The sequence below is a fragment of the Mya arenaria genome, chromosome 8, assembly GCF_026914265.1.
Source record: "Mya arenaria isolate MELC-2E11 chromosome 8, ASM2691426v1".
Classification (NCBI taxonomy): Eukaryota; Metazoa; Mollusca; class Bivalvia; order Myida; family Myidae; genus Mya; species Mya arenaria.
The window spans coordinates 51,226,532-51,298,620 of NC_069129.1; the positions used below are offsets into that span (position 1 = coordinate 51,226,532).

General features: G+C 34.6%; 3 protein-coding genes and 3 long non-coding RNA genes across 6 annotated transcripts in view; 5 read left to right on the forward strand and 1 right to left on the reverse strand.

The window, feature by feature from the left end:
* The first annotated feature begins 2,207 nt into the window (after positions 1–2,207).
* LOC128244337 (fibrinolytic enzyme, isozyme C-like) lies at positions 2,208–5,468 on the forward strand. Its single transcript, XM_052962352.1, has 6 exons — positions 2,208–2,265; positions 2,520–2,727; positions 3,056–3,149; positions 3,651–3,816; positions 4,094–4,242; positions 5,258–5,468. The coding sequence occupies exons 1-6, from the start codon at positions 2,226–2,228 to the stop codon at positions 5,420–5,422; spliced, it is 822 nt and encodes a 273-aa protein (XP_052818312.1). The 5' UTR covers positions 2,208–2,225; the 3' UTR covers positions 5,423–5,468.
* An 18,785-nt stretch (positions 5,469–24,253) lies between these two features.
* On the forward strand, positions 24,254–25,316 carry LOC128242522 (uncharacterized). Its single transcript, XR_008262628.1, has 3 exons — positions 24,254–24,365; positions 24,605–24,732; positions 24,914–25,316. It is a non-coding gene; the product is annotated as an uncharacterized LOC128242522 (long non-coding RNA).
* A 3,529-nt stretch (positions 25,317–28,845) lies between these two features.
* Positions 28,846–31,933, forward strand: LOC128244719 (uncharacterized). The gene is made up of 2 exons (XM_052962771.1): positions 28,846–29,237; positions 30,704–31,933. The coding sequence occupies exons 1-2, from the start codon at positions 29,025–29,027 to the stop codon at positions 31,118–31,120; spliced, it is 630 nt and encodes a 209-aa protein (XP_052818731.1). The 5' UTR covers positions 28,846–29,024; the 3' UTR covers positions 31,121–31,933.
* Positions 31,934–33,687: 1,754 nt separating this feature from the next.
* LOC128244338 (uncharacterized) lies at positions 33,688–42,524 on the forward strand. Its single transcript, XM_052962353.1, has 5 exons — positions 33,688–33,889; positions 39,642–39,818; positions 40,480–40,587; positions 41,520–41,752; positions 42,119–42,524. Exons 2-5 carry the CDS (start codon positions 39,675–39,677, stop codon positions 42,522–42,524), a joined length of 891 nt encoding a protein of 296 aa, XP_052818313.1. The 5' UTR covers positions 33,688–33,889; positions 39,642–39,674.
* Positions 42,525–58,467: 15,943 nt separating this feature from the next.
* Positions 58,468–66,533, forward strand: LOC128244576 (uncharacterized). Its single transcript, XR_008262952.1, has 3 exons — positions 58,468–58,614; positions 63,553–63,729; positions 66,419–66,533. It is a non-coding gene; the product is annotated as an uncharacterized LOC128244576 (long non-coding RNA).
* Positions 66,534–70,165: 3,632 nt separating this feature from the next.
* LOC128244961 (uncharacterized) overlaps positions 70,166–72,089 on the reverse strand; it is a 3,587-nt gene continuing 1,663 nt past the window's right edge. The window contains exon 3 of the long non-coding RNA XR_008263018.1: positions 70,166–71,835. This is a non-coding gene — a long non-coding RNA (uncharacterized LOC128244961). The remainder of the gene's footprint in view (positions 71,836–72,089) is intronic.

Genomic DNA, 72,089 nt, shown 5'->3' on the forward strand with positions numbered 1-72,089 from the left:
TTGTATCTAGCATAACGGCTACACAAATGAACCAGTTGTTTAAAATGGCATTTTTCACTTTATTATAATCATTCTAACAATGATAGGAACGCTACTTAATCGTATCATTAATGCTGTGACTTACATAAACATGGCATTTTTGAAGAAATAGTATTCATTATTTATGTAAGGTGAATAATTATTGCGCACATGATTGTTTAAATAGTTCAACATTATATGAATACATAGAAACAGACACCAAGAAATAACCATCAAACGAATCAAATGTGATTTGTAACTTTTTAAATCATAGTAATAAGTCAAAGAACGAAACTGACATGATGTCGGTTTTGGAGTAATTCTGCTTGCACTAAAGGCTTCGAGGGCTGTGTGAAAATTACATGTGTTCATCGGGGTGATTTATGATTTGTGCAGTGGAAACTCACTAAACCGGATCTCCACAAAACCGGAATCCTCGGGATACCGGACTTTTTTCATAGTCCCGGTTTTCCCCTTCTATTTTCAATGTAAAATAATCCCTACAAAACCGCAACCTCGGAATTCCGGATACCGGACAAAAAATCGAGAAAATTTGTTAGTTGTCAACGTAATTTTACCTCACATAACCGGACGTGTATTTGTTCAAACATGTCAAAATGATTTTGTGTATTAGGAATTCGCGAATCGCGTGTCACTTTGTCACTCAAACTCCGCGCAGTGTTACTTCCCTTGCAGTACAGTAATCACTGCCACCACAAGATTTTCATCCAAAATTGGATGAAAACTTTTAATGGCATTTTTTTTAATCATATATATTTATTCTTATATCCTTTCTTAAATAATTACTTTACGCCAGTTGATAGGCATAATATGTTTTATAAAAAAATAACAATTAAAAAAACATTCGGAAATGTTCGGTCTTTTTTCAAATTCAAGCCCTACAAAGTCCATATCGTGTTGAAGGATGTACGGAAAAGAAATCTCGGAAATTTTTACCTGATATTGAACTTAGTTTTTGGATGATTTCGTCTTCCGTTGCATTTTTTCCTTTTATGGAATAAAATCGTTTATTTTCTAAACAAATGAAACATGTTGCTGGAATTTCTTTTAAAGGTGTTCCGTCCATTTTGTAAATTGCAATCACGTGCCGTTTCTATCATCACGTGATATTTGTGAAGGCAGTGATTACTGTACTGCAAGGGAAGTAACACTGCGCGGAGTTTGTTTGTCACTTTGTTTTGACAGCCGGTGCGTCGTTAAATATTGCACCTGTGATGTTGTGTTAACTCGATAATCAATAATGATGATTGCGCTGTGGATTGACTGCCACGCGATAATCAAACGATAATTAAACTTGTAAAAATAACATTGATTGAAACATTAATTTGTTTGTTGCAGAAAATTAAGAACTAGAAACGGTTATTAAGTGATCATTTTGGAGGGTTGTTTTATCTAAAGACTTCTATGATTGAATCAAATTAGAGCGGTGCGTTAATTGAACTATCAAACATACTTAACAAGCACTAAATTGGAAAAAAAGATGATTATAAAAACGCAAAAATGTTTAATAATGTTTATCACTTTGCATGTGCTTTAATCATGTCTCAACCTCCGTCTAAACGTAAAGGTTAACTCAGTTAATATTTTGAGTAAACTTACTCCGTACATCAAATCCTCACTAAACAGGAATCCTCACTAAACCGGAAATTTTGCCCAGTCCGAACCTTGTCCGGTTTAGTGAGTTTCCACTGTACAAACATTTTTTTTCAGTGGTTTAAATATACTGCGCCATGTTCGTATTTAACGGTTGTTCTTGTTATTGCTATCGCCACATTTTAGTCTACTAACTAAAATAAAAAAGAAATGTATCTGGTTAATTAAGTCGTTACCGATTAAACATTACTCAGGTTTATAATAAGTCAAACAAAAACACCAATGTGATCGTTTCGTTTGATTTTGTCTCTTATCGTGACTTTTTTTTATTATTATTGCTTTATTTCTTTTGTTAAACGTAATAAATATTCTTTGAAGGGATCCTTTAAAACTGGCAATGGCCATATAACGGTTTAAATTCCATACACGGTTGTTCAAGGGCCATATATCAGCCATATCCATGTCCACTCATGACGCTTGACTACTGTCCAGCTGTCCTGTTTCCGACCGCCACTTGACACGCGACCGTCACCGACAGGGTATAAAAGTTCCGACCCGCTGGTAAGCATCATGTATTTGGACTTCTTGTGACCATGGCTGTTCTAAAACTGACTGTCTTCGCTGTACTGATTGGTGAGGTTTTTGTTTCATTTCAGGTTTTATCCAAGATTTGATAAATCGGTTGTGATAAACCGCGTATAGAAGATTTTAAAGATAAACAATTACATTTTTATATTTTAAGTTATTATATGTGTTGTATAAGGAATAAATCTATCTCGCCTTATTTAATATATTTTATTAAGCCAAATTCTAACAAGATTGTATTCGTATTTTGGGTATCAGTTAAAGCGCACTGGTTGTTATATTTCTTTGTCCACCCCTTACAGGAGCGGCGCTGGGTTCCACTCTGTATGTGAGCCGCCCTCTCTCCAAAGACGGTCCGTCGGGCGGATCGCGGATAATCAACGGGATGGAGGCTACCCCGGGAGAGTTCCCACACCAGGTTACACTCCTGAATAACGGCTACCACTCGTGTGGTGGATCCGTCATTGCCAACGACTGGGTCCTCACCGCCGCCCATTGCGTCGACGGACAGTGAGTAGAGTTGACTAACATCATCATTTTAAGTAAATTGTCCAAATCATTTGTTTTAAATACATTTTAGTAATAATAAGATGCACCAGTTTAAGGAAGTTATATCATTTTGTTTCTTTATGAGAAGCAAAGGTGTAGAAATAGAGGTGGGGGGGGGGGAGGGTGAAACGTGCGGGATGTAATGATCGAAGAATTATTGGCAATATCTTATATCTAATCATTAAATAAAGTTTGCCATTGTTTTTGATTGAAAAGCCAAAAGCAAAGCGGCGGAACTATAGGAAATCGAAAAAAAAAACAATGTCATGACTACCTACGTTTATTCCAGAGCTTTGTCCTCCCTGGCCGTTGTGGTGGACCTACACGACTTCAGCAACCCCGGCAGTAGCTACATCTGGTTCGATATTGCACAGATCATTATGGTAAGAGATACGTGTTCTAATCAAACGGAAATCTGAACCTTGAATTATTGAAGCCTGTGTTTGAGTCATGCAATGTTTTTGTTTTTCAACTTGACATGAATGCGCTCGTAGTGTGTTCACTCATCGTAATATTGGCACACTTTGTTCTTTTATCGTAGCTATGGTTCAATTTGTTTTCGCATTGTTATAATGGTACACTTCCGTAAAATCTGTTCTCTCATCGTAGTATTGGTACAACTTGTTCTCTCATATTAATATTGGTACAATTTGTTTTCGAATCGTAATAATGTTACATTTTGTTTTTTCATCGTATTATTTGCTTCGCATTTTGTTTTCGCATCGCAATAATGGTACACTTTGTTCCGCCATTGTGTCTTTGGACAATTTTACTGAGTCTCCGTTTTAAAATACATACTATTTAAAAGCTAGTGAAATCTCATTAGCAACGCATGTTTCAATCGTAAAATGCGACCAGACATTTTTTTAACCGTTTTCTTCTAGCATAACAGTTACAACAAGGGGCCCGGTGGTTTCCCTAACGACATGGCTCTGCTGCGTCTGTCCAGATCCACACAGCCGGATATCACGAAAAACATCATCGAGTTGGCACCGGGAGGGACGTCGTTCGCCGGCGAGAGATGCACCATTTCCGGCTGGGGAACCACAGGTATAAACGCATTGAGTCTCCTTCGGGCTTGAGACGTTAATTTATTATACAAATTTATTTTATACTAGCCGTCTGAATTTGAATTTACGTGTTAAAAAAGTAATTTGATATACCATCATTAAAAGCTATTTTTTTGCTTGAGTATATGATATTAAAACTAATTTACGTTCGAGCAGTGGTAACTATAAAAACAATCATTCACTACAATGTATAGTGTACTACAAGCATTTGTATTCGAAGCATTTGATTAAACGAGTAAGCTTTCTGCTTTCCGTAGAAACAGGAACCGGCGCGTCCATTCTGATGAAAACTGACGTCAACGTCCTCACGAAGGCGCAGTGCACTGTATACTGGGGCTCCAACATCCTCGACCAGCACGTGTGTATCTGGGGTCAGGACACCGCTCTGGGATCTGGCTCGTGCAACGTAAGCTTTCCTTAAATTCCACCGGATGAAACATCATATAGGCGCAGTTGTTCTTGTAGCAACACTCTCTAAGACAAAGTCATGAATCGGGTAACCGGGTTGTTTTCCCCTTTTTAATATATAGCTAAATTGTTTCATCTGTATTTTTTTTCTCGCTGGAGATTCCATTTACCTGGCTTACTAGTCAGCAGTGTCCAAATTATATAAATATCAGATCCCATGGGGGAATCATTCATTGTTAAACCATTTAAGTGATGTCAACTGCGACGTCAGTGGCTGATCTAGCGGGGAGAGAGGTAGGGCACAAGGGCCCGCGCCCCCACCCCCCAAAAAGGGCCGGCAAATGAACCCTTAAAACATCTAATTCAACCTTAAAGTTGCATTTTTACTGATACGATTGTTTTTATATATCGGAAAGGATGAATAAATATCGAAAACAATGGTTCTTATGAAGGATACCATGTTTTACTTTAAAGAAAGGTGTAGAAAACACGATATTTTTACCTTACGAGACGGTTGTGGATCAGTGCTAATATTTTAGGGCCCACCAGTCATTTAATACCTGTGTGTTTTCTGCTATTAAATACACGGATAAATTCGTGTTATCAGTATTTAATACTTTTCATAAATGCATTATTAAGTAAGTAGTTAAAGGTTTCTCCCTCAATATCTATGTTTGATATACATGTTTATGTATTGATTTTAATCACGAGTATCACCTTAAATCGATACCTTGACAATTTAAACGCTGATATAAACGGATATTCAACATTATTACGTACGCCCAGGCGCTTGATAAAGCAAGAATTTTATTTTTAAACTGCACGCGTGGGTAGTATAAAAACATCACATACTGACTATAGGTAATTTCATTAAATCAAAGTCAAGTGAGATACAATAGTTTATTATAACAACTACCCAAGTGTTTTTCAAGCACAAAATGTTAACAGTGAGGTTCTTATGATATTACTCTGATTATAATCACTAATGGTATGTAATGATATACTTCTTGTAGGGGGACAGCGGCGGCCCGCTCGTGTGCCGGGGTTTCCTGGCCGGTGTCACATCATGGGGACGCAGTGGTTGTCACGACAACGGTTTCGTCACATCCCCCAGCGTCTACGCGAGCGTTAGCTACTTCCGGTCCTGGGTAAACAGCAACTGCGGCGGCTGCCTCTAGATGTGTTCTTGTATTTTATTATTTGAAATAAAACTCTACGCATTCACCTCTGTTGTTTTGAACCTGTAAACGAAGTGAATAGTAGCAGACTTATAGCTGCAGCCTTTGTATCTTATTCGACATTCTTTTTAAGATGTCAAACGCTTACAACGTTTCATATAAGTAAACATATCTCTGACGGTCATCTTGTATGGCTGACATGGTTATCTTGTATGGTTAACAAATGTATCTTGTATGATTTAACATCGGTACTCCATCGCTCTTTGTTCCGTTTTCTGGTTTACTAGTACTTGTGTCCACTTGAGAAGCCATGTGAAGCGGGAGGCGGATAAATACCATCCTCCCAAATACCTCCCGCTCATTTTTGTATAGGTGGACATAATCCCTACATCAATTTTGTACTCATACTAAAATCAGTGGGAGGGGTTTTGTCCGGGGGGATTTTGTCCTACGCACGACAGCTACCCCTGTAGGATCGAACCCACAACCTCTTGGGTGACAGGCGGACATCAGTACCACTAGACAACGCTCACCCACTTATGCCTAATATTACGAAACAGATCGAAAGTTGTGTGTTCAATTGTTTGTAATATTTCTTCGCATAGATTCTGTTTTAAGCTATTATTGTTTTGACGATTATTTTGTATCATTAACTTTTGAATGTCTCTGCGATCACTTAGCGGTATTCAACTGACTTCATTCCAAAGTTAATAATTTGAAACTGTTCGTGTTAAACTGGTTACAACTCTACCTTCTTCACACTGCATTTTTACTAAACATTTTTTTCAATTAAACCGTACGAAGCAAAGGACGAATGAACATGATATATTATTATATAAAATTTACATCCTCAGGAACCCAAGCCATGAAAGTTGCTGCTGCTGTTTTGTGATGATATTGTTATAAATGACACGCCGTGACAAAATATTTTATTTCTACCAATTTTGAATTGGCATACAATTTCCACCTCCAATAATAATGATGATGATGATGAAAAAATGTTGGCTTTATTTAATTTGATACAAAAAATGTTGAAGTTTAAATTGTAACATTAAATGTGATTGTACTTGTTAACTGGATCAATACCTGTGACCTTAAAGTGACACGTGCTGTAAAAACAATGGTGATAGGGGCCCATCTCTGTCGATTAAGGGCCGACCTCTGTCAGTTAAGGGGCCATCAGCCCCAGGTGTGAATGGGTAATGTTGTCAATTAACTACCTGCCAATTAGGATCTATGTCACACATTGCGCCACTAATCTGACACTTTGCCATATTTCGGATGATGGCCTTTGAAAGTGTAAAAGAACATTTTCATTGGTTTAGCGGTAGAATTCAATTTTGAATATTTTTTGGTCACTTATTATTAATACATTTAAATGTTTTGTTTAAATCATTCAATCAACAGTTTCGACTGTGACCTTTTCTGTGTTTCTAGCACCGGAATTACGTTTAAAAGACAAGGTGAATTGTAAGTTACAATTATTATTATAAGGATTATTGATTATCATTGTTATTGATGTTTTAGTCATTAATGTCATTATTATTATTTTTATATTAATATTTAAACTGATTTTATTCAAATCGTATCTTTTGTTGCTTAGAAATGATCTGTTGGTAATAGCAAAGTTGAGTCAATAAGCATATTTAACTTCTTACGCTTTTGCAAGAGCCACTAAGAGCTTTTAAGACCATTATTAAAACAGCGACTAAGAGCTACTCAGAAGTTTTGCAAGAGCTGCTAATGTTTTTTTAAAAGAACCAAGAGCTGTTCATAGAGCTTCTAGCACTAAATTGAAGACAGGCTGTTTTATATGGTCCCTAATTTTGTTAGAATTTGACTGCCATGAATGAGATTATAACAGCTACTCATAACTACTAAACGCAGTAATTGAACACATTTTGAGGAAATTTAATAATTATTAAGGGAGGGAACTCTTTCTCAGCGCCGAATGTTTGATTGTCCGCCCTTCTTTATTTTGGCGCCTTTCTCACTTGTTTTCTTGTTTAATCCGGTTCGGACGTGTGTTTTCTATATTTTATTTATATTTGAAGTTATTTTTTCATATGAAAAACAGTAATGGAAAGACAAAGACTGATATAGTTCACTAGGAGCTATTGTTAGAATTTGACCACATAATCTACACAATTTCATCTTTACAAAATAAGTTGGACAAATGTAATATCTATTATATACTGCGTATATACACGTCAGGAAAATATAGTTTGTACAATGATTTTTCTTCAACCAGAAAGGACATACATGTAGTAGCAATTAGCCATTTATTATTTCTTGTAAGGTTTATATTTGTGTGTTGGTCCCTTAGTGTGTGTATACTACGTGATAAATCACCTCATAGATGCTACGTCGGAAGGCAATATTTTGTTTCAAATGAATAGTTTAATAACTTATTTATTAAATATAACAATTTATTTAAATGATACAAGGCGCAATCTACGCCGCTTACAGAGGCCCGCCTTCGGTCTTTTACTCGATTCTGATTGAAAGTTTCTTAAAGAAATACCTTTTTCATGGATATCTATTTAATTATGCCATCAAAATAATTTAGATATTGCCATACGTTATTTCATTACATTATTATACTTAAAAGTGCGAATTAATTATCTCGCAGTAGTAGTTAAACGTTCTTATTAGTTAGCACGCTGCAGACGACAATGTTAATTCACGACATGAATCGGATGTTATCAAACTGTTTTGTGTGTTCATTTTCGTTTCCATTCGAAATCGAAAGTAGAATACTTTAAAAAGAAGAGGGATTTTCGATTCCGTATATGCTGCAACCACTGGATCCAACTCCGATCACTACCATTAACAATCTTTGATTTCCTGTAGGCTTTTAGCCCCAATATCACAAAATACTGTTAAGTCTGAATCTCTATCGTATCTCGAAAAACTGCATACCATACACGTAAATAAAATTTAAAATCTTTCTCTTTTTAAAAAGTAGATTCTCGTTAGTTAGGTTGATGAAAAACGGTGGTCAATATACTTTATTATACTTCATTTTTTAATAATTACTCATGTACATTCTTTAGAATTATTCTAAGGCATATTAAGCCATGGGGCTTATCAACAAAACATATACAAGGATGCTCTTTTAAAATGAAAGAAGTTTCTATATCTTTGAATCATGCAGCACTCTCAGTGAAACACTCATACATACACATGAATAACAAAGTACATCAATTTTGATTGATAAACCTTTACCTACTTACAAAATAATGATTCTGATAACAAGGTTGTAAAAGTTGTTAACGTGTATTTATTAGCGGAATGCGCAAAAATTATTATATATATATATGATTGGTGAATGCTAAAAAAAATACTGTGGTCAACTATCGTCTCATGGGGTAGAACTATCCTGTTTGTGCTCATTTCGTTCAAATTAAACTTGGTATTCTTCGTCAGAACCATTGTTTTCGACATTCATTCATCCTTCTTGGAATATTAAAACAATGGTAATGGTTGTGGTTTAGCGCAGTGGTTAGCCCACTCGCTTCTCACCTAGGCGACCCGGGTTCGATTCCCGGCCTGGGCGCATGTGAGTTTGGTTTGTGGTCACCAAGCTGGACAAGTAGGTTTTCTCCGGTTTCCCCCACAACACAAGACCACACTCTCGCGTAACATCGTGCCAACGAGAGTGATTAATATTATGTTGTATATTTTTTTTATAAATTGAGTTGAGATTGAAAAATGACTCGTGTATTTTCGTGATTTTGTGACATCCTTTAACGAAAAACAAAATTCTCCGGCGACTTATATGCCCTCCTATCGTCAGAAGTCATTGCACTTTTTTCAGTATTTTCGTTGTAAAAATAAGACGGTGTTTTTTTTTGCTTTTTTTGTGCTATAAGACATGAAAAACCTAAAATTTCGGCAACCATTTACAGATTATACTGTATATTTATCGATCATTTATTCAAAACAGTGCTACTGGTAAAATTGCACTTTAAAGTTACAAACTGTTGGTATTTAATTAATATTTTATAAGTTTCCCCGATAGTTTTTTATTACCATTCTATTTACCATTACAGTCTGGTATTAAATGTCTGTAAGAATGCATCGCCTCCTTTTGTTTACCACTAATCCTTGTGTTTCCTAGTAATAAATATATGACACATCGACATTAGGACGAAATATATAAATATTTTACCATTCATACATACAGGATTAGAGAACAATACCAGGGAACGCTACGTAATATGAATGACATAGACACGTCCATCAGGTTTTGTTATATATATCTGTCTTAAAGGAAAATGCCGACAACAGTATAGAGGGGAATAAAGAGCTTTTATTTACTTACTAACTATAGCTCCAAACTACATATATTTGCGCGCATATCAAATGATAATGATATATAGACTGTTATAATCGCGCAAACAAAAGCATGCACATACAATTATACATACAGTAATTGTATGCATATAATGTTATAAATAAACAATGCATGAAAAAAGATATAATACATACGCATGTAAAGAAACGTAATGAGAAAAACATTAAGACAGTGTCCAAATCCAAAAGTTGGGGTAGGTCAGTAGTATAGAGTTAACGAGAGTCAATATTTTTGAATGGCAGTTTGCACGGCCTGAATGCTGGTGCGAACGTGATAAGGTATCTTTGCGAAGCATAAGCCCGTTTAGTGTTTGAAGAGCGCGTTACTGTAGTAAAAGGCAACAGCCTTATCCAGTTCCACCTCCCGTGGACTATTTAAAGAATAATAAAAACCCACTTTTGCCATGTAGTCATAAAGAAGTGTCATACCATTGTATTATGAAGGCGCGAAACATTGTCAGCCAGTGAGTTAAAACGGCCTGGATTATATACAGAATTCGAACTCGAATTCTAAAATTAAATATAGCCATGAGCCAGAAAACGCGCCTAAGATAATCCATCACAGTCGGGTTCCTACACGAACCTTTATTAATAATCATTCATGCTGTAATATTATAACAGTGCACATAAACCAGTTGGTAAGCCGAAACGAAAGTAAAAAGACAATGATAGTTTTGTAGCCTCTTTTCTCCATTAACACTCGCTGGGTTATTTGCTGGGTTATTTGAGGGGTGAATCGGAACACTTCGGTATGCACTTTGAAGATGTTGTTGTTGTTGAGTTTATATAGGTCTGCCCGCGCCCTATAATGGCTGCATTATGGCTTGACCCCGTCACATCCCCAAGTGTGACTTAAACAGAATTTTGAAGCCAAAAGGGGAGTTTTATCCCCATCGGTTGATGGGATATTCGTCAAAGGAGTAATTTTTTTACCCAAAATGCCGCGAAACCTGCGATGAATGACATCTAGGGAGGTCCCACAGCTCTGAATATTGGATATGGTTTCATTTCTCTAGTCTTAAATTTGATATTGCATTGTATCTTAAAAAACATTTACGTGTAAGAAAGGTATTTATTTGAAGGATAGGCAAGACTCACGGTCAGTTCATTGACAAGAAAGTGTTGTGAGAACAGGACTTTTTGCCCACTGTATGTATTAATATTTCTAATATATATATGAACTGACCACTTTGTTGTCGATGCCCGACTATTGCCTCACTATTTACTTATTGGAAATTCTTCAAGACCAGAGAGTGCGTTGACATTACTTGTTTTGCCTACATGTTTATTAAATGTACATGTACATATATAAAGAGGGTTATTATGGTTGTTTTAAAAATAATAATGATTAATAATATAGGTTTTTTTTTTTCTTTTTTTTTTTAAACGGCCTGCGCCCGATTTTTTCCATTTAAATATGTATGTGCGGGATAAAAAAAATACATAATATACTTTCTATACACAGGTATGTAGCCCCTGGTCCAGTGCCTTCCCTTTTTTATCAATAGGTCGTAACCATGTATATTTTCAAAATTTCAATATCTTTAAGTGAATGAATGAATTAGGGCTAGGATCAAAAACTGCTTTTCCTAACAATAAACCTGGACCAGAAGCGTTATATTACAACACCATCACCATAGCATGTAAAATCATCATGGACTTCTAATAGCACTATGGATGTAACGGTTTAAATCGGTAGAATTGTTAACTCAAAATGTCTCTATACAGTTTATACCGATATTGGTTTTCTTTCTTGACAACTTCGCCCGAAAAATAATTTGGTTTCGTTTTAGGTTATGGTGACTTGCATTTAATAATTTATGGTTAAATCGATGTATATCATCATACTCCTTAATACCTCATCCTTTCATGTGAAAACGAAAGAAGAAAAGAAAAGAAATGTTTTGTCACCATAATGTAGATTGAAAATCAGTAATTTATAGCTACTAAAAGTAGTAGAGATCCAATTTATACGCGTTCATCTCATAACTCCATGGATGAAATGTTTGTTTACCGGGCTTGATAATAATGGATAGTCGATTTGGTATTCATCGTTCCAGATAACCTGCTTAAATCCATAAATTCCATTCGTATGTTTCGGTAATTCCAAAAGGTAAAATATGTAAAACAATAAATATTCTATATACATTTGGCTGTTAGCTTAGTATTTCGTTCATCGTGTGAATCACTATCGTGTGTGTCGCTTAAGGTGCCGGTTATCATTTCGTTCCCTCTATGCTCATTCTTGTTCAATATAACATAATGTGTTTGTAGTTGTCAGGTAAACCTGCCATATTTGTTGTTTGTAATGAACGTATCTCTAAGCAAGGCGCCGGAGGGGATCGTGATGCCCCTCACTAAGATAAAGTTTTACTTATAGGGAATTATTTTCTAAGCTTCATTAGGATGTTTGAGCAGTCATTGTATTACCAACCTTTTGAAAAGGGCCCCAACAACAGGTGCACGGCGTATACAATGAACGTGCTTTATATTTTATTTAGAAAAAAATAAAATTATTTATGCTTTCTGTTTCTTTTGGATGATAAAGCAGTCGTTGTATTACCACCCTTTTAAAAAAGGGCCCCAACAACAGGTACACGGCGTATACAATGAACGTGCTTTTTATTTTATTTTGTTTTATTTCTTAAGAAATTATTAATGTATGTTTTTTGCTTCCTTGGGATGTTAAAGCAGTCATTGTATTACCACCCTTTTAAAAAAGGGCCCCAACAACAGGTACACGGCGTATACAATGAACGTGCTTTTTATTTTATTTTGTTTTAAGATAAAGCTTAGCCATATAATAATAAGGTGTAACACGCTTAATTACATCATTGACTGGTACCTAAAACGGTTTCTATCTGCAAAGTAATTTACGGCAAATCCTGGCGGGCGATTACAATCGTTATAATTCTTACTTTCGAAGAATCACGTTTGGGTATAGCTACGATAACGGCTTATCATCGACAATTTCGTTGTTTCCGTTTTCGAGTTCTGATACGATTTGGGCTTCCGTTTGCACGCGAAATTTAGTATTTGTGGCCGATGAGTAATTTTCCACTTCCACACTGCTTGACAGTTTATCACTGTCAACTATGTTAAATCCATATTTAATTCCCGAGAGTGAATATTCACGATCTTGGAATCATGTCGGCAGATGTTGTTTCCATGCTTCATATTTAAGTAATGTAGGTCGGCTCACAGGTTTTTTGTTGTCTTGACAAGCTGGGTACGGTGGCTGGTCTTCCGACTGGTGGTTGTAGCGGCATTTTCTTCCAAACGGGCATGAGCCTTTTGCCTTAAATATCTTGCAGTCTTCCCTCGACTCTGGCGATTGGTATGGCGGCTGTACGATTTGGAGCGTTTCGGTACTAACATTTGAAGCTCCATGTGAGGGGGAAAGGTTCCCCAGTTAAAGCGATGTTCAGCTTGTAGCTCCCTATAGTGGAAGTCATAATTTAGAACGCTATTCCATTCAAAGGTGTCTGCAATTTCGAATATTTTCGTTGTATATGCCAGGTTAAATTCTACATCAGACCTGGTCAGTTCATTTGAAGCAATCAGATGATTACGGAGCCTCATGTTTGCAGCACCCCACTCGTACATTATAATCCCCCAGAAGGGGTGTTCGTCGTCCTTGTTTAGTACTATCGTTTCTTTATCGTAGGAACGGAGGATATACACTTTGCGTTTATTCTGTCTCCGCAGTTTATTTCGTTCCGACAGAAAATGTGTTATATGTACGGCCTTCTTTGACTGCGACTTCATGGTGAGATATCGGGTCCATGAAGTTTCATCTATCTCCAAGCTTTGCCTTTTGCGGGCCCGAGTTCGAGGATGTTGCCAATAACAACCGGCGCCTACCAGTGAAGCTTCGTTAGTCGATCTTTTGTCAATCTGGTTCTGAGTTTCATTTATCACAATGGAATGTGGAGTTTTCAATTTTTGGATTTCCTGTGCGATGTTCTTACCACATCCAAGAGGTAGTCCTAGACCTTTCAGATCAGATTCGTATAAAAGCACACGCAAATCCTTAGAGATAAGCTCTTCCTGTCGTAAAGCTTGCTTAACGTTTCTGGGCAAATGAATTGTTGCTGCCCAATTGTCAAAATTAAACTCGTTGATAGAGTTGTCAATTTCCGCGTTTTCAATCATCTTTTAAACCGAATGTCACTTAGCATAACATTTTTACTCCTTCGGAATCAAAAAGAAAAAGAATGCAGTTACTGCAAGGCTTGAATTGAATGATAGTTAGACCGAGCGTGGGCTGATGAGCGGGATGAAACCACGTGACATGTGAATTAGTGCCCAGTCGGGGCCAAACATGAGAGCAGCGGCCGTGTTGGCCCTACCTCTTAATGCAATTAAGAATCTTAATTTTAACAAACTTCGCAGGAAGAATAAATAGTCGGCGACAGAAATGCCCGATTAAAACCTGCCTAGTTTTATCATGATCCTCACCGATGCATTATACCAGAGACAATATTTTATCACATGCGGCCCCTTGTTTCCGGTTTAAAATAGCCTTCGCGAATTTTTCTTTACTTCACATGTGTAATATAACATTTCTCTATTTCTTTATTTTGATTGGCCCGAAAAAATATCAGGCAGCATGATTGTGATTTAATTAACAAAGTCATTTCTTAACTGGCAATACTTTTGCAACCCACACGTATATATCTGATTTTGTATTTCTGATGAAGTTTTAATTAAAAACAGTAGTTTATTATCTGCTAACGCTAACAGCCATTTTGTCTAGTATAAATGACTTCATAGGTCTCGCAGTTGATACAGAAAATATATATCCTCGTTAATGGTGATCTTAATCTGCATTGATTCAAGCAACACAATGTGGTTTGTCACAAATGATTGAAGCATTATCACCTTTTGAAATATTTTTGGATAAGGTTACCTTAGCCATAACAAATCTTCTTAACACTTACTTCCAATCACAAAGCAGTTTCGATAGTACAAATCACCATGTTCCTTCCAGCACAGTAAACCCCAACTCATATACACTATCGTTATTGAAGTGACTCCACTTGGAGCTGAAGATTGTCTTCGTATTTTAAAAAAGCACTGAAGATTCTAGCCCTAACCTTATTTATGGATCAGGTGTTGTATTAAAGCTGGTCTCTCACAGATTGAACGTTTTGACAACTTTTTTTTTTTTGTCTTGGAACGAGCCAATTTTTGCGAAAATCCATTGAAACCATTTATGTTAGACTGTTGACAAAAACAAGATCGCAGATCTTAATAATTATGTTAAAAAATTGATGTTTTATGCATTTTTCTTAATATATATGCAAAAAGCTACAGAAACATGCTCAGTAGCAAAAAGTTTAAACATAAACCCGCTTTAGTGGCAATGGGCAACGCCAAAGACATATAACACAAATTCACAAACAAGAAACATAGAACATAAACCGGTAGTAACGGTTTAAACCATAAATCATTATTTTTCGAACGGAAATATGAAAATCTAAGATCTGATTTTTTTCTCAGCAATCTTATATTATTGGTTTGCAGATATCTACGCAAAAATTTGCTCTTTCCAAGACAATTTTATTTTTGTAAAAATGGTATATCTGTGAGAGTGCAGCTTTAAAGGAAGTCTTCTTGTAAATCTTTTGAATTACTCATTGCGTACAGCGCCAATTCGACCAGTGCAGTTTTTAAAAGTATGACCCTTACGGCGTCAGTATCCACGGAACTATATCCCTGCTGATCGTTCTTAGTTAAAGGTCATTTAACGTATTATTTATAAACGTGCTTTCATCTTCTTCATTCAAACAATGTTATAATAACTCATGTTAAATGTGGGTTTGTCTCAAAGATTCGACTAATGTCCGTGAATCATTGTTTCTGACAAGCCCTCGATGAAGGAAAATTAGGGCAGTATTGTGTGATATCACAAAAACTCGAGTCGTTTTCTGATCTGAGCGGGATTCATAAAGTTTCAGTTTAGATTATTCTTATTCAACCAAATATATTAATTTTAACTGTCGATACGACACTTAGAATTTACATAATCATATTGAGACTGCTAATACGTTGATCTTGAAAAAATATCTTTGTGCTAGGCAGTCACTAGTTACTAGTCACATCAACGACAGAAGCTCTGCTTATTTCATGTAAACAAAACAAACCCTACCATCCGAAAAAGCATATGAAAAACACGATCATCCAATTTGTCATTGTCTGGGACTGGCACGGAAACGACGTATAATTACTGGAGCAGCTCGTCTCGCATCATTTGAAAATTAATACGCTGATTCATGTCTGAAGCAACTCGATCCGTTAAAACAAACTGTCCTCTCTCTAAATGAATACTTCTGTTACACTATCTTACCCTTCTAGTTTAATGCATTCATCGGTTGCAGAATCTACGTCATATAGTCTCAGAAACTCTTCGCGGTTACGGAACTTTGCAAATTTCTATTGCAAATCGCAACACTTCTCTCAGATATTTCCATCACATTAAATATTTCCGTCATCCACAAGAGAACCGTTTAAACAATTATGATCATGAAGTACCAGCTCACTTTAACAATGGGTAAAGGGTCAACGACATCCATCATGCGCGCCTTCGAGTGCATTGCAGCTTTTTAGAGTGCGTGTATAATTTACGTCATAAATGCTCCACCGGAAGGAGTTATTTTGCTTCCAATTAATATTTCAATCAAAGATAACTTTACTACTTGTTCACCATATTAAATGAAACAATGCGCAGTCTAAGACGCTTATATAGCCACTCATTCGGTCTTTTACTAGAGTTTGATTGAGAGTTTAGTTTCTTTGACAAATCGACGCCTGATGGAGCACTGCCAAATATTATTTTGGAAACTTGTTTGTCGAAGTGTTTGAGTAAACGAATCACGTAACCAAACTCCGGTAATAAAACAAAGGCGGGGCTTTAAAGCGGCATAGACTGCCATTTGTCTTATTCAAAATTTAAAATGGTAAAGAAAAAGGCAAGATAACCATCATTCGAAGCAATGAATTGCGTTCCAGTATTACATTTATGACGTCATTTACCACGTAGTTTATACACACACTGGTTTTAGTTAAAATCTTATCCTATCGTAGAATGTCCCCAGTGAATATGTGGAGCAATAGAAGGCACGCAATACGTTTTGTTTCTATTATACACTAACCAAAGAAAAAAATAGTGCTACACTCCACAATCAATTGTTTGGAAATTTACTATTTGCCAAATTTGGATTATCCCTCGATCACAAAAGTAAAAAAAAAAACACGTTTATTTTGCCGTTGTCAAATTATACTCTAGATGCCTAATTAAGGCACCAGAAACGCCTCAAAAGAGAATAGTAACTGTTCTCCGTTTTTTCTTTGTACATGCTCAAGTAATAATTAATACAACTATGCTGGCTGGAATCGACTAGACTCAGTTTCAACCAGGTCCAGTATATAAGCGTGCTATTTTATCGTCAACCTCGTTAATATTCACCGCTACCCGGCCACACATCCCTTCAAAAACATACAGAAAAAATATATATATAAATATATTTTTTTTATCAACAAAGCAGTAACATACGCTCCCCTTTCGGGAAAGAAATTGGTAACAAAGACCCCTGTCAATAAACTAATAATTTAATCCTCGAAGGAGGGCCAAATGTCAAAAGGTTGTCGCCATAAGTTACACCCCTTCTAATGCCAATACCTGGATCCGCCCCTGATTATAGTATCTTTCTGAATAGCAAATTTATTTTCAGAATATGCGTATACAATTATCTGACTCAACATTTCGCTTTTTAGTTTAATAATCGTATTTCATCTTTGTCTGTGCATCATTTGCTGCGCATTATTATTTTGCGAACTATCGACAAATCGCGCAAACAATGGAAGTGGCCATACAACATACATCGATTAAAGACATCCCAACACCTTACTTTTAAGAAAATTTACCATTTTTAAAGTTAAATCTTTTAAAGCTACAAGCGCCCCCAATTTCCCATATTGGGTCACTTTTTACCCAGATTTGCGCATATCGTGATGGCAATGTATTAGCAACCTAAAAACATTGACCAAGACGAGAACACTAATGAGAAATGTTTTAATTATTCGTCAGTATCAGATTAATGACGTCCCTTTGGTACGAAATAAAGGCCAAATTACATCGTTTCGGAAGAAACTACTCATAGTTACATTTGTGACGATACTGTTATATAAGGTTTACAGTCTGTTCGTACCCTTGTCATTTCATACCCTCCGATGTTTAGTAATTTCGTTCCCTTTATCATTCCCGAGTCATACCGTTACCTTTATTTTATTTTGTATAACGGCATACAGGGAAAACATTAGATTTTAAGCTGAATGGTTTGTGGTTTTATATATAGGCCGAACTATGGTGGATCTCCTTGATCAACATTGTTTATACGCGTACACCGGATATTGTCACTTTACCAAATACAAAGTGGGTACATTTTATTTTCCTTATTATGTTTTTTTTACGTTTTTTAATGTACACAATGGAGTTTTTCCAAATTTATGAAGTTGGGGGTCGTAAAGATTACAAATCAGTGTAATCTTGCTTTCAAATTGGTCGGTAAACTACATACAGAAAATTAATTTAGTGGAGTTTTGATTAGTGACCAAATATGTAACAATATCTGGTCACCGCGTGGACCAATTGTATCTCCCCTAAACAATCTTTGTAAAACAATGCCACCATACACATAATGAGGGAGGCTGTAATGATGTGTCCCATACATGTACATATGTTACATACTAAAATCCAAATTAAAGGCCCAAATCTTAGAACATTTGGCCTTTAACAATTTAAATTTCCAAATTTGGTATTTTCTATTTCCTAATCTGGCCATGTAGTGAGCACAGCTAGGGTGTAAGGTGAAGGCTAATGTCTTGATCTACAATGTTACTTATCTATACCTATTTTAAAGAGTCACTGTGTGTGATATATAGCTTCCAAAGCCGCATAAAGACATGCATAGAGAGTCACATACCTCATGATCGAACATATTCTGGAGAAAACATGAAACATTTTAAACGTTGTTGTTTATTCACTTACTGATACGAGAAAAAAAAAACAAGAAAAAAGGTACTTTGTAATACTTTGTAACTATTTTAATACACACATTGACATCCATTATATTTTCAGGAGGCTGAGTCATCATGTCAAACACTGGGCGTAATATCTTCGTTGTCAAAGGACGTAATCGTCTCATTCTACCGAAATACTTCCATGCGGATTCCAATTTGAACCCCACAAATGAGGAGTCTGATTTGTTTCACTTCCCCAAGGAAGACCACTCATCTCACTCTAAGGCAAGTGTATCAGACCTGAAAAAGTTCTGGGAGAACAAAAGTGCTAAACCGCTGATACCTAGTAGTCATACCTGGCAGAAATCACCCTGTCTCAGAAAAGTATGTCTGAAAAGCCGCCAGCGTCGTTTCCAACAGGATTTCACATCGGAGTCTTTAACTCCAGCTTCACTATTGGCGGGACAAAAAAGGAAACATAAAACCCCTCGCCGGCTGATGTCCTTGTGTCCTGAGAGATACAGCCAGTTGATGTCTCCATGCACAACTGCAAGCCCTAATAAACATTCTGACTCGCTGCTGACTGACAATTCCTGGGCCAGTGAAGAAAGTGAAACACCAGTCTCTGAAAAGCCTGTGAGATTAAGCTTGAATGGACTCAGTCCCTTTGTCGAAAGCATTTCTCTGGATGACTCTCAGCCAGAGGTGAAATATATTGTGAAGGATGTGGTTAAGGGATTCATGAACACAACTGATGATCAAAGCATTGTCATAGAGCATGAGAATGAATCTATACACACGGATAATGACGATGAAGTAAACCATGTGAAAGTAAGTGAGGATAAGCATGATGGCGATCTAGTTGAAGGCTCTGATCACGAGAAGTCGTTTAATTTAAGCCTGTTGTCAAATAGTGACATTGAAAATGACCAGAAAGAGGATGAGGACAAATTCTGGTCCGAACAAAATCGAGCTCTTGACACTCAAAATAAAATTGGGGATACAAAAGGGAAAATACTTGAACAACTTGGCTTGCTATCTTGTGCTACAGTGAACTGTTCCCTTAATGAACTAGATATTCAGTCACCAACAAAGAATGCTCCTGTGGAAATTGCATCTCAAGCTGACTATAAGCCTAGCTCAGATTTGTTATTACTTATTAAAATGAATGGCTTTGTGCATGAACAAAATGATGGAGTAGAAGGAAAGTGTGTCGGCAGTCGGTCAAGCGAGTTTGATCCCTGTGTGTCACCGGAATTGCATTGTAATGAGACTTCAATGAGCTCTAATCTATGGCCTCTAAAGGAAAATGTTACGTGGTCAGCCACTCTAGATAAATCACTACTGCTGAACTCAGAACATGATAGTGAGATGAAAGATGAAAATGATGTGGCCTTCCGAAAGTTGGGAAGACGTAGAAATCTGAAAAGACCGACGCGACTTCAGTTTGATGAAGATTTGAGCAAAGACAAAGATATCTATGTTCCCAGTCCTAAACTGCCAAAGACACCTTTGGCCGAGAGCCGTTTTGAATTCTCATCAGTGACACTTACCAGAAAAACTGACAGTGATGAAATTGAACTAAGCGAATGTGAAGATCGTGCAACACATGAATATGGTGCTTCTTCTGACATTGAAAATGAATGCCATAAAACACCTGGTCATGACAGTATACTTTGTACCGATTATGACACTGATTTTCTGAATGAGGCACTGAGTGATGGAAGTATTGATATGGACATGGACATTTTTTCCGACAACAACTTGCTAGATGTTTCTCTTCTTGAAGGGCCATTGCCTGTCGACACTGAGCTCTTGCCATGGAACAGTACCGATCACGAAACCAATCAGATCCGGTCATTTAATCTTGGTACCCTGCCCAAAACCAATCAGACCCGCCCCTTGAGTCTTCACAGCGAGCCGAAAGTCCATCATACGAGTTCCTTCAGTTTAGGTAGCCAGCCCGAAACAAACCAAACCAATCAGGATGTGACCTCGACTCTGGATTACAAGCCTAAAACTGAGCTTGGATGTTGGAACCAGATTAGTAAATCATGTGACCACTCTGCGCCTTGGAGCTATGTTGAAATTCAGCAGCCAATGGATCTAAGCAGAAATCATAACCACTCTCAATTCCAACATGATGCCTGTGAATGCAATATTTTACCACAACCAGTACCCTCTATAGAGGACTATAGCCGGAACAGCCAGCCACAAGTTTCTGTTCTAGATACATCCTCTGTGTTGAAGGAATTTGGAATTGGCACTGATTTCTATGGATATCAACCTAGCCATGATTCTACCCATTATGCCTCAAAATACTACAACCCAGCTTTCTTCAATTCCCCAGCAGGGCATAAGTACTTTGCCAAACACCTAGCAAAGCGCGAGGAAATGCAACATGCTTGCAGATACATGGGTGGGACTGTTGCTGTGAATAAACCAGTCAATGTGGCAGTTGAGGTGAATGCTCCTGTCGTGCAATCAATTGCTAGTGCTGAAGTGCCAACTTCTGTTTTGAGTCATCATACCATTAGTGATGGTTTTAGGACTGACCATAAAAATGACAATCTAAAGGCCACTGATGTTATATCACAAATGGAATCCAATGTAAGACAAAGACTTGTCGATAAGAGACGATGTGAGGTAAGAGAAGAGACGGATCATCTTCCAGAGGTTCTCAAGGATGTTCACCCATACGTGATATCGGGATCACTGTCCAGCACTTATCTTATGGCGATCGCGAAAAAAACGGACCTCATCAATGAAATGTTCAACGACCCTCTTGACTCGAATGGTGAGATACGGGGCTGGATCGTGGAGAACTGCAACATAACCTCCCCGTCCGTGTTCGCTACCGATCTCCTGTTCCGTCTGTTCACTCTCGGCGAACTACACCAGCATAGCCTTACCTTCCTTGGACACTCAAAGCGATACAGAGCGATCAAACAGTGTGTGTTCAAGCAGTTTTCGCTGAACTCTAACTCTTGGCGTAAATGTGTGATCAGGATGAAGTCAGCAATTAACAGTCTGTTCAAGTATCGCGTCCCCCAGGTGCAGGAGTTTCTGATGTTGCATTCCGGACATTATTAAGTGCTAAAGAACATTAACACTGCGAGCACAACTGCAAATGGACGAGTGCTAAAACGCTAAAGAACGTGCTTCAAACTAACATTGAGTGGTGCTATTGTCTGTCGAAATATTTTGAATTTTTTTAATTACACTTCATCTGAAGATCTACTGTTCATTTCTTTCTGTAATTTAAGTACTTAAAGACATATCATTTGATATGCACACACATACAAATATTTTTTCGCTTATTTAATACATTTCGGCAACCCTTTGTTCTCTCCCACCTCAGATAAGTAGATCCAATCATTTAACCATGCTAGAAATACTTATCTTGCCCACGGGCGAAGATAAAATGCCCGTATTGAGCTCCTTTTTAATGGCCACCACATTGTAATTATCTCCCTTGTTTAAGACTGTCGTCTGTAGCATTATGGAAGCTTTGTCTTGTGGCAATATTCAGATCACAAATTAACTATTTCTCGCTTCTCGTCACCATAAAACAGTTTTCACGTACCTTTCAAGAAATAATGCTTCACTCTCCTTAGAACTATTTGAAGAGCGATTTGACAATAAACATAATTTAAATCACTGCGCGTATATCCATGACAACCACGAATTATCGCATACGCAATTTTTTTCACTAGGCACAAAAGAGTTCCAGCAAAAATACATTTTTTACTTAATTGTGTTTAACTGAGGTGGGAGAAAAAGCACCTACCATTACCGGCCGTGTAAGATAGGTTCATCCCGACCCTCGAGCAGGGTGTTTTGCCGAATCTCGTTAAACCTCGTTTCCGCAAAACACCCTACGCTCGGGTCGGAATGAACCTATCTTACACTCTCGGCCATGGAAGATACTTATAATTTCTTTTATAAAGAGTGTTATCTAGGCTCAATAGATTTTATGTTTGTTGATAAAGTTAACATATTTTTTATATAAAATTGTTTTAATAGTGTACTTTCTATTATTATAAGCATTATAAATATTTATTATTTTTTATTGTCATTCGAAGATTTATTTATAAGATTTGAAATGAATGTTTTGTATATACATGGATAATGCATATGTTTAAATTTATACTTATAATGTCCACCTGCTTAAATATTGTGTATTTGATCTCATTCAAAATTTTGATCTCAGAATGAGTTGATCGCATGAATATTTATCTCGTTAGGACTATTGATCCCTCAATTTATTGCTTCCATTATTAATACCCTTATGAATACTGATTTTCATGTGGAATATAGAATTCATTAGGACAATTTATCTCTTTTGTTAAAGTTTTTTTCACAGTTTTTCTTTAAATGTTTTCAAGAAAACAGCAACATTACAACGGTCAATTGTGTAAGCTTAATTAATGAAGACTTATAATGTCAGCGTATTAAAACATTTTGGACGTTAACCTATATTCTGATGTGATGCATAACAATCCATTAATTCAATTTAAAATGTTATGCAAATGAAGTAAACATATACATGTACAGGGTATTTCATGAAAAAAAGTTGTTGCACTTTAATCATCACCTAAAATGTATAAAATTAGTACTAAAATTCCCCCCAAATTCATGATATAGGCTTACGAAGACAAACAAGGATATTGTTTTCAAAGCTCAAATTATTATCGCACACGAAAGCAAACGACCGAAACATCATGGAAATGAAACAAAATTGGTCAAATGTTTTCGTACGTGCGTACAGCTAATGTAGAATTTTCAATCCAAAAATAGAATTGTGGAGTCCGTATAGAGTTTTCAAAATGTTGTTATTTTTTCGTTTTTTTTGGCGATTTCCCTTCAACTCTAGCACTAACTATGTTATCAAAGAGTACAAGAAATGTACCAATTACATGTATTTATTAGGTTTATAGTAGCATTTTTGGCTGGGAGCTTTATACAAGAATATTTATTAATAGTTAGGAATAGAATTATTTTCATGTTTATGTAAATATTGTTTGGGCGATGGGTAGTTTAATGTTATTGCTGTTTGAGCTTGTTTATATATTTTAAGTTATTCAAATGTAATAATTTAATATATATAAAATATATTTTTTTTACTTTTAATTATATGTATCTCCGTGTATATACATCCCATACCAGAGCATAATGAACATCACCATTATAAACATGGTTTTCCATTATAATAAACAGAGCGACTCTGCCTCCCGCCTGTCAGCTCGATTGACAAACAGCCAATCGTGTTAAACCTAGTAAATATGCTCCATTGACTTCAGCCAATGAGAACGCTTGTTTTATTCAATCGAGGCACGTGTTTGCACCATTGACTTTGTGTACATGTCATTGATGTAATAAAATTGTAAGGGATTAATATTTACACTTGCCGATGTTTGTATATGTCAATTAGTGCCAATTAGGATTTATACTTAATGACAATAGCGGTTTAAATGATGTGCACTGATGACAAATGAACTTAATTGGGTGTGATTATCGCGAAGTTAGCGAGAAGGGCAAGTGCGAATCACAGTTCCAGGTTTGTTTTTTTTATATTTCAGAAATGCTTCCATTATTATTTTTTCTTCGAACGGTTCACATCAATATTCTATATACGAGATATTTTGGATTCTGTTGAATAGTAATCATGCTTTCTACGTGGCTTCTGCGGGATTCCCCAGGCCTGAAACGTAAAGCTGACAGTGTTGAAAGTGATGACATGATCGACAGTTCAAATAAGAAATCATTCAAAAAGTCAAATTATCAAAATAATTTCAGTTGGTACAACGAAGATGCAGATAAAAATTGGCACTGCGAAGTTTGTAGAGGTGCTAAGTTGGACAACGCCTACGCCCGTGGACATGACCAACCAGCAAAAACAACCAATCATCAGAGACATGGCTTGTGTAAGTATTTATTAAAACAATAGAAGCATTGCTTAGTCCGCAGATAAATCAATTCAAAGTGGTATTAATTTTAAGGTGTCTGGCTTAATATATTTTAAAACATGTTGTAATATATGCCCAAATTATTTTAAATGACAGCTGAAAATGATGAGATACTGTGAAATATTTTGTGTATTTTCAGCAAATCAGCACAAGGCCGCCTTGGAAAAGACAGTTCTGAGTTCCCAGGAACCCATGAAGAAAATTGTACTGGCCAAACTGTCCAAGGATGACGAGCTCGGGGTCAAGCTCCTTAAGACTGCCTACCACCTGGCCAAGCGGGAGCTCCCCAAGGTGGAATTTCAGTACCACCTCCAGCTTGCCGGGGCCATAGGTGCTGATCTCGGCTGACCTTGAGACCTACATTGTGTAGACTGATCAAGTGTATAGTGCTTCTTGTTTTGAGAACTAGGATGTGATGATATATTGACTACTTTTTTGTTTTTTACAATTGATGTCATGTTGTTTGATTTCAGCTAGTTTTGTTTGTATTTATTAGCTTATTTTATTTATTTATCATGTATTTAAATTCAGATATATATTTATGTGTGCATGATATGTTTGCATGTAATAAAATGTTTGAAACTTGACTTTTTTTTAAAGATATATACAACAAATTAATTCCAACTAAAAACCAGCATGACTATTTTAAAACAATTTAAACACCTATTTAATTGCATAGAAAAGTTGTCCAGGGCACACCAGAACCCACCATTTGACAACAAAAATCTCAAAATTTTCCGACCTGCAACAGGGGGAAACCCCCTCCCGCACCCTCCCCCGTTCACACTTCTCCCTAAAATTTCTGTCTAGAATGAGCCCTGATAATGAAATAATGTCGTTTAACCAGTGTGCTGTCTTCTTTAATATAATATTGGAATGTATTTACACTGAAAGTCATTTACTTAGCGCAGATTCCTAAATAAATAAATAAATAAATCTATACATGTACATACTCAATTCACATGTCCCCCGGAACAAAAGTTATTCTATATTTTGATTTATTATGCTACAGAATGTTGCAATTAAATACTGGAAACACGTATTATCATATTTGTTATTCATCAATATCTAGATTTATAACCGAGAAGCTTCATATAGATTATTAAAATTTATCATATATTGCTTGTTAAAAAGGTATGACGCCTTTATAATACTGTAATAATCATAGAATCCGCCTATTTATAATACAAATTTAATTGTGATGAATTTCATTATTTGTTTGAATGCCATTTGTAGAAACATTATAACTAAATATATATAATATTACATTGAAGATCACCCAAAGCTTCAACAAGTTGGAATAATTTATGAATTGTAATAATAACAAAACTCTTAAAACACCCTCTCTTTTGTAAAACAATTTAAAATCATTTCAAATAACTCAGTCTCGTGAACATTCACGAACGTTCTTCTGTATAAACATAGGTAAGGTTTCTTTATGTGGTTGTACTGTATTTGTATACATTTGTTGATGTGTCGCTGATTGTTTCGAATTCTTCCGGATATTACACATCTGCAATGCAGGAGGCGCGACAAATGTACCAGTCTATAACAATTGATTTCAGTGATAAACTTGTTAATATATCTATACTCGTATATTTCGAATAAAAATAATTCAACGTTTTTTACAATGAATAAGCGAGTACTTTATGCATGTCAGACAGAAACATGCACCATTCCATTTAGAGTGTCGTTGTCTTATTTTTTTCTGAAATTGTAACTAATACCATATTTTGTCTGTATTTACCGAAATACAAGAGTACACTCTGTATAGAAAGACACCCTTTGAAATATGTTGTCGTCCATTGTTTTTAAACTTTATCCAGTTTTGACACTAAGTAAAGACTTGCTACATGTCTGATATCCTTACCATTCTCAATGTTTGATATCCAATTTTTGTATATGTTCTAGAGTGAAGGAACATGATTCCTGTGACAAATCTATCCCTTTCTTATAAAGTCAATTGTCAATCTTTTTAGATGTTTATCATTCGAGTGTATTTGGTGTACAACAGTATCTATCCACCAACAAATGTAATGACACTATTTTGCGCTACATTTCCTGCAAACTCTCCAATAGTGTTCACGTTTAAAAAACATTTACTGTGTTCAACCATCAAGCATAAGGAACGGCCGAAACAATGGTGCTTTCATAATCTTTGATAATTCTTCGGTCTCACTGCAGTCAACACATATTATTCAACCATTTCTTTATCTTTCCGGAAACAGGATTTTTAAGTTGATGGGGACGTCAATTCGGGACGCCATCTTTTGACTTGAGCTCCTCCCTCATATTCGAAAAGTTTTTGGTTTAAATGTTTGCAGGTGGGTCGGGTGAATTTTAGCTATTTTGGATCCGAAAAGCGCCTTTTACGCGTATTTTATTGCTACATGTGTATTTTCTCTTTTACATTGAAAAAGTAAACATGTTGATCCGCTTGTGTTTCCCGTCGTCTTAACATGGTTTTAGTATCCTGCTGGCAAACTAAGCCCTACTGGTATCAAAATAAATTTATTCTTAATTGTCTGAAACAATGCTTGATATTAGTTATTTTTATGATGTTTACGAGGTTAAGAGTACAAATGTTAAATGTTACCACGTGCAATAAAGCTAAAACAAAGGTTAACTGTTTTATGTACGATTGCGTTATCTTTAATATCTTATGGTTGCTACAATTGAACAAATCGTGGCATCAATTGAATATGTCTCGAAAATCACTCCATTAAAGGAGCTCTTTATATAGTTTAGAAAACACATTAAATCAATAGATGCAATCGTATTGAATTTAAGCGTTGTTCAATTGTCCATGTATTTAATAATGTCATGGTTTACAATTAAGCTAAGTTAATACAATACTTTTTTTTCATTAATGGTATAAGAACTTTCTTCAAATCGGTTACAGAACAGAACATTAATTTTGACTTTATTCTTAACACAATCTCATTAAAATCATATCGTGACGTTCACTTCTTTTCATTACGTTATGTACACATAGCGTAACGTCGTGAAGCGTGTATTGGGGATCTGATTTTAATGAGATTGGTCTTAACAGCACATGGCCACACACACTACAGAAATATGAAATACACACACAAATTAAATAAATGCATGCATATTAGTTACATTTTAACGCGTTTTCATGGTTTTAAATGTTTTTATTTATTTATTTATGTTTGAATACGTAAAAACGTCAACCAAGCTACCCATATATTTAGCATGTACAATGACTGATTATTAAAATTTAATTAGTCTCAAAATAATGCGTTCCCTTAGAAAAAATAAGTAAGTTTTCTCTTCAAATGATTTGGAGAGCCCTCGTATTCAGTTAATAAGGGCATCTAATGAGTTGTTGCAAAACAACACAATGATGACAACAAATGTTTAAAGAAACTTCTAGTTGATTTGAAGAACTCGATTTATTTAGATAGGTTTATTAATATTTGAAGAGATCTCTAATTAATAAAGTTAAGATATTGTTTAATATTTCAGTTTACATAGATTTGGAGTTCAATACTTTTTAAACATTTAAACCTCAAATCTGTCTTGATTTAAACATGTTTGAAATACAGCAATGCTACATTATAAATGAGAAAACCTATAAATCAACAAAGTTAAGTGAGAGCACATGTTGAATTATGTATTAAATGAAATGTATTTACACTCTGTGCACTATTAAAACATGACGTATGTAAAATGAAAAATCGTAATAAAGTTAAATGAAGCGTAAATATCATAAACGTCAGCATTATCTGTTAATCTAGAAAACAGGATTTCTAGGAAAACGTTCCTTTATGCATTACTCAATCAATAAACGTAATAACGTTTAATTAAACGTAAGTATTTACAAACGTCAGTATCAACGTATCTGTTTATCTAGCAAACAGGATTTCTAGGAATACATTTCTTTATGCATTACTCAATCAATAAACGTAATAATGTTTAATTAAACGTAAGTATTTACAAACGTCAGTATCAACGTATATGTTTATCTAGCAAACAGGATTTCTAGGAATACATTTCTATATGGATTACTCAATCAATAAACGTAATAACGTTTAATTAAACGTAAATATTTACAAACGTCAGTTTTAACGTATCTGTTTATCTAGCAAACAGGATTTCTTTGAAAATATTTTGTAGCAAAATAGGTGTATATATTGAGTGGTTTTATGCATTTAAGCCAATACATCGTTGTGTCTCTTTTTCGTCCTTAATATTAATTACGAATTTAGAACTGCAGGATTGCGAAGATGCGTTACTTAAAATTAATTTTATGTGCGATATGCGTGCATGTTAGTTTGTGTGTACCAGCACCGGACATTACTGACTCTACATACCAAGTTTTGTCATCAAAGATTGACACCATCAATTTAGAATTGGCTCTATTAAGGAACGAACAAGTTCAAACTAAGCAAGAGCTTATTGAGGCAAAAACGGAGATTAGAAGAATTCAAGAAAATCAGGTACATATGAATTTTGTGTTTAAGGTGAAAATTTTCGTTTTAATTCATATTAAATAATGTTCTTGTATATCTATATACTAACTAGTGATATCCTGCTAATGATTTGTATTATCTGTGTATCCTTCTTTATTCATATTTTGACAAATTAGGCATCATTAACATTACAATAAAACAAATTTCGAAAGACATTTAATTTGAGAAGAAACACTCGACTGTCATATAAAATTATAAAATCACATCCGATGGATTAATCAACTGATGTTTGCTTGCACCCACGTACTAGACAACAGTGTGCTGTTGGAATTGACGTTGCAAAATACTTTCGACATACAATCCTTATACTTTTTTGCATCAATGCGCCCCCCTTTAAACAATGTTTCCAATTTCCGAAACGACCCTTTCTTTTTTTGACCCATTTGTTTTGAAATTCTAACGGAACGCATTTTTGTATTTCCTTTAGATATATCGTTTCTGGAATTTTTCGCACGGGAAATATGCGTTAACACAATGTTTTATAGAGTTCAATTACTTTAGTTTGTTGACAGACAAAATGACAACGGTAAAAATTGTGAAAATGATATTGATACACAGCCTTACAAAGCGAATACCTTAATATATTAACATGCTTTCACAGAGGTTTATATGTAGTGATTCAAGGAAGACCGATTCATTATAAGTGAACTATCATTGTGTAAAATGAAACACATTTAGACAAAATATGTATATTTAAATTATTATTTTGATTGATATTTCTTATCACCCATTATAAGTTCTAATTTGAGGAAATTATCACTTAGACAGATAAAGCCATTGATCATACAAAGGAACAAAAATAATGTTTATCCAACAAGGACATGGTGTGTGAGTGTGAGAATAAAATAAGCGTAAATTAAAACTTTTGCACATTAACATTTTTTTTTCTGGTATACTTTACAGCACTGATATATCCAATTACATGTGCACACGCACGCACGCGCGCGAACGTGCACGCACACACACACACGCACACGCACACATACACACACAATAGCAAGACTTAAAGATAATTACTGATATTTTCCCTATCTGAAAGAGTTTGTTTCAATAAGCGTGATTTCTATAATCAATCAATAGCATTCTTGAACAATATAATGGGAATATGCATATAATGCACAAACACAAACAAGACAACATGTAATGTACGTTCAGTGACATCAAACAAGAAATATCATCAATTATACAGCAAGAACTCGTTTTCAAGAGGTATCAATCTGTAAAGCTATACACTACCCATCACTTCTCAACATATACACATATATTATCTTACTTTTTTAAGTGCATTTGTTTGTTGCTTGAATTTTTTTTCTAGCATATACGTATTCGGATGTTAATAGGGTTTGATAAGTTTCTTTCTTTCTACGTCTGAAAAGTTACAGTCAAATAAATAATTAAATTAATCATTTAATGTATTAAAACAATATTTACAGACAGACAGATACGTGATTCTACTGAGAGAGGATGTGACCCTTCTGAAATCAAAGTTGGTCAACGTCAACGCCGCACTAGAACAACGAATGACGAGTTTGAAAGAAACTGTCTCAGGAATCAACACTTCACTAGAGGAAAAATGCCAGTCTGGGGAGTTTGGACCTCACCACATTAACCCACGTCCGTCTTACCCTGTGACCTTGACCATCAACTTTCAGCCAGCCTTCAAGAGCAAGCCGGCTATCGTTTATGGACTGAAGGTCTTGGACTCTGCCCATAATGCAAATGTCCGTGTTAGCGGGTCAATTACGGAGATGACCAATGCGTATTTTAAATTTACGATCTCGGAATGGGCCAATACTGTTATGTATGGCGCCAAATTTTCGTGGATGGCATGTCCGAAAACAAACACATAACTTGATGATTGTGATGTACACTCATCCATTTATTATGCCTTTTAACAACGTTTGTAATACATGTACTCAATTATGGAATCATTCTAAATAATACTGGTTTTTCTTATAACAGACATTTTATTTGAATTATTTGATGCCTCCCTTATGCTTGTTTAAAGCGTGTGAATTTTTATAATCTAATGTTTTTTTTTTAAAGGTTGCAGCTTATGAATATGTGTTTACATTCAAACTAAGTGATATGACGAAAACCAGCATTCAGTGTATCTGACATCAACATAAGGTATATAAGCGAGAAAAGCTTACAGAAATGTTGTGATTGATAATGAAATACAGGTCGATATAGCTCAAATTTTTATTTGGGTTGTATTATCACATACTTTGTGACCAGGAAAATCTTGGTAAAATACCATATTAATAAACATTTCTCTTTCAAAATGATGCAAATTCTTTATAAAAATAACAATAAAAATCGCTTGATGTTTTATCTACTGTAGTATTGGACTTTAAGGCATTAAGGCACATGCTTACCTTAACCTAAGTTTAGATTATATGTAAAACTGAACGAATTGGTGTCGGATGACTGATATTGTTTACAAGTCCCACTTGTATTTATAGAAATATTTCATATGAGACGCCAACTATTTGTCTTTTAAACGTGTAACTGTAACATTTTGATTCTACAAACATATTCAAAACTGTAGTGGAGGCAATGATGCTATTCCTAACTTACATAATGTTTCCGATGTGAAATTTCACAAGATTGCTCATTTGAATTGTACACTACCTTTATTCTAAATAAAATACTCAACATATACAATTAAATTCCATACTAACCTGAGTGCGAAAAGGACAAACTACTAACAGAAGACGCCAATGGCGCAACGCCCGATTTCTTTTTTCGACAATGCAATTTTGCAAACCTAAGATGCGAGTTTTGTTGACCGAAATCAGCTTGCAATCTAATGGTTTTTGCGTCACCTTATATGACCCTCTATTCTAGTCTTGTTACGAGCCAGGCGTAACGAGAAAAACAAAGCCAGCAACAAACTTTACAAAATTTATTATGTTAAAGTTAGAATGTTGAAATACAATTTAAAAATCTGTTTTACACTTCCAAATAGCTTAAACAATTACAATCCTGGTTTATGTCCTTTTTCCAATTTTGAAGTCCAAAAAGCTGAATATATTTGAGCACTTATAATTTAAATAGTCCACACAGTAAACTCCCCAAAGAATAATCCAAATGTAAATCTGTATTTTAAAATTTATTAATGTCACTAAAGATAACCAAAGATCCCCCTCTAACTGTGCTATACCTTATAAATATATAGTCAAAGATCTTTCTAGAATAATCTTCTTCTAGAATATACTTGATAAGTTTGTTCCATTCCAGAAGTTTCCATACTATTCTATAACTTTCTTAAAGTATCCACAATGTTCCAGAATGTTTCAAATGTAAATACATGTTTAATTTGTAACAATAAACATCATTCCAAATACAAAGCAAGTGCATAATACATAAATAAGCCGCCTACATAATAGTCTGCAAAGCAAGCGATGACCTTATCTTCTTTATTCATGCATAATTCGCTGTTCCGACTCTGCAATGTCATCAGTTTCACCATTGTGAACTTTATTGAAAACAGCGCTGTAGGGCCAACACGACGCGAGTAATGATCCGTCATAATGATTGTAAATAGCATACATAATGCGGTATGTACCTTTGATTGAAATTTAGTTTTCAGGTTTTCCATTTGTGTTCAAGTCTCTAAATATAGTTATTTCGCACGCATCGCTGGCTAAAATTTCTCCACAATGATCCAAGTTAATGAGTCAATTTTCAAGTAGGATTCAAAACGAAAAACTTTTGCAGACCAGATCTGGTAGCGTAAACATGACCCAAATATGCCATTGTCAATTGCAACGATCCCTCTCAAAGGACTTGGATGATATTAGCTTGAGTCATTTAACAATTTTCCAGTTTTGTTCCGAAAATCGTCTGAACCAACGCACGCTATATAAGTTATACTTTCAAGTTCGCAGGCTACTCAAACCTGAGTATTTTACTTTTCCGTTGTGGGCCAAGAGCAATATTTCTAATGGTATCTCATTTCCTATCATGAGAATAAACTACAAATGTGTACTCAGCTCCAAAATTATCCCTATCAAATTTCTAGATTGTCGTCCATTATTTTCAAACCCCTTTTACCCAGCTTGCCGCCTAGGTAAGACTTGCCACATGTCTAGTATCGTTACCATTATCAACGTCTAATATCAACTAAAATATTTGTTTCAGTGCGGCGGATCATGATCCCAGTGACAAAACTCTTCGACCAGCATATTCTCGCCCTATACGGTCAATGGTTTACATGATCTCATTTAAGACTGTGTTTATTGCAGAACCTCTTGATTTAAGCATGCTGATATCAAATTCAGTCACTCTTAATTGTGAATGATATGAGTTGTTTCCATGATGTAAACGAGGTTAAAACGTTATCAAATGTTATCGTAGTACGTGCAGTTTACTGATTATTTAAACTTGATATGGCAGGAGTGTGTGGGAAAGATTAATTTTATTTGCGATATGTGATCAGCTTGTTTTGTGTTAACCAACATCGGACATTACTGAGTAGATATAATTACAAAGTTTTGTCATCAAAGATTGACACCATCAATTTGAAATTGGCTGTAGTAAGAAACGAACAATTGTTAAATAAGCAAGATTTCAATCAGGCGTAAACTGAGATAAGAAGAATAGAAGAACGTAAAGTAAACATTTATTTGTATTAATCTGCGATTATTCATAATTTAATATTAAACAAATTTGTTGTATACTTTAAAAACAAATTAGCGATAATATGACTAAAAAGACATTACCAAATTCAATTAATGTTATGCCAAAAGTAAGAAAAGTTTAGTTGGAACACTAAACTGTCATCTGGAATTATAAAAACACATTCAATGGTTAATATAACTGATATTTATTCTCAACCACGTTCTAGACATTGGTGTGCTGTTACGGTTCATAACGCATGATTCATTCGTCATACAATTATTCTGTGTTGCGTAAAGATAGTATTATTGATGGGCCCTGTAGTTGGTCTTTTGGCACATGTTGAGTTTTTTAATGTTATCGGCTATTTCTTTTCATACACGTATATTCGTTCTTTTTCTTCATATTTAGTAATTAATCTGTTATCGAGTACACTGGATAAATAGGCGCTGACAATGTCATGTCATGTTGAATTTTTGCACATTTCAACATTTGCACGAATTCTGTTTCTTTTTCAATTTTGATGTGTTTTGAAAACATTTTAAGTACTAAAATCCTCTGCAAGCTTTCTATATAGACGCATTCTGCATAACAATTTGGTCAAAAAGTGATACAACATGTTAGTTTTTTACATTTGCAAGATGTTTGTCCCTTTTTGGAGTTTGATATGTTTTATGAGCCCTTTAAGTACTTAAATCCACTTGAATACTCATTGCATTTCCGCAAATAATCCGGGATAACAAGTCTATATAAGGTTGTTGCATAGAGCCTACTGAAAACTCCATTTTTGCTTCGATTCATGTTTAGTTATCGCGGGGTTCCAACTTTGAAACACGATGAAAAGTTGAATGGCGAGTTTGTGTCACGGAACCCGTTAGATAGTGTCTCAGATTTTACCGAATCCACAACAAACATATATCGACTCCATCAAAATGATGATGGACATCATTTTTGGGACACACACATTCATTAATCTTTATAGGCTTAATGTAATGAATACTAAAATTTCATATAACGATGAATAAACATGGAAACTACGCATGACCATAGTGGTGCATGAGCCTAAATAAATTACTTTCATAGCATACTCTGCATAATCTGTAAGCAAACGTAATTTGACTGGTGTCTAGGTTTATCTCATTGATATCACGTATTAAATTGCGAACGAATCTTAAATGTCAGTATATATGACGATATAGTAAACTTTCAGATTTGGGACGTATATTCAAATATTGTTACATTTTCTTTAAATCATCCCTAGAAACTGGTCGCCATGTAACTATCATCCGTCCCAATTTTATTATATTTAGAGTTTTCGAGGTACGAATATAAACGGTAAGACTATGCCAGCTTTAACTAAATCAACAACAACGGAAACTTAAGCTGCCTTTTTCCCGATGGGCTTTACCATTATGCTTAATAAGTATTTTTTATATTTGGAATTTACGTACATGTATGACTTTTCTGAATTACTGAATGGATTATTCGTTTGACAAAAAAACGCCAGCTGAAGCAAAAACGGAAATCAGCACTGTTCCAGCCGAAAACGAGCCTTACACAAGAAAACTCGCTCAAAAAAATCAACCACATTAAATGATTTTACTGTCTTTAAGGAAATTCACACATCCCTTCTTATTTTAGTTGTTTGGTCAAAATTGAGAGAAATCCTTTTAGAGTGAGAAAGGTTCTTGTGTAATTACTCAGAATTTATCCGTGTTACTCAATTGTTGTTTACATAAATGATTGCCATAAAGGCATAATTCAATTAAAATGAAGATATTCAAGAGTTAACACCTTTCATTTTACATTATACACATGTAACCGGGTATACGATTTGTATATAGCGGAACTGTCTCGCTATAGAGCTAGCTTTTATAGCGACGCGGTAGAGTGTCCGCCTGTAGAGCGAAAGGTCGTGGGTTCGACACCCGACAGGTGAAAATAGCAGGGACTTTAAAACATGGGGTTAAACAAGATATGGTCTATCAGAAGAAATGTTCTCAGTAACAATCTTCTGAACATCATATCGTGTTAGATCCCATATTTCGTGTATTTAGGTATAGTGGTAAGTATCCCCGCAAGTCACACGGGAGACCGGGATTCGATTCCCCGTCGGGGAGCCATTAGTAGTAGGTGTGAAACAACGACGAAACCACTCAACCTCGGAGTTCGAATATTTATTGATAACGTTGTCGAATGAAACCTAAAACATGTAATAAAACATATAAAAGATTATGCATATTACAAATGAATACACAAAATACAATGACAATGGACAGTGATCGGTAAATTTATCAAGGGAGACTTCGCGGTTTAATACATAAAACATTCTAAGAAGTATGAGTAATAAACTAACCAGGCACTTCTAAATAATAATATGAAAGAACTTAAATATTTCAGCTCAAAGATAGGAGCGAATATTAAATAAATGAGTAACAACTGTCACATTTTCCGTCTTGAATTGCGTCTATGACGATTCAGAATGGAATGATTTATGTGTTTTTGTAAATAAGGGCGTGAGCAATGAAGCGGGACAAGGGGAAAAAGGCATTATGAACCAATCAATCACCCTCATAAATATAGACAAACTCGCATAACCAGTATTTACGATCTGACGCACTCGGACATCGACAGACATTGACGGACGGTAACGCAAAAAGGACAATAACCACGTAGCACGACACTAATCACGACGAGACAACAAATACACAAACAATACAAGGCAATATACGATATAGAAGCATACCAAGCACACATACGGATTAAATACTGAAAGATGCACCTTGCTACACACATGAATTATCCAAAATACGCAGTTGAGTAAGTTTATTTCAATGGAACAGAATAATACCTGGACCAGCCCAGTATTTATAAAAAAAATAAGTAATTACTCAAATTGGAACCAAGTACAGTTTTTGTTTAGTGAGTGAAACATTGTTAAATTATTTTAAAGCCCTTTTTACGAATGGTTCTAATTTATTATCAGAGTTTAAAAAAAAAGATTTCTTGATGTTTTCAGCTACAGCTTAAAAGAAACACGACAAAAAATAACTGTATTTGAAAGTAAAATACAGTTACCAAACTTTAGTCGCAAAAGCATATTATTTAACAGTTTGTGGCATACATTCAACTAATTGAATATTACTTACAATCCAAAACATGTTAATTAACTGAAATGTGTACCGCAGGAAGTATCTTGCATGTGACAATTGAAGTTAGTTTTGAAAGTTCGGAAAATGAGCCGATTACAGTTGAGATTATATTAAAATTTAGGTATCAAACGGATCTAAGATTGATGTAGCCAGTAACTTTTCATACAAGTTTGGTCATTAATAAAATGAGACTTTTGGCCCGAAATCAATAACCTCGATTTCGAGTAAAACGTGCGCAAAGTTGAAGCGTTAACATTAGAAAATGTTGAAGCGCATATCGTGAAAAAACCCATTGGACCTTGTTTTCACCCTATATTATTCAGTCAAATATACATCTGAAAATGTAGTGTTAATATAAATAGTAGTTTTTTTTAATCTATGATTTTTTTGTATAATTGATTAATTTCCGTGCAAACTCCCATGAATATCATGTATTATTTTTAACCGAAACTTTAGGGATATAGGTAGACCAAAATCAAAGGCATTTTAAACATATCAGGATATTGTAAGTTTTAATTTTTAATTATTTATTTAATGCAATAGATTTTTGTCAAACGGATAGAAATTGATTAAAGAAAAATAACGCGGAAGTGAAATTAACACTCTGACAAATGTACCCAGAAACAAAATACAATCTCATGAAGTTCACGTAAATCGAAATGATTTACTGGAATAACGACGACGACGATGATGATGATGATGATGATGATGATGATGATGATTATGATGATGATGATGATGGTGGTGGTGGTGGTGGTTTTGGCGATGATAATGCTGATGATGATGATCATGATGATGATAATTATGATTACATTAAATTACATTAAAATATTAATGTAAATGTAGAATTAGAACTCATTACTATTGAAAGCCAGGACAAATATTGGTGACCTGTACCTGTAAGCGCCTTTTAAGAATGCATGACTACAAGTATTAGAAAATTTGTATCGAAATTTGGCACCCGAGCTACAAACAGTTAATGAATTGCATTTCAGTAAGTGGCATAATTTTAGAACTATAAGAACAACAACATATTTCAGCTTTGACTATGCCGAGCAGTTCTTCTACCCATACTATGCACAGCAAGTTCATGTTCCAGTAAACAATTTTAAGTGATACATTGTGTTATTAGCATACGCGTGATAGGAGAGTGCTACACCCTGTCCTATGTTTGTAGCACTCCTCTGCCAAAATGGAGACCCCTAAATGATTATAATTACATACAAACTTAAATCTGTCAGTTGAAGCCTAAAATTATTTGAATTGAACATATATATTTTTTGTCAAACTTTTTATATTTAAGTTCTTCACAGCCTGAAACAATGAACATTAGCACACTTTCCATTTTTCTATACAATCTTCCTTTTTTAAAACATTGATAAACCCTATAAAATTTTTAAACTTTAACATTTGTCTTTTAATAAACATCGGGAACACAATTTGTCAGATAATTTGTCGCCATTTGTATACTTCATGCATTGTGAATGCTAAGTTGCTAAGTAGTAAGTTTGTTATAAATTATTTCCGTTTTTGTAAATATACAATAGTGTCAATGATGTAGTATTGTTATGCTTTTATCAATAAGATGTTTGTTTACCTCAACTTCATGTTTTTATGAGCAATGAATTATTATACAAAAATCAAATCTGAGATATATTTGTAAAGTTGGTGTTAATATACATTTTGGAACCTGTTGCCAAGATAAGAAAAGGGAGTCCAAAGGACGCAGTTGTCTTTTAGTATAATCATTTTGTTTTTCTCCCTTCTTGACTGGTACATTGAATCTGACCAAAATTATACAGAACCAATTGTCAAGAGTGGGAAGGTAACCTTAATATTCTTGGATATGTGAACATATTTTAAAAGGATATTTGTTAAAGTTATTCATATTGTGTGTAGGTAGGACCTTTAAATATCAGATGTGACCTTGATCATTGAGCAATGACCCGTGTCAAGGTCACTGCAGATTGTCTTAAATGAAGACAACATTTGTACCAAGTAATATGGTAATCCACCAATGCATAAGTAAATTATAGCGCGGACACAATGCTGTACTATGACCTTTAAATATCAGATGTGACCTTGACCATTGAGGTATGGACCCATGTCAAGGTCACTGCAAGTCGTCTAAATTGAGGATAACATTTGTACGAAGTAATATGGTAATCCATCAATGCATAAGTAAGTTGTAGCGCGGACAGAGCATGTGTACTCTGCCCTTTAAATGTCTCGTGTGACCTTAAACTTTGAGATATGGACCCGGTTAAAATCACTGCACATCGTCTAAATGAGGACACCATTTGTACCACATAAAATGGTAATTCATCAATGCATAAGTAAGTTATAGCCCGGACCCGAAATGTTACGGACACACAAACAGACAGACGGACGGACGGACAGGCGAAATGCAAGAGTTTATCATGTTTATGCTAGGCGAGTTCTTTGAAAAACATTTTGCAATTTATACAGCGGAATATTTTTCAATATTTAGTTTGATAGGATTGGTGGTTGAATTCATTTGAATTCATTGCGTCATTTCTCAATACTTTAGATTAACTTTAAATGTACAATTAAGTTTATTTGTTTCCCATTTCAGGTTCAATCTGTATTTTGTGTACAAACACCCAGTATGACTGACGCAATGTACCACTCTTTGTCATCGAAGATTGACACGATGAATTTTGAAATGGCTCTTATAAGGAAAGAACAATTGCAAACTAAACAAGAACTTCGTGAGGCGAAAGATGAGATTGCAAAACTACGAGGACTTCAAGTACGCATGTCCTGTGTTAACACAGCATTAAAAATTTCCCTATGTCTTAATAGTTCGCTATATAATTATAAAAATAACTTAGCAGTAGTGCGGCTATGAGAGTTTATATGTCAAAACGGTGTTATATGCTATACCCCTCTTGAAACACCCAATTTTCAAAATCGATAGAGGCATCAATCAGTGTTTCTCTCCTTTGAAGAGCTCTCTAATTCACTGACAACAAATAAGTTGCTAGCAATGCTTTTGTAATGATACAGTTCTTCAGAATCCAGATCTCAGCAATTGATATAAATATATAAAATGCCTAAGTTTATACATATTTTAGGATTTTATACTTTTTATTTTTTAAATATAAATATGTCTTGAATACTTATATTTTAATGAGAACATATTTTAATCAACAGCGTCAAAATTAGCCTTGCAGTTTTTCTAGTAATAATAATTTCTTGAAAAATACTTCTATAGCGAAGTTTATTTATTTAGATGTTTAAATCACCACAGTGTCCCTTTTCAATCTTTAGATTAATTTAGAATTTAGCACTGTAGGATTGTGAAGTAGCGTTACTAATAATTATTTTTATGTGCGATATGAGTGCAAAATGTTGTCTGTGTAGCACCCTCGGATATTACTTAGTCTTTAAACCAAGTTTTGTCATCAAAGGTTGACACCATCAATTTAGAATTGGCTGAAGTAAGACACGAACAAGGGCAAACGAAGCAAGATCTTATTCAGGCCAAAACGGAGATTAAAACAATACGAGAACATCAGGTACATATGTATTGGGTTTACTGTGAAATTATTTTAAAATGATGGTTTTATTTCCATTGAGGAAATTTGTCGTATACTTTCAAAACAAAACACCTAGCGATAAAATGGCATTGAGTAGTACTTGTACATCCTTTGGAATTCATATGTTGACAAATAAAACATCATAAACATTACATTTGAAAGCAGTTATTTTGAAAATTATTTTTAGAAGGAACAAAGAACTGTCATCGGAAATAATAAATAATAAAACAAATATTCAATGGTTTAATGAGCTAATGTATTCTTGCATTCATATTCTAGACTTAAGTAGGCTACAACAGTTCACATGTGACAAAAACAAATAAATGTTGAATAAATTGTGTAACATCCATGAGCCCGTGTTAGTAGAGTTTCCAAACCAAAACTATTTTTTGTTGCACATGACAAGTCTTTAATGTCACCGGACATTTGTTTTTTTCTTTCCGTGAATTATTTCATCTTTTGTGTACAATGTATATCTTGTTTTGATGGAGCAGTTCGTTGACACAGACAAAATGACGACGGTTGTAAGAGTGAAAGTGATATATTATATAAGTGTGGACGAGTTTTACTTTGTTTGTGTATGAAGTGCTTATATTAATTTACGCTTGAAATATTTAAATAAAAATACTATGTAAGACCTAGTATGATAAAATTTGTTGATTTGTTACAGTCAAATAATAAGAAAGTTCAGCTAAGATTGTGTAAATATATATTTGAAGCATAAGAAATGAATACTGGGATCAACCCTTTACACCAAAACTAGCAAATGTAATGATTTTCGGAAATTTAAATTATATTTCTCCGAACAGCAGACGTCCTCCCTTCCTTGAACGACTTATTTACAATCAATGAGTCTATGACAAACATATCGTAATGGTGAGCAGAATACTATAAACAGCATGTGTTTACAGAACTTCGACGAGTCAGACACCAAAGCAGCCGACGATCTTACTGACGCACAGGGGGACGCAAGCACAAGTAGTGTCATAAACTCCATTCAGAAGGAATTCCAGAACGAGAAAGCGCAAACCAAAAATGTCCTGGATCAAATGAAAACTGATGTAGCGCTAATAAGATCGGATTTAAACACCGTAATGGCAACAGTTAAAAACGATATAAAGAAAGTAAATGACACATTGGCAAGGTAAGTTTATGATGGCTAAGTGACATTGATGTATGCAGAAAACTAAGGGAAACAACTCGTTGTTTTAGAATTACAAAATAGATTGGCATAGTAACGGGTGAATTTCACTATCTTGATAGTATGTAAATAAGACGCAATCAATCCCTTTATTGAGCTGTTCCGAGAGTTTGTATTCTTTACTACTTTCTTGTCAGTGTATAACGATTGATTATATTGCAGATTTTCAGACGAACGAATTTTATTTAAAATAAAACACACTCGATATTTGCGTATATGCTTGAAAAGAAAATAGTAACTTCTTGTTTTATAACATTCTGGCATATATATTTACACAATGCATTTTTTGCTTTTCACTAAACAATCAAGGGCTGAATCGATTCACGCGAGCTACAATTCTCTAAGTGCCGCCCAGCGACATACAGACGATACCATGTCACTACTAGAAAAGGGCGTGCAATCTCTGAAGCTTTCTGTCTCAGGAATCAACGCTTCACTTGAGGAAAAATGTCAGTCTGGGGAGTTCGGACCTAACAATTTTAGGCCGCGTCCAACCTTTCCTTGGTTAATTACCATCCACTTCCAGCCAGCCTTTAGAAGGACGCCAGCTATCGTTTATGGGCTGCGGTTCTTGGACGTTTCCAACGAAGCAAATGTGCGTGTTAGAGGGGAGATAATGGAGTTGACCAACACATATTTTAAGTTTAAGATAGATGAATGGGACAATACTGTTTTGTACGGCGCCAAGTTTTCTTGGATGGCATGTCCAAAATAACCCATTAAAATTTACGGCTGTTGCGCTTTAGTCTTATATAAAAGATGCTTTTATATATGGACAAATATATCAAAGCTATCATTGTCGTTGACAGTCCAGGATATCAGCTACCTGCTATGCATGCTCGTATACTAATCAGAACAGAGTGCGGTGCTTTGAATTAAGACATGCTGACTTATCTTATTGAGAATATTTGACAATGTTTGTGAGCTTATATCTATATTGATTTTGCACTTATATCGGCATGTAGCTGTATATGAAGTTTAGGTTCAGTTATTGATTTTCTTTTTTTCTTTTTGGACATGTATTTGAATAATATATTGATTGGATTCTTACTCTTCACGTTTCCCAATTAGCTTAAAGATTTATTATTCCGATTGAAATATAATGGGAATATGAAAATTGCAGTTCGGATTTGCAGTGTGCAATCATGTCGTATAAAGAAGTGTCATTTATAAACTCAAAGGACAATAACAGAATAAACTACTACTATTAAAGCTTAATTCTGTAGTTTTCTTATTTCAAACCACTTATAAAAAAATGTATGTTGCAAGCCTTATGGGGATATTACCACAAGCAATTCCAAAGCAAGAACTGAAATGAGTGTGAATTTGTCTACTCTTTTGGAATCTTCCGCTCTAAGTATAAGATATAGAGTGGAATCTTAATTTTCAATCAAACAATAGTTCTGTTTTTTTATTCATTGAGTTCCGTTCTATGTTGACTACAAATTAATGTTCATTTTGCGAATTGAAATTTTTGCATTTTGATTTTTTCATTCCAAAACAAAATTCAAAATCTGACATTGTATTCTCATAGACATGCAAATTTGCTTCGTTTTCTTCACATACACGCTCATATATGTGTTATACTTGCTGGTGAAAGCTTATCCTTGAATATATAATGTGTTCATGATCTCTTATTGAATTGATAATAATAATGGAAACATGTCACCATTAAAGAGCAAAAGCGACACCTGACCAGAAAAGACCACGGCGATATCAATATAATAAAAGTTTCTTTACACTTATCGAATTTAGAAAAAAGACCTAGCCCAGCTATAAATTACATATCATTCACAGAAGCAAAAAAATGGCGGCAGTCAAGCCTTCCTTTTGAACTGAATTACAATAAAACGCAATTGTGATCGGAATAAATGCAATTATTTCAAGCAGCAACCGTTCAAACTGTTGGACATATGTTTTCTCTGCAATTCTGTAGGATAAAAATAGTGAAATAAATTATTTGACAGCACAATGCACATCAGGGACAACATTACAAGAGTTTGTTTAAAATGCATTTCTGCTTGCTTTAATGATTTACTTACTTTGTTGGAGTATGCTCCAAGAAAATATTGTGTTTGAGAACAACCGTCAAACAGCTTTCAATCTGATTATTTTTATTCCATCTTTATAAAGGATTTGAAATAATTGTCTTCTATAGATAGAAATATTTTCTATTAGAATTTTCGGTTTTTGGTATTGCATTTCATAATAGAATTATTGTAAATCCACACATTGACCGAACCTCAAAGGCAATAGTTTATTCAGTTTTGAAATGTAGAACAAATGATCATTTACCGCTACGAGTAAATAAAAGCAGGAAACTTACATAATAATTCATTAAAGTTATACTCACCGATGCAGGAGACGTCAATGTATCATTGTAAAGTCATTGACAATCAAAACAATTATTTAAATATCCGAAATCGGAAGTATAAAATGTCAGTCAAAACGTCCCAAGACCGGCAGAAAAAACGACATATTACAAAAAATGCTTGTAAAACTTTTTGCTCGTTTTATTTTGTTTCACATAATTAGATTAAACCCGAACTACAGTTGATAGATAATCTTTTCATGATTATTTTGGTACCATTTTCGGCAGTAAGTATAAATGTTTGCAGGAGTAATATCCATTGGAGTGAGGAGTGGTATTAGCATTTTGTATAAAAGGGAAGTGAAAAATACGATGTTACGTTGTAATTGCTACCACTAGTACAATTGTGTCGGTCCTTTATGTAATGAGAAATCGGGTCCTTTCATGTAACTCATCATACCCGGTATAATATAGTGTTCGATAGTATTTGTTTCTTTATTCGTTTTGGTTGTCAAACAATTCACATAAATCAAAATGCCAAATTAGTCAATGGCAAATAAGTATCATTTAATCAAGTTACCCGAGAGGAAATCATTTTATTAATTGTTCAAAATAAATTACATTGCGATACACGATGGGCATATTAATGTATCTCTTTTCGAACAATATTCAGCCCAATTTGTAGTATTAACATTTCTGGCAGCGTGGTGACTGTGTTTAAGTCAGACTGAAACGCAATCTTATTGCGAAGGTAATTCATCGCTGTCTTTATACTATAACTAAAGAACGATCTGGGTTATTTAATGTAGTCACTTCTTTTAAGTATTATGCCGGCAAATTCATCTATATTTAAATAGGCTTAATTCTCAGTAGTTTGAACCAATGTACGATATCAGTTGTTTCCATAATTATCAATAATGTTACCAAAATGGCTATATATTTTGAATAGAGTTGTAACAAATGCTAATTTTGCTATGCTGATACGTCTGTCTTGAATTTGTGATGTTTTGAAACATTGTTTTCGCTGAGAAAACATTTCATCTAAAGAAAGTCACGGCACAATTTAAATAATCTACGGTATATGCTTGTAAATTTAAACACATTTTGTTTGTGTATTGGTGCTTTTTTGTTTATTGCATGTTACGTAGAGCTAAGGCCATACAACATCATTTCATGTTTAGCGTCCCCGGACGGATAGGTTTTCGGCTGTCTAAGCAAAAAAAAAATATTTTTTTTTCAACTCCGCCACGTAATCCATAAAAAATGCTTGATAGCGCTAAATAAAGTCGATCAAATCCGACAACGACTAAATAATTCGATCATAGTAGACGCTTTACGTTCTCAAGCGGTTTGTTACACTGAATACCACTCAGGTAGGTGTTTTTCTTGTGTTTTTTTCTTGAAGAGCCTGTGATATTTGTAAACCAACAATACTTGACCTCAGTGTATTCAACAAACTGCATGATATGCCCGGTAAGTTTTGTAATCATTACAACGTTCAACTGTTTGAAATTAAATTTTATAGCAATTTTTGTGGTGAATTAATCAATATTAAACTGTTCTTGCCATCTTTTAGACAAATGCTGCAGAATTACGGACATTACGGACCAGACATTACGGACCAGATTTAGGGACACTACGGACCAGATTTAGGGACATTACGGACCATATTAAGGGACATTACGGACCATCTTCAAAAACTTACGGACCATGATTTATAATGTTTTCATCAGTACACGTGATGCACGTGAATTCTAGCTCGGTACTTTCACTGAACCTTTCAATTAAAACAGATGAAACGGAAAAAAAAAAAATATGACGATCCAAAGTTTATTTCAGAAAGCAATCGATCACCTATGAAAACATTAATATTCACATTTACAAATATACATAAGTTGTATGTAAAATTATAAATCAATGTCCATAATTACCTCAAATATAATATATATTTTGTTCTTAAACAAACTGTGAGTAATGTTTAGTTCATGGTACGTAATGTCCCGAAATATGGCACATTATAAGATAAAAACATATTTCGTTCATTATTATTCACATAATTATAATAATTTATTAAAAAAACCATTGGTTTGTAACACCTATTGGAATCTCACAAGAATTAATATTGAACCATTTATCTATTCGAATTTCACGGGATTTTTCACAGTAACATTAAAGATAATTGTCATGTGTCATCATACTGAGCACTCATACACAAGTATTTATTAACAAATCAAAGACCAAGGAGTGAATACATTTAAAAAAAAACGTTTATAAGATTATAAATCATGGTCCGTAAGTTTCTGAAGATGGTCCGTAATGTCCCTAAATCTGGTCCGTAATGTCCCTAAATCTGGTCCGTAATGTCCATGGTCCGTACTGTCCGTGACCCATGCTGCAGACCCCCACTGATGGGTGATCAGACGGATCTCCCAAACATCAAGATGACAGCAGAAACTACAAGTGATTTCGTCCTGTGTACAGATTGCCAAAGGCCAAGGTATTGTTTGCTCAATTTAGGCATTGGATGTAACTGACTGAAATAATGTACAGATTAACCTTTACTCCTTTAATCTTTAAAAAAGTTATGTTTGGAAGACCAGGGCTGGTACTACTCTGACCGGAATGAATCAGCATTTTTATTACACACTGATTGATATTCAAACACTTTTCAGCACATTCCAAAGACTTAAATAATGATATTTGAATCAGCTAAAAAATAATCCTGTTCAAATTTATTTAAGGTGTGTATAAGCCCCAAAGAAGCTCAAAGCTGATCAGCGCGTCTCTCTTGAGCGGTTGAAGGAGGACGTTATCTACACCTGCAGTGGTACACGGTTTCCCGAAGACCATGAAAAGTTTGATTGTGCCCTAATGCAACTACGTGTTACGTGTTCTGCGCCAGTTTGTGCCCACTACTACCCAAGCCGTGTAAGTTTCCCTGCCGTGTGTCAAAACTGTGGTTCTAGTCATCTCCATTAAATATCAACCGAGCTGAAAGCCATGTACCAGTACGTCCACCCGGTTTGTGTATCATGCCATGAAAAGAACACCAAAGAACGCACACAATGCGTTAAAAAGATTAGGAAGTGATTTAATATGTATTCCAGTATTAAATGGAAAAAAGTGTTAGTTTTGTGTGACATCAACACGTTTAAGTACATTGTTATAATGTTGTTAACATTTAAGCCATACATACTTCAGCGCACACATTGTCCCTCAATACTTTGTCTATTCTAGTCATATTGTGTTTTAATCTTAAAAAACATTTAGTAAGGTAGCCGACCTATAACTGACGTCACATCATGTCTGTAAAAATCATCACACTTCGGCGCATACCGATATTACCCATTAAAGAACGGAAACTGATGAAAACTTAAATTTTATTAACAACAATAATAAATTGTATTTCATTGTATAAATATAAGAGGAAACACACAGTTATAAGATTTATAATTTGAAAATAAAACACATTTGTATTCCTCCGGAAAGTGCTGAGATCTTTTTTTATTTTTACCGAGATGACGCGACGTCAGTTTTGGGTTGGCTAACGTAATATCCACATCTAGTCAGTGTTTCAACCGATATATAAAATGAAATAAATGTTACTGTTAAAATTCAGCACCGGTTTTGTTATAGTTTAAAATTCAATCTGTGCTCTATTCTTTTTTTTATAACACAGGTTTAACATAACGAAATACTTTAAAAAGTAAAAATAAAACAAAGACCATTTGTTTGCATTTAAATTGTTATGATTTTCAAATTAATTTTCAAAGATTAGTACAAAAAGAAATGTTCAATTCACTATATTTTGACAAATATGACAATAATATTGTTAAAAAGGAAAATATAATCACTTTAATGGAAGAATGTATCAATGGGCTGTAGGAATATTGGTTCGTTTTATTTTCGAGCCTTCGTTTTTTTTCGGGATAGCTAGATAGGTTTTTGAATCAAGGGTTGACGCTAAACATAAAAACAAATTTGTATGGCCTAATATAGCCTTGGATTATGCATACCTTGTAACTTGAAACTTGAGACTTCCATCAAGTTGAATATTGAAGTATGCAACCAGCGACATCTGCAAGTTTACCGGCTAGCTCCTCATAAATGGAAGAATCTCGCAATTTCCAGCCCGAGCGAAACTATTTATATGTAAAAGTCAAAGAAAGGTTACCACAAATGAGACTTTGAGCGATGGGTATACATTTAGGAACATTAAATTATATATTATTTTCTTCGTTTGAATGAAACGAATTAGAAGAAAATTATTTTCCCTTGTAATGGAATAACCGCCAGGTGGCGTTTTATATGCACGAGTGATTCATAGGCACGAGCATTTCGTGCGTATATAAATGTAAAGGTATTCAGCGCTGGAAAGCCGATACGCTCACATCGATACAATTGATTGTAAATTTTTACAAGCAAATGTTTAAGGTGAAAGTTTTCTGTTATTATGCAATTTCATCATATGAATGATCTTTTGGTCTCACTTGTATACATAGCGTTGTAATTGACAATTGTATATTTTGATATAGTACGTGACATGAATCATATTAATGATATGCATTTTATACCTAATTGTTAGGAAGCTTATGAGTGATGAGGCCCGACATCTAGGGGTACGAGACAAATCCTGTAAATCTGGATGACAAACGCGCAGAGGTTTCTGAGTTTCCCCAAGAAGGGGGGTTTTATCTCAAATTTAGGATAGGAGGTTAAAGAATGGTATTAAGGGAAATCAAGTTTACGAATTACCATCGTGGTTTCCCAGCGCTGACCAAATTTAACGGGTCTTTTTATTTTACTTACAAACTAGGTTTAAGTATAGAAATACTGTATTAACCGATATTATTCATTTCACGCGTTCCGTTAGTATAGCGTGAAATATTTGACTTGGCGAAATGTTAGTATTTTAATACAGTAGTAGTCAGTCTTGGAAGAAAATAACATTTTATCTAATTTAGAAAGCATTCTTACAAATAAATTGGATGCTTTTGAAAAGCGTATTTCGGACAGGCAAAACGTTTTTCAAGTTCAGCTTTCTTCTATACAAGAGAATCTCGCCCAGCACGAGTCCTTTTCTTTCTGGCGGAAGGGAAATGAAGAACAGCATAAGGTCAACGCGAAAGTTCTTGGCAAATGGAAAGAAGCTGACGGCTATCTCCAGGACTCCTTGAGTAACCACTCTGCGGAACCCGTGGCCGAGGCGCCCAGGACAATTTCAGAGGGTATCGACAATTTATCTCATAGACAAAAATGATTAAGCTTGCGGATTCCTCTGATAGTGGATGGAAAGTTGTCCAAGAGTATGAGGCTCATCCTCTTGCAGAAGACTCGGATTACGAGAAGAAAATCAAATGGGCCCAGATGAAAGGGGACCGGAAGTTGCGTCAAGAGCGGCAGTCACGTGGTCAACGTTTCGCGCCGTATCACGGAGTTCCTTCATCGGACAACGTCGACTTGAGAAGCAGGACAACTTCTACGATAGCTGTGGTCGGTGGCGGTGGTACGCAGACGAGGCGTCCGGGCCTCTGATTCCGGTGCGGGCGTTCGGGATATAGGCGGGTGGAATGTTAGGTGGTTGTGGTGCCTGACGTGGGTGCACCATTACAAAAGGAAAGTAAGAGAAGTAGATCTTTGTTCAATTCTGTTGAAGAAAAATTCAGAGAATTGAAAAAGTAAATTCAGTTGATTCACCGGTTGGTAGGTTAATTTTTTGGTATACACATTGAAAGGAAGCGGGTGCAAACGAGTATATTTTAGATGTCGTAAGGGATGAAAAAAAGGTTGTATACCTGAGGTTAGCGAATTTCCTTTTGTGATAAATCCGTTGACAGTTGCATTTGGCAAGAAAGGTAAGTCACGGTTAGTGCTTGATTGTCGCCATATAAACTCAGAGCTTTTCAAGTATAAATGTCTGTCAGTTGCTAAAGGAATGTTCTTTAAGGGAGATTACTTGTTTGCATTTGATATTCGCAGTGCTTATCACCATATCATGATTTTTCATGAACATAGAACTTTTCTAGGATTCTGTTGGAACGGAAAATACTACGTCTATAACGTGCTTGCTTACGGGATATCAACTGCAGGATTCATATTTACCAAAGTACTGAGAGTTCTGATTACAAAATGGAGAAGTTTAGGCCATGAAATTGTTTTATTTCTTGATGACGGTCTAGGTGATGCAACAACGTACGAGGATGCAGTTTCTGCATCAAACTTCTTTCATAGAGATCTAGTAAGTTTTGAGTTTTTGATTGCGGAGGACAAATGTCATTGGGAGCCATGTCAGTCTATAAAGTGGCTTGGTTACGTTTGGAACACGTTAGAAGTACGTTTTTTGTAAGCATTGAGCGTGTTGAGAGCATGCTGGATCTTTTGAGTGATTTGATTGCAAAAATCGCAAGTGGCAAGACAACTTTTTCAGTATGTTTAATCGCACGTCTTATTGGCCAGTTGATATCAATGCAAAGTGCTGTTGGTCCTTTTCTGCGTCTAAGGTCTAGGTCACTGTATCAATGTGTGCTAAGTCGTGCTAGTTGGAACGCTCCTGTCATAGTGAGTAGTGCGGCCTTTGACGAAATGTTGTTTTGGCAGTCAAATATAAAGAGATTAAATTGTGGCAAGTTAGAGCCCGATAACACGATCGAAGTGCCTGTTTTAAGCGATCAAGCAGTCGTCACTTGTGACGCCAGTGGAGCTGAGTTTGGTGGTAATATTGAAGGCATGGACGACAGCGTCGTGGTAGGTTGTTGGTCTGAAACTGAGAGTGGTTAAAGCTGGACTTGGAGAGAGCTTGAGGCTGTATATAGAGTTTTACATAGCCCAGTTGGCTGCCTGGAAGGGCGTGAGATCATTGTTAATTCAGACAATAAAAATGTGCCAAGCATTTTGAAGGTTGGCTGTAAAAAGCCTTATTTGCATGATTTTGCCTTGAATGTTGACAATGTATGTAACACGCACAATATTACACTCGTCCCAAAGTTGGTACTTCGGGAAAACAATACTGAAGCTGATTTTCTGAGTAGGTGTACTGATAGTGATGACTGTTCTATTAAGCAATTTGTTTTTAATGACTTAGAACGTGTATGGGGACCGTTTTGTGATCAGTTGGCATGCAGCTACAATGCTAAATGTGCCAATTTTAATTCAAAGTACTGGTGTCTGGGTACTACGTCTGTTGACGCTTTCAGTGTACAATGGTAGGGAGAGAACAATTGGCTAGTTCCTCCACCGAGATTGATCAATGACTGCATTATTAAGATAAAGAAAGAACAGTGTAAAGCAACATTGTTAGTTCCTATGTGGAAATCTGCTCCGTTTTGGCCAATATGCCGGCGAAAAGGCCGGTATTGTACATGATTTTATTGTTTTTCAGCCTGGTCGTCTCACAAGGCGGGGACGCTGAAGGAACGGGATTTTTGACGGCAGGCCGCTTAAGTTTGAATTTGTGGCTTTGAGATTTATGTAACTTATGTATGTTTATGTTTCGCAGGCCTTACCCTGAGAGAGGGTATTCAGAACGAGTTAAACACCAGCGGATTGGATGGTGACGTATTCAGTGATCTGTCGGACATGATGGCGAACATTTTGGCGGGTTTAAGGGGTGACAATACGAACATCAAGTATATGAGTTATTTTAATAAATGGAAGCATTTCATTACATCAAAGGGAGGTAACGCAATTCCAGCTTCACCAATTCACGTTGCCTTATATTTGACTGAATTAATCGACAAACGCATTTCTAATTCTGTGATAAGTGCAACTGTGTACAGCATTAAATGAGCACATTCACTCAGGAGTTTACCGGATCCTACTGCTAATTCGTTTTTGACAAACCTGATCGAAACTGCAAAATGAACCCTTTCAGAACCGACACAACGCAAGGATCCCATTTTAACTGATACATTAATAAGTTTGTGTAACAATTATTCTAGCACTACAGATGTTTACATTCTACGTAATTTATGTATGATTGTTTTAGCGTTTAATGGAATTTTGCGTTTTGACGAATTGATTCATTTGCATTGTAACGATATAAAGTTTTACGATGATTATTTCACGATAGGGGAAGCAAGACTGACCAGTATCGCAGGGGTGATAAAGTAGATATTGCTATGGGTTCTACAGCGGCTTGTCCATACACTTTGTTACAAAGGTATTTTAGCGCGGCAAATTTGTCTTTGTCTGGAAAATAGTTCGATAGATCGAAAGATAAATGCAAACTCATTTCAAAGAATAAGCCACTGAGTTACACGAGAACTCGTGAGTGTCTTTTGTTTAGTTTGAGAGAAGTGGTTGGTGATTCGAACATAGGTTTGCACTCTTTGCGTGCAGGTGGCGCCACGTGCGCGGCGAATGCCCGTGTTAAAGATCGTTGTTTTGGAAACGTCATGGTCGCTGGAAGAGCGAAAATAGTAAGGACAGATATGTCTGTGACTCCTTGAAGAGGAGGTTGCAAGTGTCTAAATCTTAAGCTTTGTAGTTTTTTAAAGATTACTTTAAGAGTAATGATTCGAAATTCGTCATTTGTTTTTTGGAAAACATATTATCTTTTTGATAAGCTATTCTTTCATCTCATTTTTCAAGCCCGCTCTTTTAGTATTCTAAACAACTCGTCTGGTATTGCTATTGTGTTGCTGTTTTTACGGTAAAAACGAAGTATAGCAAAGACATACATTTATTCGCGTTGTATCGAAATAATATTAACAAAGACAAAGCGTCCTTATTGATTATATTATTGTGCAATGTGTGGGATTCCAACGTAGACATGTACTGCCTATTAAAAGTTATAGTTTCAGTTACTAGGTAAAGGTTAGAGTTTATTAAGTAGTTTCTTCGTGAAAAAGTAACCTAAAGAAGCGGCTTAGTGTAAACTCTTCCCAAATTGCATCAGCTTTAAAATTAAGCCGTGTTCCTGTCAAAGACCTGCCATCAATGCAAAATATTGTGACGTCATTTAAATCAGCGTTAACACGGAAATTGCGCCTTTGCATATGCAAACAGTTGGCGTGGCTATATGCGCATGCAGAATTTTAGCAATTTACTTAATACAGAAGAGTCGTCTCTAGAAATAAGTAACGATTCTTCACAAATAAGAAACGGAACTCAGTGTTAGAATCGTAGCGTTCATTTCCCTTCCATTTGTAATAGATACAGTACGAGTCTTTCTTCAAAAGTGTCCTATTACAGACGTAAGAAACCGTTTCGCTAGGACAGACACCAATTCTGTCCGAGGCGAAGCCGATGATAAATGCGCTTCATTCTCTTGCTGAAATAATTGAATACTTCCTCCGTGTATGTTTCTTCGATGTCTTAGCATCACATCTTTTCTCGAAAAGTCACGTCGACATTCTGGACACTGCGCAGAGTATATATTAATCGGATTCTTCCTAGCCCACAAATTAGTCACATTAACTTAAAATAGGTCCTTAAACATATTTCTGCAACGTCTTTCAAGACCAGAATACACCAGGTCCATGTTGAACACAATCCGACCGCCACCCTCGGTTCCATAAACTTATATGTGCAAGCGATATAACCCGTTTAGTATATGTTTACGTTGAGATCCCACAATGTAATAAAGGCGTTTAAGGTTTCGCTACGCTCTCACAGTCGACAATAAAAAATCTTTCTAGACGAACATGGTTGCAAGGTAAAAATATATATCGGTAAATAAAGTATTTCATTACTTAAAGCTTGAATCTGATTACATTTGTGGAAATGCCTGAATTTCGTTATATTAGATACGTGAGACAATTATTAGATAACTGATTTATTGAATAATGCTTTAAATAGAAATGTAGCCTAATGGACAGAAACCTTCGTCTGAGTGGATAACATTTAAAGCACTACCCATGCATGATTTAAAGAAATCGGCTAGTTGTCTGCTAGGAATCTCTTGGCATTACACATCGGGTAGCCCAAAACTCCCTCACCTTATGATGGCGGATAAAAGGGGTCAACCGAGTGCATTGTGACAGTTTATTAATCAACGTGTATTGATTTGTACAACCTGACAAAATACAGTTTACCACATGTATATATTTGAATACTTTTATTTGCTTTGTATAAATAAAATTGTGCAAAAATGCAACAAGATGAAATGATTGAAACTTGCTCAATGAAGAATAAAATCCGACCGCCATCCTCGGTTTTATAAACTTAAAATAGCTTGCAATATAACCTTGTCAGTTTATGTCTATGTTAGGACCCCACAAATTGCACACCAGTGTTACGCTTTGCTAGGCTCTCACAGTCGATATAAATAGTATGTGTTCAAAGGCTGAAAAATGTGAACAATCATACAATTTACTTCACCACTCTGCTACACAAAAAAGTCTAAGTAAAGTCTGTAAATAAATAATGGAAAGGGTGTTTGGCCATTGGCGGCTCTTGCGAAAAGGAAATATCCAAGATTGAGCCCATTGGCAATATGGCCGTCATAAATTGCCCTTTCAGCAAAAATAGCCTATATGGTTTTATAAGTTGCTTTCTTTCTGTGTATGAATAGTTACAGTCAAATTATTAAATTAATCCCTGATGTATTAAAACAATATTTATAGACAAAAGGACACTTGCTGCTACTGAAAAAGGATGTGAACATTCTGAAATCTAAGATGGTCAAGGTCAACGCCGCACTAGAACAACAAATAACAAGTTTGAAAGAAACTGTCTCCAGAATCAACTCTTCTCTTGAGGAAAAATGCCAGTCTGGGGAGTTTGGACCTCACCTGTTTAATCCGCGTCCGTCTTACCCAGTGACCTTGACCATCAACTGCCTACCAGCCTTCAAGAGCAAGCCGGCTATTGTTTATTGACTAAAGGTATTGGACTCTGCCTACAATGTAAATGTCCGTGTTAGCGGGACAATTACGGAAATGACAAATGCGTATTTTAAGTTTACGATCTCGGAATGGGCCAATACTGTTATGTATGGCGCCAAATATTCGTGGATGGCATGTCCGAAAACAAACATATAACTTGATGATTATGTTGTACGCACTCATCACTTTATAAAGTACATTCAAACAAGAAATGAAATTCATCTTCTTTCTTTCTTTTTCAAATTTTATTCAACACATATACTAAAACAGCAATGTTATAATACATGAAATACACTAAATCATTATATTATGCCAAAATATACCGCAAAACTATTCAAGCATCTGTTTGAGACTTTATGCTTTTTTATATTATGGGAATAGAATGAAAAAATCATTTTAAAGATATGCATGATATCGACATGTTCTCATCTACTATCGCTGATGAAATATGCTTTATATACGCTATAACCTAGAGTGGCAAATATTAGGTTTAAATAAAAATATTCAGGATTAGTAATATTATATCCAAGTACAATATATTAAATCTTTCTTATATTCTTGTTTAACCGTATTTTGAAAAGGCATTTGAAATGAACTGCCAAATAGAGTTGACTGATAAATAATCTATGAAACATGTTCATATATCTAAAATGTGTTGCAAACATTGCAGTTTGGTGAGTCGGTCATCCACCACTTTACCCCGTATTTTATGAAAAGGCATTTGAAATGATCTGAAAAAATGTATTATTCTGTTGTCTGGTATGGCATAACTAATTTTATAAAATGAAATTCAAGCTTTTTGTTTATCAAAGTAATGTTTCCAAAAGCGATGGACGTGAGGTTTGATAACCTTGCCTTTAATTAAATAGGATTATATGTCCTTGTTTGTCAGCTGTATAATGTGTTTAATTATTGACAGTAATTTTTTTATTTATTGACATTCTTGATTTTTTTTATATTTTGCTAGAGGTTATTCGTAACCAATTTTTGGGTAAAGCATGTTTTAAAATATTTTATTCTGATATCCAATTTTGCCTTTTTTAACATTTTTTAGCCTTATCCAAAGAGTGATTAAATCTCGATAAATAGCAGATAAATGATTTCATGCAATGCTTTTGCTATTTAAATTCATACAAAAAAACTAGAAATTCCTTACCAAACTTATGCATAATAGTTTTAGGTATAACTTTCCAATGTGTTTTTTACTGAAATTAAAGATTTCACCCATTTTATTTTTACTGAATGAATGTATAAGATTCTAAATCTATCATATTTGAACCACCTTTTAATTTTGCAACAATATGGGTCCTTCGTTTTATTTTTTACATTTTTTTTATCCCAGAAAAAGCTAAATATGATTTTGTTTAATAGTTTTATCACATGATTCGGAACGACGAATGCATGGAAGGCATACGTGAATTTTGGAATAAGTAGCGTTTTTATAATTTGTATTGTTAACTGTCTTTTTGACCAACTTTGTACTATCTCTGTGCATTTTTTCTACTTTATTATCCCAATTTCAAGATCCGCACTCTCTCGGGTTGAGACCAAAATAAATCCCAAGTGCTTGAATTGGTTTATTTGACCAGTTGATATTACCAGGTTTAATAGAATACTCATTCGCTTTTCCAATCCACATACCTTTCGTTTTACTTTAATTTAACCTTAGTCCGGACATATTACCATATTTTTCAAGTATTTGTAATGCATTTTCAATATCATGTGCAGAGTTTGCAAAAAGGGTTGTGTCATTTGCTAACTGTGATATCTTGAGTGGAACTGTTATATTGTTTACTGTGGCCTCAATACCATTTACAATGCAACTAGATCTGATTCTCAGGACCATAATTTCTACAGCTAGAGTGAAAAGTAATGAAGAAAGTGGACATCCCTGGCGTATACATTTTTCAGGGAATATCGGAATTGATTTCCATCCATTTTTTAACATATGTAAGAAGCAATTTTTACAAGGTTTGGATCGAAATGATAAAGTCCGCGTGGAATCCAAAATGCTTTAGTGTATGAAATAGAAAATGCCATTCAATTGTACCATAATCCTTTCTAAAATCAAGAAATATGATCGCACTTTTGGATTTCAGCTCATCTGCATAATTTATTTTATCTTGTATAAGGTTGTACCCCCAAAAGCTACTTTTGATATAACTTTGTTTTTCTGAACTTACAATTTTGGATATAACTCGCTGAAGCCTTAGTGATAAATCCTTTGCTGCAATTTTGTAATCTACATTTAAAAGTGTAATTGGTCTCCAATTTTCTATATATGTAGGGTCTACTTTTTATAAAATAATGACAATATTCCTGATTTTTGTGTGTAGCTAAGGCTTTTTTTAACGAGTTCTTCATTTAGAACATAACATTCGAAAGGGCCTATCAATTTCCAAAACATTCTGTGGAATTCCACCGATAAGCCATCGGATCCGGGGGTTATGTTAATTTCCATTGACAAAAGAGCATTTCGCATTCCTCATTGAAAAAAGACCTTCACACAGTTTTGCCTCTTTCGCGTTAAGCTTATTTTCTAAAAGAGTATCGTAAATGCATATTTTTAAATCTTAAAATATTATTTTAATATCATTTTCATCTAATTTATCCGATTTATATAATTTGCTTTAAAACTTTACTTCTTCATTCAGAATATCACTTTTTTCTACCTATAAATGGCCATCAACATTAAATTTTGGATTACCATAGTTTTTCGGTGTTTAAAGTCATAAGTATACCCCAGCTTTACAGTAATACTAGTAGTTTTCAGTTAGTCAAATGTTTATTCTACATTTATCAACATTGAACATGTACATGCTAAACACATAAATTATTTCACTTTCCCCTCTTACGTAAATTTCACTCTTGATTTTGTTATAGTTGACCAAAACCGGCTTACACTCTAATGGTTGTCTCGTCAACGTATATATCCTTCCATTCATAGTAATTCTGAACAGTTTTGAAAACAGCGTTGTTGTGCCAACACGACGCGAGTATTGATCCGTTGATTGATTGTAAATAGCATACATACTGTGATGTATACCTTTGATTGGACTTAAGATTCCAGGTTTTCCCTTGGCGTCCATCACAAGTCTCTAAAACATTAGTTCTGCACGCATCGCTAGCTGAAATTTGTCCACAATTGTCCAAGTCAATTGTCAAGTCGGATTCAAAACGGAAAAATCTTTTGCAGATCAGGTGTGGTAGCGTAAACATGACCCAAACATGCCATTGCCAATTGCAACAATCCCCCTCAAAGGACATGGATGACATAAGCTTAAGTCAGTTAACAAAGAAGTATGCTGATAGGACATATTTAATTGTCTGAAACAATTTTTGATATTAATTTAGTTGTTTTCATGATATAAACGAGGTTAAGAGTATAAACGTTATCAAGTGTTATCGTGGTGTATGTAGTTAACCGATTGTTTAAACTTGATACGGCAGGAGTGTTAGGGAAAGATTAATTTTATTTGCGATATATAGTCAGTTTGTTTTGTTTTAACCAACATCGGACATTACTGACTCGATATAATTACCAAGTTTTGTCATCAAAGAATGACACCATCAATTTGAAATTGGCTGTAGTAAGAAACGAATAAGTGTTTACTAAGCAAGATTTCAATCAGGCGAAAACTGAGATAAGAAGGATAGAAGAACATAAGGTAAACATTCATTTGTTTAAACGTGAGATTAGTCATATATTAAAATTTGTTTTATACTTTAAAATACAAAATAGCTATATTATCACTAAAAACCGTTACAATGAAAGCTATGCCAAATATTATAAAAAATAGTTGGAACACTAAACTGTCTGAAATTATATAAACACATTCAATGGTGTAATGAACTGATATTTAATCTCACTCACGTTTTAGACATAAGTGTGCTATTACAGTTCACAACGCATGATACATTTCTCATACAATGATTATATGTTGCGTAAAAATGGTTACATTGATGTGCCCGTGTTGGTCGTTTTGCACATGATGAGTTTTTTGATGCCATCAAACATTTCTTTTCGGAACTTATATTTTCTCTTTATCGTTATATTAAGTGATAAACGATTATCGAGTACAATCGATAAATAGGCGCTGCCAATGTCATGCCGGCGACAACCAATAGTGGTTGTCCAAAAATCGGTGTCGATTATGTTACCTTTTCCTTTAATTAATTTAGCAAGTTTTACATTAAAGATTCTTACTTTTCTTATTTCATCATTCTTCTGCCATACGCAGCCTTCTCACAATTTGTGTCTGCATGACAACACTTAGCCAATATGATACTTAAAATAATAAATGTTAACCAAATTCATCATTGGTTTAATCCACTTGAGTCGTACATCCTCTCACATAACTCGTTCATCTATAATAATAACACTCAAAACAATACAAATAATTGGGAAGATAAAAACATCGATTTTAAAGGCGAACCACAAGTTACAAAGATACGATACGACAAAGCCGTATATTATTCACATAGATACATTGTTGAACTAGATTTGAACGTTAAAATATTGAAGTAGTGGCTGTGTATGAAGTGAATACAATATTGCCGTTATAACATCATAAGTCTGTTAAATGATGAAAAACGCCAAGTCATCCTTGAAAAGATAATACATTTAAGCAAAACGTTTCTTCATATTAAAGGGATTCGGTCATGTTTGTAATATGCACTTTATACGACAAAATAATTGTATTCTTTGCAATTTCGGTATAAAATAGTACAGTAATTATATTTTAATAGTTTTTAGATGTATTGCCTTTAAAAAAATTGTCTGAAACATATCCCTTCAAAAATACATGACTAATTCGGCAAAAAAGAAGGAATCAAAAAAATAGAAAATTCACGTTTGTTCCTTGAAATCGGTTTCTTTTCGGAATTTGCTGTATTTAAAATATTTAAAACCACTTAATCCCCTCGAGTATACAATGCAATTATGCAAACTGTTTGTTTAGACTAATGTTGCATGGATATTGTTGCATGAATCATCAAAATATGACGCCTGTCAAAGGGGCGACCTAAATTGTTGACATATTGGTTGACCGAATAATATGTAACCAGAACCTTAACTATGTTTATTCACGAAAAGGGGCCAGTTATAGATATACTTGTAGTTTTCAGATTGGTATGGTGAATTAAGATAAGGTTGTTACCTTATGATGCGTATATTTGTTTAATCATTTACTTGTTGTTGTTGTGGATGCTTTTATTTTATTGTTGTTGTTGTTGTTGTTGTTATTCTGTTCCTTCTTGTTCCTTTTCTTTTTCGTCGTCTTCGTCTTCTTGTTCTTATCCTTATTCTCTTTATGTTTTCTTCTTCTTCTTCTTCTTCTTCTTCTTCTTCTTCTTCTTCATCTTCTTCTTTTCTTCTTTTTTTACTTATGACTATGTAAGAAATTATGTCACTAACCTACAAGTTATTTATATCCCTGTTCATTTCAACAAAACTTCAAAATACACATATTTATTTGAGTTGTTTATAACAATTATCGGCAGTTATTTAAGAGGCGGATCCTTGGTGTATTCGTTACACACTTCACTGTCAATCAAGTGGTCGCAGGTTCGATTCTTCATCGCACAACAAAAAATACCAATCGTCTTCCGGGTGGGACGGTAAATTCATGTCCCGCGTTACAGTGCTACACACTGGTGCACATTAAAGAACCTGGGTAGCTCATACGGGAGCTACATACTGTCTTTGCACTGTGCTTTAAAAACACTAATAGGACTAACAATCTTATCTGAGCCCTCGCCGAATGGACCTTACCCAAATTTGAGTATAAATCAACTGACACACACATCTGAGAGGCGACAGGCTTTTTATGACAAAAACTCGTCATTAGACTTGTTCTCATATTACAGAGTTTGAACCCGGTGTTTATACCTCTTGGGATTGTATTTATTGCAGCCAATCTATTGCGCTCAGGTACACTTATGCATTAAATATCAAGCTGATATTTTGTAAGACACTAACTAATTTATAAACGAGATATGTCCCTAAAGTTTCAGGCCATAGGACTTTACTGATGATTCGATTTCATAAATAGCGAGCTTCAAAAGAAGATTTCTTTATAAATTCAGCTACAGCAAAAATGAAACACCACAAAATATCGCTAATAATGTATCTGAAGGTTAACTTTAGTCGCAAAAGCATATTATTTTACAGTTTGTGGCATACATTTCACTAAATGAATATTACTTACAATCCAAAAAAAAAGTTAATTGACTGAAATGTGTACCGAAGGAATTTCCTTGCATGTGACAATCGAAGTTAGTTTTAAAAGTTCGGAAAATGAGCCGATAACAGTTGGGATGATATTAAATATAGGTATTAAACGGATCTAAGATTGATGTAGCCAGTTACTTTTCAAACAAGATTGGTCTTTAATAAAATGAGACTTTTGGCCCGAAATCAATAACCTCGATTTCGAGAAAAACGTGCGCAAAGTTGAAGCGTTAAAATTAGAAAATATTGAAGAGTATATCGTGAAAAAACCATTGAACCTTGTTGTCACCCTATATTTTTCAGTCAAATATACGTCTGAAAATATATTGTTGATATTAATAGTAGTTTTTAACCTATAATTCTTTCGTATAAGTTAATAATTTTTGTATTAACTCCCGTACATGTCATGTGTTATTTCTTAACCGAAACTTTGAGGATATAGGTTGAGCAAAATCAAAGGCATTTAAAGCATATCAGGAAGTTGTAAGTAAGTAGCATTTTTTTATTGTTTAAACATATCATGTTACCAATTTTATATCTTTTATATAATGCAATAGACTCTAACTTTGGTCAAATGGATAACAAGTGATTAAAGAAACAGAAATCGGAAGTAAAATTAACACTCTGACATTGAAAATGTTAACAGAAACAAAATACAATCATAAAGTTCACGTAAATTGAAATAACTTACTGGAATGATGATGATGATGATGATGATGATGATAATGATGATGATGATGATGATGATGATGATGGTGGTGGTGGCGATGGTGGTCTTGGTGGTGGTGGTGGTGGTGATGATGATGATGATGATGATGGTGGTGGTGGTGGTGGTGGTTGTGGTGGTGATGATGATGATGATGATGATGATGATGATGATGATGATTACATTTAATACACATTAAAACATTAATGTTAATATATAATTAGAACCCCCCATAACTGTTGAAAGCCAGGACAAATATTGGTGACCTGTAGCTGCAAACGCCTTTAAAGAATGCATGACATTCAGAGTACAAGTATCAGGAAATTTCTATCTAACTTTGGCACCCGAGCTACACACATTTGAAGAATTGCATTTCAGTAAGTGGCATATTATTAGAAATATGAACAACAACCCGTTACAGCTTTGACTATGCCGAGCAGTGCTACTATCCATACTATGCACAGCAAGTGGGCACACTATTTATCAAAACGGCAAGTGGGACGACTCTGGGTTGGACGGTAAATCATCTGATAAATTTGATTATTTATTGGTAAATATATATTACAGGTTTGCCATCCCACTTATTATTATACGTTAACTTTTGTTAATGAATAAGCATGGGGAATATAATTTGTCACGTTCTATGTCGCCAATTGAATACTTCTTGAAAATACATAATGACTTCTACATGCTAAGTTGCTAAGTATTTCGAATGTTATAAATTTTTTCCGTTTTCGTAAGTGTGCCCATTTATTAACTGATCTAATTATACAACAGTGTAATGATACAGTAGTGTTATGATGTTTCAATTAAAAGTATATTTACCGCCAATTCATGTTTTATGAGCAATGAATACTTATACAAAAAACAAATCTGAGCTATATTGGTCAAGTGGGAATTGTGTTTTTTGAGTGATGCACATTTGTTGTATCTTTGAATACAGCATATGTTTTTATAAATGGTTGAACTTCGACAAATTTTCAAACATATGCCCTTCTAGTTTTTAGGATGTTTTAGATTTTCTTCAGTATTTTATTATTCTTAAAAAAAAACTGTCAGGAAGTATAAAGATCTTATTTTCACACAGAAAGTTGTTTCGGGCTAAATATTCCATGACTGGTCATAATTTACGGTCGGCGTCAGCTTTCAGCATCACATTTTGATCCTGAGTCCGTTCAAAAATGAGCCATGGGGTCCATATTCAACGAGATCAAACTTTAATGGTACATCGGTATTGCTAAAAATAGCAAAGACCTCAAGCACTGATTTAAATTTGGAGCTTGAATGTTAACAATATAAGGTAGAATTGATGAAAAATACTCCAAAACTGACAAACGCATTCAAACCTAATGCACCGAAAATCGCACACCTCAACTTACTGAAGGCGTCCGCATAACTTGCGATAAGCTTCAATAGAGTATGGCAACACAACTTAGAAAGTAAACGTATACTATCACGAAATGCAATTATATACCATGTTCATGCTAGGCGAGTTCTTTTAAAACATTTCGCAATATGAACAGCGGAATATTTACAGAAAATTAGATTTTTTGGATTGGTGGTTGATTTTTTAGAATATATGTATCATGCACAGACCATCATTGTATCATTTCTCAATACTTTAGATTTACTTTAAATGAAGTGCAACTGATTTGTTTCTCATTTCAGGTTCAAATTAATTTCTGTGTACAAACACCCGGTATGACTGACGAAATGTACCACATTTTGTCATCGAAGATTGACTCCATGAATTTGGAAATGGCTCTTATAAGGAAAGAACAATTGCAAACTAAACAAGAACTTCGTGAGGCGAAAGATGAAATTGCAAAACTACAAGGACTTCAGGTACACAGGTCTTGTGTTTACACAGCATTGGAACTGTTTCCCTATGTCTTAAAAGTTCGCTGTATAATTATAAAAAATAACTCATTTGTAAAACTCTCTAATTCAATCACTGTGGACAACAAATGAGATGCTAGCAATTATTTTGTAATGATACAGTTCTTCAGAAAACCAGAGCTCAGCAACTGATCTAAAGAGTTAGCCTATAATATGAATATCTTCCAATTTAAGTATCGAAAGTAAAGATATACTTGAATGTCTGAAATTATATATATTTGGGGTTCCATACTTTTTAAATATTTAAATCTAATCTTATCTTGTTTTGAAATTAATTTGAATCACTAATTTTCTTTTATGAGAAACAATGTTAATGCAAAATAAGCCTTGCAGTTTTTCTAGCAAACATATTCTCTTGGTAAATACTTCAATAGCGATTTTATTTATTTAGTTGTTTAAATCACCACAATGTCCCTCTTCGTGCTTAAGATTCATTTAGAATTTAGCACAGCAAGATTGTGAAGAAGCGTTCCTTTTAATGATTTTCATGTGAGATTTGTATGCATAATGATTTCTGTGTATCACCATCGGATATTACTAAGTCTATATACCAATTTTTGTCATCAAAAGTTGACAACATCAATTTAGAATTGGCTGTAATAAGACACGGACAAGTGCAAACGAAGCAAGATCTTATTCAGGCAAAAACGTAGATTAAAACAAAACAAGATCATCAGGTACACATGCATAGGGTTTAGTGTGTAATTATTTCAAAATGGTGGTTTTATTTATATTGAGCACCTTTGTTGTATTCTTTTAAAAATAACATTGCGATACTATGGCAATGACTAGTAGTTGTACATCCTTCGACAAAGAATTCCTCATAAACATTACATTTAATGTCATTTTGAAAGTCATTTATCTTTAGAAGAAACCATGAACTGTCATCGGAAATAATACAATGCATTGAATGTTTTTTTTAACTTATATATGCTTGCACTAATATTCCAATTTTAGTCAGCAATTTCAGTTCAATTGTGATATACAATTCTTCTATGTTAACAAATTATATAACATCGATGTGCGCGCCTGTTAATCGAAATCAAAAAGGTTTGTTTCGGTTTCCCAACCAAACTATTTTTGTTGCACGTGATCAGTTTTTAATGGTACCTGACCTTTGTTTTCCTTACCCTGATATTTTTCTTCTTTGCGTATATCTTTTCGGTATTGTTTTCACTTAAATTTAAATCAGCATCCCAACCCTATATACCTTGCAGTGAGTTCGAAAATATTCTTTTTGCTTTATTTCATCATATTACATCAATCATTTGGATGTATTGTAACACAACATAACACCTCACCCTGTTTCATAAATTGAGATTAGCATTTCACTGATAATTTGCAAACTAGAGATTAATCTATTTAAGTAAATACTAACAGTCAGAAATGAATTTCGGCCATTTAAACGGCAATGCATTAATCACCAGCAAATTTACTTCAGGAATGAATTGCAGGGTTGATGTCATTATCGGGGTATGAACGCAATTGGGCTGGTTAAAGTGTATGGAGTCCGAAACTTTGACCAGCCCAATTGCGTTCATATCCCCGATAATGACATCAACCCCGCAATTCAATCCTTATATTTACACCATTAGCTCATTATTTCATTTAATAATTGTTAAAAAATACTTCATTTCATTTAAGAAACCTTTCATTAATCCTTAAGTAAACATTTTTTTTCAAATGACGTCACAATAACGCGAAAAAAGATCAACCACTTGAAATCACTTTTAAACGTTAAATTGAAACACTTATGACAGCAATATATTTGAAATAAAATAAATTATCACTTTCTAAAATGTTGATTTATATATTATGGGACCTTCTGATACAATACAAACAATAACAAAATCAATAGTTTTCATGTATATTGTCATGCGATGAATTGCGATCCGAACATATTCGAAGAAGTTGCGTTCATCGATTGATAAACGCAATTGCCGAAAGGCAGTTCATATAAGGAATGGAGGTTGAGGTGTAAATTTATTCAATTGATACACATTTTGGGGTACCAGACATCAAAACGTAGTTTATCAATGAGATTATGACAAGCACATATTAGTGGACTAATATCTAAATTAATGAAAATTCTTTCCCAGGTCCCAATGTCTCGAAATGTCTCAAGTTTCTTATAACAGGATTAAGTAAAGCTCACTATTTGTTTTTTACATTTGCATACTATTTACTTATTTCTTTCCATGCTCAAATTAGGAATTGTCGTTATGATAATTTCCGTAAGCAATATTTCATTTATCAAATTCAATTAAAGAATGTATTTTGTTCGAAGTTTGGAGAAATTGGAGTTAGAATATTAAACGTTTCACAAAGATTTACCACAAATATATATCACAATCGACTGACTTTTTTTCGCATGCGTGTCTGAGACAGAAAATGCAGAAATATGACCAAAGAAATATTAATTTACGAATATGAACTGAATACTAGGATCACATCTTTACACCAAACAACTAGCATATGTAATGATTTTCGGAAATGTAAATGATATTTCCCCAAACAGCAGACGGTCTCCCTACTTTGAGGGTACCAGACATCGATATTTTATATACAATCAATTAGTTTATGTCAAATATATCTAAATGGTGAGCAGAATACTATAAACAACATATGTTTACAGGGCTTGGACGAGCCAGACACCACAGCTGATGATCTGACTGACGCACAGGGGAACGCAAGCACAAGCAGTGTCATAAACTCCGCTCAGAAGGCATTCCAGAACGAGAAAGCGCAAACCAAACAAGTCCTAGACCAAATAAAAAACTGATATAGCGATAATAAGATCGGATTTCAACACCCTGATGGCAACAGTTGCAACACTTAATGGTACACAAGTAAATCTCACTCGTGAGATATTTGAAGTCGGGAGGGACGCTAAACACGATATAAAGAAAGTAAATGACACATTGGTAAGGTAAGTTGGTAAGATTATCATGGCTAAGGGGCATTAATGTATGCAGAAAACTAGGAGAAACAACTCGTTGCTTTTGTCAAAGTAGATCGGCATAGTAACGTTTTTTTTCACTAACTTGATAGTATGTAAATAAAACGCACTCAATTCCATAATTGAGCTTTTCTGAGAGCTCGTATTCTTCATTACTATCTTGTCAGTGTATAACGATGGATTATATTGCAGATTTTAAGTAGAACGAATTTTATTTAAACTTAATAAAAACACTAAATAGTTGCGTATATGTTTGAAAAGAAAATAGTTACTTCCTTTTTTTATAACATTTAGCATATATAGTTTCACAATGCATGTTTTGCCTTTCACTACACTTAAGGGCTGAATCGATTCATACGAGCTGCACTTCTCTAAGTGACACCCAGCGACGGACAAACGATACCATGTCACTTTTAGAAAAGGACGTGCAATCTCTGAAGCTTTCTGTCTCAGGAATCAACACTTCACTTGAAGAAAAATGTCAGTCTGGGGAGTTGGGACCACGAATGTTTAACCCGCGTCCCTCTTACCCTTGGATCATGACCACCCACTTCCAGCCTGCCTTCAGCAAGACGCCAGCAATCGTTTATGGACTGAAGGTTTTGGACGTTTCCAACCATGCAAATGTGCGTGTTAAAGGGGAGATAACGGAGTTGACCAACACATATTTCAAGTTTAAGATCTCTGAATGGGAAGATACTTTTTTGTACGGCACCGTGTTTTCTTGGATGGCATGTCCGAAATAACCCATTAAATTTGCGGCTGTTGCTCTAAAGTCTAATATAAAAAGAAATGTTCTGATACATTTGGGCAAACATATCAAAGGTATTATTTTCGTTGACAGTTCAGGCTACCTGCTGTGCATTTCTCACACGTTAGTATGAAAACATATACTGATCCGAGTGTGATGCTTTGAATTGAGACATGCTGACTTATCTAATTGTGAATGTTTGACAATGTTTGTGAGCTAATATCAATACTTATTGTGCACTTCCATCAGCATGTAGCTGAATATGCAGTTTAAGTCCAGTTTAAAAAAAATGTTTTGGACATGTATTTGAATAATATATTGATTGGATTCGTTTATTACTCTACCCGTTTCCCTATTAGCTTACATGTTAATTAGTCCGATTGACATCAAACACTTGAAGTACTGGGTGCCTTTCAAGCTACAGACGCCGCATAGAAAGTTGGCAGCTGTATTGAAAAAATTCTTTCAAAACCACAAAATAAAATGAGAATATGAAAAGAGCCGTCTGGGTTTGAATGTGCAAGATGCACAAAAGGTCGTTTTTTATTTCCAAGGAACTATTATCGTTAACATAAACTCGAAGTACAATGACATAAATAACGAAATCTTTTAAATCTCAGATCTGTATTGCTTGATTTCACTCATAATGTATATTGCAAGCCAAATGGCCCTATAACCATAAGCGATTTCAACATTTTAATGAAACAACAACATATGAATAGTTAAGCAACCGACAATACTAGAAATGTTAAAGGCATTTTTATTTGACTGTGTTGTTTTTGCGACTTTTAATGAAGGTTTAAGCATACATCTATGGAGTTTGAACCTCAATGTTATAGTTGTGTATGCAGTTTTTGTTTCGATCATGTTTATAGTGTGTGCTTATTGTCTGTCTATTCGATTTTCAATCATATGTGTACATTTGTCTACACTTTCGGAGTCTTCCGCTTTAAGTATAATGATTTAAATGGAATCAAACACTATTTCTGTTTTTAATTCATTGAGTACTGTGCCATATTTACCACATATAATTGTTAATTTTACGAATCGATATTCTTGTAATTGGCTTCCTTTATTTCAAAACATAATTCAAAATCTGTCATTGATTTTTCATAAGTATACAAATTCGCTTCGTTTACTTGACATATCCACACATACATACGGTCTATTGCGCTGGTGAAAGCTTATCATTGACTGTAGAATTTGACCATGCACTTATTTGAATTTAACAATACTCATGTAAAAATGTCACCACGAAAGAACAAAAGCGACATCTGACCACAATAAGAACGACCACGATGAGATAACAACAATTAAACGCATGCTTGTGTTATTTTCTTTCTTTACATTTATCGAGTTAAGGAAAAGGACCCAGCTATTTGTTCGGTTTTCCTTTGGTATATTGTCTGTCATTCTTGGTGTCGAACATTAAAAACAAAACAAGTTTGGAATATGAGATCCATTCGACCAAAATTTTTATTTAACTTACGAAATAAATAAGAAAATAGATATTTTGAAACAAAATATAAAAAATCATTATATTAAAACTAATATACATTCTATTGAGTACTTATGAAAGGCGAAATAATTGTTTTGAAAGAAAGCGTAAACTTAAACGTATTAAATCACAAAAACGACCTTACTTAGAACTTTAAGTGTAACTACCACATTTTATAGGGGTTGTGAGTAATTTCCCGGTTGAGCCAATGCATTGTTAGAGGCTATACTATCAATAAACAACTGAAAAAATGGTAGTATATCAAGATAACTGACTTGTATAATACTAGTAGCTCATTAGGATTTAAGGGGAACAGTATAGGTCGATGGCGTTTTTTTTTAAAAATGTATTACACTATTATATTCAACAACTTAAATTTGACTCTTATGATCTAAATAACGTATATCTATATAGTGTACAGGTAATAACAATATTCACATGAGTTAAAAACTATTGTTAGATTTCGACAAATCCATAATCAATAAATGATTGTCAAGAAAAAATAATGAAAGACTATTCCCATAAGCAATTCCGACGTAATGAAACAAAACGAATAATTTGTGAACAGATTTATTTTTGACAGGCATTATTATAAGGTGGTGTCGTCGAAAATGCACATTGGACAATTTCCCGACGAAAACATGAATATAAATTGATGCATGTGGTATTCACTTAATTGTTTATTGGTGTTTTCAACAATATTTATGCGAAAAGCATATATCTCTGGACTATGACCTTCAATGTATCGACATGTCTACATGTTTATTGTCGTACGCTTGTTGATAAGATGTATAACACAAGTATAACATACACTCGAAACCCGTTCGCTCGATATTGCTTGGGTCGATTACATCGTTGGCTCGAACTTAATTTAAAGGACCGATTTTAATTTACTCTATGTTAACAGTCTCGCTTGGCTCGATTTTTTTCGGGCCCTAGAACCAACGGGTTTCGACTGTATTAACATTTGAACACAAGATCGATTTGTCATAAAAGCAATATTACAAGGAACAATATACAAATATATGAAACAAATAATGCCTATTAAAGCTGCAATCTTACAGACTGACAGTTTTGACAACTTTTTTATGTTTTTTCTTGTAATAAGCAAACATTTGGGTTAAAGTCTGATGACCTGTGATATAAGACTGTATACAAAAGATCAGATCGCCGTTTTTGTTACATTTCTGTTCGAAATATAATGTCCGTCACTTAAAAAAGCACTCTAAAAATTGTTTGGAGAAGAACATTATAAGATTTATTTATCTTTCGTTCTCATCCGTTTCATAACATTTGTACTTGTATTTGATTTACATTGTATTTGACATGTATTGATGAATAAAATATGTTTAAACTAAAAGGGAATGTTTTTATGGGTAAGAGCGTTACCAACGCTTTCAGAAAAATGCATAAAACATTTGGGACATAAATATGAAATCGTTCGGTCTGATTTTTGTCAACGGTCTTATATCACTGGTTTGACAGAATTTACGCAAAAAATTGCAAAGCTCAAGACAATTTTTTTTTGTCAAAACGGTCAACCGGTGAGAGTGCAGCTTTAAGAAATAAAGTTATGGCATTTTATCAAACAACATTCTATATAAACGAGAAACATACAACGCATATAAATACATGAATCAAAACCAAAATGAACGAGAACGAAAATGGTGAAAAATTGAAAACGTTCTTTCATTGTCAATGGATATATTTGAATACTAACAAACTGTAATGACATATTTGAATTCAAGTCAAAAATGACACCTAGAATATGTCTTAAGATTTGGCTACTGTGTTGTTCCATTTTACAAATATATTAGTAATTTTAGTTTTAGAAATATTAACGAACATACATGTTTTTGCTACACTTCTCTGTATTTTATAATACACAATATAAACAACGACATAATGAAAATAAGAGACATATAAAATAGAAATATTGTTCTTACAAAATGCCGCATTAAAGGGACTGTACACCAGATTGGCACCAAAAAAGGATTTTTTCTGTAACGAATCACATGACAATTATCTAATATAATGTGTTACGCTTTGATATCATAATTGTAAAAAAGTACCAAAATGTAAAAAAAAATGTGTCGGAGACCGGGTTTGAACCTCTGTCGCCAAAATTGCAGTCCAGCGTCGTATCTACTGAGCTACGACGGCTACCTCTAAAAGGATGACATAATTAAGCTATACATCTACTTCGGCAATATCACGTGATAACACTGACTAGCCAATCACGCATAAGGAATGGATTCTACGTGGTAGACATACCCAGTAAAAAAAATAATGGAAAAATACGAAATAACTGCTAAACTTAAATAAATTGTACACTATGTGGTACTTCAGTTAGTAAGTTTCAATGTAGTGCACAAATCGATGCCAAATTTATGTCAGTTTTCAACAATTTTCTTTTTTCCCGCTATTTTATCATACGGAGTACAGCCCCTTTAAGGATTGTTTGCATATGATGCTACATGAGACACACTTGCAAAGATAAGTTTTGCACACATTTTGATAATACGCATACAATAAAGCTGAATGTAATAGGATTTTTTTTTTAAATAAGTTGATAAAACAATGCTATACAATAAACACAAGTACAATAATGGGTTGAATATATCTATTTTAAAGCTTTCGTCTTGCAGTATGATGTACACATGTTTGGCGTCAAACACACATAACTGCACTGTCTTTAACTTACAGTTTTTTCAGTTTTGTCGTACGATTGGACAAAAGATGAATGTGTTCATTTTGAGGTTATTCTTTAAACTTGAAGTTGGCGTACCCATCGAATGAGCAAAGATAGTCCGAAACGCACTTATGGCAGTACACAAATTGTTCCTAAAACACAAAACAAGAAATGCGGCAAAACCATGTGTTCAATGATTGACAGTGAATTATAACATGTTTCTTTGTAACGAACATTTATATATATTTACAGGATTTAATTATAATAAATTAACTAATTATATGCAGTTTCAATTGGTCTTCAATTTTAAGTAACATTGCATGTGACTCTAGGTGGCCCTTTACGCAATAACATAAAATAGCTCAAAAAACTATTTCTGTATACCAAATTCGGTCATAATTTGTCA

Excerpts from the sequence above, each read along its gene's own strand:
- LOC128244337 (XM_052962352.1), top strand. The coding sequence starts at position 2,226 with ATGGCTGTTCTAAAACTGACTGTCTTCGCTGTACTGATTG. Across the intron at positions 2,728-3,055 it reads GCCCATTGCGTCGACGGACA|AGCTTTGTCCTCCCTGGCCG; the intron begins GTGAGTAGAGTT and ends CGTTTATTCCAG. Across the intron at positions 3,150-3,650 it reads ATATTGCACAGATCATTATG|CATAACAGTTACAACAAGGG; the intron begins GTAAGAGATACG and ends GTTTTCTTCTAG.
- LOC128244719 (XM_052962771.1), top strand. The coding sequence starts at position 29,025 with ATGCGTTACTTAAAATTAATTTTATGTGCGATATGCGTGCATGTTAGT. Across the intron at positions 29,238-30,703 it reads GAAGAATTCAAGAAAATCAG|ACAGACAGATACGTGATTCT; the intron begins GTACATATGAAT and ends CAATATTTACAG.
- LOC128244338 (XM_052962353.1), top strand. The coding sequence starts at position 39,675 with ATGACTGACGCAATGTACCACTCTTTGTCATCGAAGATTGACACGATG. Across the intron at positions 39,819-40,479 it reads CAAAACTACGAGGACTTCAA|GTTGACACCATCAATTTAGA; the intron begins GTACGCATGTCC and ends TTGTCATCAAAG. Across the intron at positions 41,753-42,118 it reads GTAAATGACACATTGGCAAG|GGCTGAATCGATTCACGCGA; the intron begins GTAAGTTTATGA and ends TAAACAATCAAG.